Source organism: Euphorbia lathyris, chromosome 6 (genome assembly GCF_963576675.1).
Source record: "Euphorbia lathyris chromosome 6, ddEupLath1.1, whole genome shotgun sequence".
Lineage (NCBI taxonomy): Eukaryota > Viridiplantae > Streptophyta > Magnoliopsida > Malpighiales > Euphorbiaceae > Euphorbia > Euphorbia lathyris.
The window spans coordinates 85,458,719-85,530,807 of record NC_088915.1 but is presented as its reverse complement, the minus strand read 5'-3'; positions in this window follow the sequence as shown (position 1 = coordinate 85,530,807).

Here is a 72,089-nt window from a genome sequence, read left to right as displayed (position 1 = left end):
CACGCACCGCCAGCGGTCCCAGGCATCGCTTGGACGTCGAGAGCGTGCCACTCGCGGTGCGTCCGACGGACGCCGCGCGCACGTCTCGAGTCGTCGAGCGGGCGTTCGACCATCGTCGCCCGCGTGCGGGATGCCGTTGCGCGCCCGCGCCGTGTCGTTAATTTTCCTCCGCTTATTATTCTTTATATATTTTTCAAAACTTCCGGAATCAATCGCTTCGACCGTCTCGTTTCAGGTTTTCGTCACAGGTCCTCCGACTCGGTGTCTACAGTTGCCCCTACTTTTCTATTTTGACAGTGATGTGTGTGGTTCGAAAACGTTTTTTGCTAACGTAACACATGCAATGTAAAACATATAAAAGTAAAGACACGTAAAGAGTAGGAGGGAACGTACCTGACCTTTGCGCTGCACGCTCCGGCGTTGTTTTCTGGCTTCTTCAGACTCTGCTTTGGGGTTGCACCCTAGTTCATGACTGCGGGGATAATGGCTAAATAGCTACCCTAGTTTATGACTGTGGGGATGATGGCTAAACAGCTACCCTAGTGTACGACTGCGGGGATAATGGCTAAATGGCTACCCCTGTTCGTGATTGCGGGGATAATGGCTAAACAGCTACCCTATTTTGAGATTGCGGGGATAATGGCTAAATAGCTACCCTTGTTTGTGATTGCGGGGATAATGGCTAAACAGCTACCCTATTCGGGGATAATGGCTAAATAGCTACCATATTTTGAGATTGCGGGGATAACGGCTAAATAGCTACCCTGATTTACGACTGCTGGGATAATGGCTAAACAGCTACCCTAGTTTGTGATTGCGGGGATAATGGCTAAACAGCTACCCTATTTTAAGATTGCGGGGATAATGGCTAAATAGCTACCCTGATTTACGCCTGCTGGGATAATGGCTAAATAGCTACCCTAGTTTGTGATTGCGGGGATAATGGCTAAACAGCTACCCTATTTTAAGATTGCGGGGATAATGGCTAAATAGCTACCCTGATTTACGACTGCTGGGATAATGGCTAAATAGCTACCCTAGTTTGTGATTGCGGGGATAATGGCTAAACAGCTACCCTATTTTGAGATTGCGGGGATAATGGCTAAATAGCTACCCTGATTTACGCCTGCTGGGATAATGGCTAAATAGCTACCCTACCCTAGTTTGTGATTGCGGGGATAATGGCTAAACAGCTACCCTATTTTAAGATTGCGGGGATAATGGCTAAATAGCTACCCTGATTTACGACCGCGGGGATAATGGCTAAACAGCTACCCTATTTCAAGATTGCGGGGAATATGGCTAAAAAGCAACTCCGGTCAGCGACCACGAGTCAAATGGCTCAAAAGCAACTTCGGTCTGCGACCGAGAGTCAAATGGCTCAAAAGCAACTTCAGTCTGCGACCGCGAATCAAATGGCTAAAAAGCAACTCCGGCCTGCGACCGTGAGTCAAATGGCTAAAAAGCAACTCCGATCTGCGACCGTGAGTCAAATGGCTAAAAAGCAACTCCGGTCTGCGACCGTGAGTCAAATGGCTAAGAAGCAACTCCGGTCTGCGACCGTGAGTCAAATGGCTAAGAAGCAACTCCGGTCTGCGACCGTGAGTCAAATGGCTAAAAAGCGGGGGCTGTTTCTGGATTTTCTTACCACACTGTTGTCTGCATTTTCTCACTGGAGCTATCATCTTGAAGATTCGATGGACACATGTCTTAGTCTGAAATGATATAGACTGATGATTGTTTTTCTATTGACTGTCGTCTGTATTTTGGCTGGTGTCACTGTTCTGTAAAATTTGACTGTTGTCTGGAGTTCATATCTTGACCATGTTGGTCACTGTCTGGGAGAATCGCAGGCTGAAACGGACTGCAAATCGGAGGTCTGTGCACCTGGTAATTAATTATTTACTTTTTACCTTTATGTCAAATCGTACTTTTTTCACTATTTACGGGAATGCCATTCCCTTTTCCTATATAAGGTGGTGGGGTTTCATTCCAACCCCACACCTTCTCTCTCCTCTTTCTCTCACTAGACTTCAATTTGGATTATTCTCGGGATGAATTTAGACGAATGGGACGGCACTAGAGGCATGGACGAGGTTTACGTAAACCTGGATAGAGTGGATACCTTCCACGACCCTACGACACACTTGAGCAGGACACGCTGCAACGAGGTAAGTGGTTTCTCACTTTTATTTGATTCGAACTCTAGGTTTTAGCACTCATATACGAACATGATTTGCATGCTAACTCTTAGACTGCCTTAGAGGACTTTAGCTAGAAAACGTGAATTCCTTTATTTACACGTAACATCGGTTTATTTTTGCAAGAATGCGCGCTATATGCATGTGAATAGTGACACTACGAATTTATGCATGTTAACAGTAAAAACGACGTGAATAGTAAAAACGTGAATAGTGCACGTGAATAGTAAACGTGAATAGTGCACGTGAATAGTAGAAACTTAGCTAATGCACGTGAATAGTAAAAACGTGAATAGTGCACGTGAATAGTAAAAACGTGAATACTAAAAACTTAGCTAATGCACGTGAATAGTAAAAAACGTAAATAGTAAAAACTTAACTAATGCACGTGAATAGTAAAAAACGTGAATAGTAAAGACTTACCTAATGCACGTTAACGTATGTGAATAGTAAAACCTAATCTACGCTCCTCGTCACCTGTAGACGAGGGTGGATAAAAGAATTGACTAAACCTTACATGAATGATCCTACGGGAGAGATTTTTACAGAAAATTGGCCCTAATTGACCGGATGAACGAATACCTAGTTTTAACGCGTTCTTATCACTCGCTTGCCTTAGGAGTTGTATTTAAATTTTCTTATCTTGTTCCTCTTTAGCTCATCGAGATTTTCGGGACCACTATCGAGGTTCTTTCATGGTATGATAGGCTGAGCGCAGCGGCGAGAGCCCGCGTGCAGGAGTTGGGCTTCAGACCCTTCATTGCAGCGCTGCCCCGCACCAACGGGGTGTGTGATCCCATTGGCCTACGGGCCCTGTGTGAGCGGTGGGTTGACTTGACTCACACCTTCCACCTTTCCTTCGGGGAGATGACCATCTCGCCTCGAGATTTTTCATTATTGACCAGATTACGAGGGAGCAACACTCCCGTCCCTTTCCATTATGGCATGATGCGACCGCGGGTCGACCCTGCTAGGCTTGCCGCCTTGATAGGACCAGGAGTTCCTCTATGCGCCAAATCTACCCCGGTGAAGTTTATTTCGACTGCTAGCCTCTTGAGTAGACGGGACTTCTGTGAGACTGATGCTACTGATCTGGCGGTTCGTAGCTTCCTTGTATATGCTCTGAGTGAGACGATTTTCCGCACGAAGGGCGGAAAGGTACATGCGGGTCTCATCCAGGCCCTTAGTGATTTAGATGCCGCAGCTTCCTACGATTGGGCGGGGGCAGGCTTAGCTTTTCTCTACAAGTTTCTGGACCTGACTTGCCGGAAGCGCAAGGATTTCGGTGGTTACACCTTTGCTCTGCTGGTATGTGACGCCTTCTTGATTCGCCGGTCTTTTCTTTTTTCTTTCTCACACTCCTAGTCCTTGTTTATACCGCAGGTGTGGGCGTACGAGAGACGCATCCTTCCCAGTCGGTCTCGACCTCGATTGAGAGCATCGAGGCCACCTTTTATGGTTCGATGGAGAGATTTTGATCTGAGCGCCGAGAAGAGGCGGACAGTGCCATGGCTCCTAGATCGGATTGACTTATTGGTCCTCACACAGGTAGATTTCGCTTAGTCTCGCTAGACTTTGGCTTGAGCCTTTCTGACCTTTTCTTTGTGCATATTTTTTTAGATTAAGTTCAGGTGGGACGACCTTGACTTCGGTCCCGAGTATGCATACACATCGATGATCCAGGAGCAGCAGTGCGTGCTCACCGGCCCTTGCGTGCGAGCGTGGTATTTGGGAGATCGAGGCATCACCGGAGTGAGTGATGTTCACTGGACGCCGGGGGAGATTCCCGTTTCCATGTTTGCTGTGCGGACTCTGCCCTTATCGACCATTCGTCGAGATCTGACCCATCATTTTGTCGGTAGAGTGGTCTGGATTCACGCCGGGGGCCGCGAGCCTTATTTGTCCACTTTACTGAGCGCGAGGGATGCCCCGGCGGCAGCGATGGAGGTAGATCCGGTGGCGGACGTGTTTTCGAGAGAGGCGGTCGAGGCCGTCTTTGGTCAGGCGGAGGTTCCGGTAAATGATTCCGCCCTCTTTTCATTTTATTCATGATATGCTCGGAGGTTTTATTGTGTGTTTTTTTTGCTTTTTTGCAGGAGGGATCCTGGCGGAGTGCCCACCTATCTGATTTTTTCGATGGTACTCGGGCTCAAACACCGGTGTGCGAGCAGCCCTATTTTGTCGGCGAGTCCTCCAGTGCAGCTCGACCGGAGAGGTCGTCCATAGGCGTGCCTATACCCGGCTACGGGAGGGATTACGCTACGATCCGCTATGATGAGTCTGGGGCCCCTTATGCGGGATTTGAGGCGGCCCCTCCTATCTTCTCCTCGAGGGTCCCGTTTGATCCCTTGGACGCTTCTCTGACCACGAGAGAGACTTGTACGGATTACGCGGGGCTGTCTGGTTATCTCCGAGACCGCCTCAGCTTGCGCTGCACCGATCACCTGGTATGTATCATTACTGTACTTTAGTGTAGTGAAATGCATGCATGTATGTATGATTTATGTTTTTGCCTATGCTGCCTTTTATCTGTTCTTTTTTCTTTTTCTGTAGAGTGATCTGCATGCCCACGAGCGGAGACGGAGCGAGCTAGTGCGGGAAGCTGATGCCCGAGTTGGTCATGTGTATTAAGAGAGGAACGACCACTGGTCGGGGATGATGCGACGGGAGACTGAGGGTCGCCTTGCCGTCGAGGAGAGGGCGCGCGATGAGTCGATCAGACGCCTTGCTGCAGAGGAGAGAGCACGAGCTGCTGATGAGAGAGCACGAGTTTCTGATGAGAGAGCACGAGTTTCTGATGAGAGAGCGCGTGCTGCCGAGGAGGCACTATCTGCGGAGCGGGCATCACACCTGAGAGATTTTGAGAACTATTGGGACTTTCCTCCGTATTAGGCTCGTTATGTATTGCTTTGTAGCCTTCATTGTTGCTTTGTAGCTTTTATTAGGGTTTCTCCGATGTATAGCTGATGTATAGGGAGTGGGGTGGATAGTAGGTAGGCTTTTTGTGAAGAGTAGGATAGGAAATGTATAACTCGTGATTCATATTACCATGCATTCAGTAGATTATGATGATTCCAATCATTCTCGTCAAATATATATTCATGCCTTTATTTATTTACAAACAATAGAAATACTTAGTCTCTTATACATTGTTTTTGTAATTGCTCAAGTTATAACTATTGTTACCAGGACCCGCCTTTCGGTTTTCGGATCCCGGCGATTTTTCTCCTCCCCTTTTACTATCCCGGAATTTTTAAATGAGTGCCCTTTCGGGTTTTCACCCATTGGGATTTCTCTTATTGTTGCATAGGTCGCCCTTTGCGGGTTTTCAACCCATCGGGAATTTTTCTTTATTTTTCTTTTTTTTTACGAAAAGTATTTCTTAAGCCTATCCAGGTTGGTAGGTTCAGAGAATTCCATGTCGTCCATTGTGGTTAACTTCACCGCTCCTTTGCTTAGTATCTTCTTTACGACGAACGGTCCTTCCCAGTTAGGCCTGAACTTCCCCCTCGGGTCGGTGTCCGTCACACGGATCTGTTTCAGCACCAAATCTCCTTCTTTGATAGGGCTGGTCTTGACTTTTTTATTGAAAGCCCGAGCCATCCTTCTTTGATATAACTGTACATGGTAAAGGGTTTCCATCCTTTTCTCATCAACTAAAGCCAACTGCTCACATCGCCTCTTCACCCATTCCGTCTCGGGGATTTCTGCTTCCACTGCGATTCTCAACGATCGCTTTTCAATCTCAATCGGCAGGACTGCTTCTGTTCCGTATACCAAGGAGAATGGGGTTGCCCCAGTCGAGGTTCTGACTGTCGTGCGATAGGCCCACAACGCGAGTGGGAGGTGCTCATGCCAGTTCCGATGTGATTCCACCGTCTTTACGAGAATCCTTTTAAGGTTCTTATTAGCTGCTTCTACTGCCCCATTAGCCTGTGGACGGTACGGAGAAGACCTGTGATGTTCAATGCCATATTCTCGGAAAAGATTCCTTACTTCCCCCTGAAATTGGACTCCGTTATCTGTGATCATGTGATGAGGCACTCCGAACCTGGTGATCAAGTGTTTTTCAAGGAATTTTCTCATCTGCTTGGATCCCAGTTTGCTAAACGACTCTGCTTCTACCCACTTGGTGAAATAATCGATGGCGACAGCAATAAACTTATGTCCATTTGAAGCGTTAGGCCTTACTTCGCCGATGATGTCAATGCCCCAAGCAGCGAATGGCCAAATAGGTGCTAGCACATGTAGTTCCATGGCCGGAAGATGACTGCAATCGCCGTGGATTTGACAATCATGGCATTCCTTTGCATACTCGTTACAATCTTTTTCCATGGTGAGCCAATAGAAGCCTTTTCTGATAATTTTCTTAGCTAGTACTGCTCCTCCCATATGGGCTCCACAAATTCCCGAATGTACTGATTCCATCGCCTCGCGGGCTTCCCCCGCATCCAAGCATCTGAGTTGTAATCCATCAACGTGCCTTTTGTAAAACAAGTCATTGTGGATGACGAACTGACGAGCTAGCCTTCTAATCACAGCTTGATCCCTAAGTTATGACTCTGCCGAATATATCCCATCTTTCATGAAGTTCACGATATCGAAATACCATGGTTTTTCATCTGTCCCTAACAGCATTACGTCCTCGTAACATGGTTTGTGAGATCTTCTCAATACCAACGGCTTCGAAGCAAGGTTCCGGGGGTTGTCCCAAACTGACACCAAAGTAGCCAAGGCATCCGCCGCCTGGTTCTGTGCTCGAGGAATATGATAGAAACGACATTCCTTGAATCTTTGTGCCAACCCTTCTAGCTGATCTAGATATGGACGTAGCCTTTCTTCTCTCACTTCCCAGTTTCCTTGTTCCTGTTCGATGATCAACTTGGAGTCACCCCAAATTTCGACATATGATGCTCCTAGTGCCGCTAATGACTCTAAACCATAAATGCACGCTTCATATTCGGCCATATTATTAGTGAGAGGGAAGGATAACTTCTTGGCCATCGGGATCCTTTCTCCTTCCGGTGAGGTAAGTAGTACTCCTACTCCGGCTCCATTCGAATTAACTGCTCCATCGAAGAACATTTTCCACGGTATAACTTCGATTGCGTTCAAGTGCTCATTGGGGAAATCATAGCTTACTTCTTCCTCTTCTGCATTCAGGGGTTGGTTAGCCAGAAACTCTGCCATGGCCCTTCCTTTGATAACCTTCTTCGTCACATATTCAATGTCAAACTCGGATAAAAGCAACAACCATCTGGCTAACTTCCCCGTCAAGGATGGAGTTCGGTATAGATACTTCACGGGGTCCATCCGAGAAATAATGATCACTTTATACGATTGGAAATAGTGCCGCAGTTTCTTTGTCAACCACACCACTTCCACACATGTCTTTTCGATCATGTTGTACTTGAGCTCGTACTCCAGGAACTTCTTACTCAAATAATACACCGCGTGCTCCACACCGGTGTCTCCCTCTTGAACCAACATTGCCCCAATAGATCGCTCCTCAATCGCTACATAGAGGAGAAGCGGCTTTCCTAGTTTAGGCGATCTCAGCACTGGCGGATTAGACAAATAGCTCCGGACGCTCTCCAAAGCTTGCTGACACTTATCATTCCAGATGGTGGGTTGGTCTTTCCTTAACAACTTAAAGATTGGCTCGCAGATTGCGGTGAGTCTCGCTATGAACCGACTGATATATTGAACCTGCCCCAGAAACCCTCTCACTTCTTTCTCATTTTTCGGCGCCGGCATCTCCTGTATAGCCTTCACTTTATCAGGATCCACCTCGATTCCCTTATTTCCGATTACATAGCCTAAGATTTTCCCCGACGAAACGCCGAAAAAGCACTTCTTCGGGTTTAACCTTAGCTTGAATTCTGCAATTCGGGCCAAAAACTTCTCGAACGCGGCAAAATTCCCTTCTCTTGTCTCTGATTTGACCATCATATCGTCCACATAGACTTCTACCTCCTTGTGTATCATATCATGGAACAGTGCTGTGGCCATTCTCTGATAAGTTGCCCCGGCATTTTTCAACCCAAACGGCATTACTCTGTAACAGTATGTCCCCCACTCAGTTGTGAACGAGGTTTTTGCTTTGTGCTTTTCGGCCATCTGAACTTGCATGTAGCCCATGAAACCATCCACATTCATGTGTAAGACGCTTGACGCTGCACTGTCGATCAATACGTCGATATGAGGCAATGCGAACTCATCCGATTCGTCCCAAATGTTAATAGGAACCCTTCGATTGGCATCTTCCTCGTCCGAGGAACTCGCCCAAATGTCTACGACCATTAAATCCATGACGTGAGGAATACTCGGATTCAGGAAAAAGGGATCCGCCGATCCATACAAAGCCCAACCTATCAACTCATCATAGTCACGGAGGGACACACTACCCATCCTTCTTGCGGCCAACGGAATAGCACCTCGTTGTATGCACATAAGCTGCACCTTATCGCTCATTGTCTCATTACACTGCTCATAACGGTGCCTCCACCTTCTAGCATAATCCACAAAATGTTCCTCGAGGAATTGCCTAATCCTGTCCAGATCATCCAGGGATCCCGTCCATGGAATGTACATTTCATATCTTGCCACAAAGGCATTTCGGAGCGGTATCCAATGACCCATCTCCTCCTTTGATAGACCCTGATGCCATAATAAGGCTTCACCCATCAAGGTTTCCAGAAAATGTTCATGCAACTCACACTGCGGAAATCCGGCATCATACATATGATTGCGAAATATCCTCGTATGCTCCACAGGATCCTGGTATCCACCATACCTTGGCATTGCTAACACCGCATCAGGTGTTTGGTAAGACCGGGAGTCAGGGGTTTGCTCTGCCAGCATCCATACTGTATACTCCTTGATAAATCTTTTCGTCATTGCTGCCCAATCGGTCTTAACATACATCGGCAGCGACATGTACCACATTAACGGTTCACCCATCAACGAATTACAAAACAAGCTAGTGATCTCTTCTTCTTTAAAGCCCAAGGGTGCCATGGCCGACAAGTAAAAATGAAGGTGTTCCATAGGATCCTTATTGCCATTATACTTGCTAACCCTCGGTAGCGGACGCTTGATAGGTCCAATCTGCATTGCGAAGCGCTCTGCGACCCTGTCCTCGGCTCTTTGGTACTTTTCTAAGAATAAATCTGACAACCGATCCCAATCGTGCTTGCAAGAGTCGGGTAACGAATGGAACCATTCCAAAGGCTCGCCCACTAGCGAGTGGTGGAACCACTGAGCAATTTCATCTACTCCGAAGGATTCAATAAACATGTCGTGCATATATTCACGCAAGTGCACCTCGGGATCCCTTCCTCCACTAAACAAACCCAAATTTGGCACGATAGTCCGAGATGACCCCTCTTCGGTCTCTTCGGCACTATCCTCGTCATATGGTGCTCCACCATCTGATCCTTCCTCCATTGGTTCGTCCGCTTGTTCCTCACCCAAGAAGGACACATACAAACCATTTCCCACATTGCTTCTTTCGACGGAGTCCAACAACTCCTCTGCATTTTCCTCGAAGGATTCCATCACCACAGTTTCTGTCAGACCAATTCCGATCATGCTTACCCTATGATTAGGCAATGGATTACGCCTAGTGGAAGGGTTTGCTGACGAAGGATCAGCTATCTTTTTCTCCTCAATTAAATCTTGGATTTCGTGCTTCAGCCTCTCACAATTCTCAATTGTATGTCCATAACTGCTGTGGAACTCACAGTACCCTCTAGCCTGAATCTGCGGAGTATGTTGAGCTTTGTTATACGGGGTAAGGGCTTTCAACAATCCCTTTTTCTGCAGACGCTCGAAAACTTTAGCATAGGTCTGATCGAACTTGGCGAACCGCCTCTTTTCAATAGCATTAAGATCAACCACTTTCACTGCTGCGGATTCCGTACTCGCGCTAGGCCCTCCGGCACTATATCCAGACTTCGTCCACTTGGTATAAGCTTTCTTCGGCTCTCCATCCCCTTCAACCGTCAAGGCACAACTATACATCTGATTGAAATCCATAAATGGCATATACCGCAACTCATTTTTGATATACGGCAACGTGTTGCCGACCACCATTCGAATCTGATCCTGCTCGAGCAGCTTTTGTTTCATCACTGCGGCCTTAGCCCTCCATCTTTTCACGAAATCTGAAAGGGATTCCCCAGCCTGCTGCTTAGTGCTCTCTAACTCTTTCAAAGTGACTTCCAACATGGTGTTAAAACTATACTGAGCGATGAATGACTTCGCTAACTCTTTCCAATCCCTCTTTGTCACCATTGGCAGTGCATGGAACCACGTGAGGGCAGCCCCCTCCAGGTAGGTGTTAAACAGCCCCAAGACTTGATCCTCAGTCAGGATCGTGTGCTTCATTACTGCAACATACTGATTCATGTGAGCGGTGGGATCTCCAGTTCCATCGAACTTTTTCATGTCAGGGAGACGAAATTTCAGAGGCAGAGCTGTTGCCGACAAACAATTCTTCAAGTTATAGAAGTCTTGATTTTCGAAACTTCCCCCACGCAAGTCCTGCACTTCCTGTGTGATGTGTTGCTTCCACTCCTCTTCCTTAGCTTTCTCCTTTTCTAGCTGTTTTCGGATATAATCCTGATAATCCTCCTCATTCCCAAAGCGAGGGCCATCGTTCACCTCATTCTCAGCACGCTTACTACCACTCTTGTTGTCCTTCAGTGCTAACTCAGCTAGCTGGGCCAAGATTCCGGCCAGCTGATCATTGATATTGTTCACAGAGTTTTCCAATTCAGCCACTTTCTCGTCGGTCGCAGACATACTGACGGAAGACTGAGTATACCCAGACGAAGATGATTCAGAAGCCACAACTACTGATTCTGAACTGTCTACTCGTAGCTGATCAAACTTTCTGACAAGCCGATTACTCTCGCGAAACCACAACCGCTTAATGATGACGTCTGCGCGAACGGTATCTATTAGTATGTATGCATGATTTTATATGCATTATTCGTGGTGTGTGCGTTTATTTATTTATAAGATAAGAAAAACAAACGTTAGTCTAATTACACGTATCACAACATCTCTCTTCCACCTTTATTCCTCCACACACTCGTTGGTCCAGGTCTCTTTCCTAGGATTTTGGTTTGGGGGTCACATTGCGGTCCAGGGGACGCGTGATGCCGTCGATTATTGCGGGAAAGTAAATCATCCATCAGACAATACAATTCGTTTTGACGTATCAACGTTCAGTGACTAAGAAATCGACCAAGTTGGATTGTCCTTTCGGAATAACTCGTCTTTCATCCTTTCATGAGACGCATTAATTCGGGTTTTGACTGCCTTTGAGCGCATCTCAGTTTTTAGACATGGTTCGAGTTATTCTTCTACTTCAATTGTTCGTTATTATCGATGACTCGTTCCCTTTTATTCGCGTGGGTTCATGTCTCGATTTTGGTTTACAACGGGATCTTTTGGATCTATCGAGAGACGTAACCACATATTTATTTAGTGATGGAATCACTTTTGGATTTTATTTTAGGGAACGGACTCATCGCGTAACGCGTTTGTTCTTAGCGTCGAGGATCCGTTTGCTCATTTTAGCTACGTGAAAAAGACGGCAAGTCTTATTTTGAGCGCACGGTAACCTTTCGGCTAGCAACAGTTCGTTGTTCTTCCCAATCCACGGGATATATCATCTTAGTGTGGTTATAGAAAATCAACGTTTCGTTGAATCGCATGCTCATTCAAAGCGAGGACATCACCGTTCTCTTTCCTTTAGGCACGATTTAAGCAAACACGTACATCGGGCCATATTTCTTGCAGTTTTGGTAACGGTCGAAATGATCGAGTCGTTAGTCAAAACCCGCAGTCTCGTCCATATGGTGCAATTATATGGTTTGGCTTAATTCGGCTTCGAGATTTTAAACGGGGTATACACTCGTCCGAGGCACGTATTCAACGACATTGGTTTATTTTCTTTAACTACTCTCGGTATTGATATATATCATAGATTCGGAATGATTTTGGTCGTTTAGTTCATATTTCTCTTCTTTATTTTCTTAGTCATCTGTACGGACACATCCATTTCTCTTAAGAACGACACGAGGCATAACGTAAAAGCTCGTCTTTTATTCGGAAGGGACAGGCTACTTGTGCGAAACTTTTCACGTTACGACAGGGTCGTTCAAGACAGAAATGTTCTTCGTTTTTGTTTCGTCGTGATCTCGTTTTATCCCAATTTATCTAAAGAATGTGAATAACGGCTACTGTTAATATAGTCTTTTGTATCGAAATGTAACTATCCTTAACACCGAACTGATTCATACTAATACGTACTTACGTCATAACGCATTTCCTGAACATGTGCCTTCGTCGGGACACAGAAAGGAACAAGGCGGGCCGCACATGTTCATTCATACGAGATAACTAAGTCGTCTTTAGTTCAAATTGTTTCGATGTTTTAGGGTAATTAGTATGTTGATTCAAGAGTATATATTAACGCATCGTTTCATTTTCTTTACATACTTTAGGATTTAGACAGGTATCATGGCGATTTGAAAACTCGAACTGATTCATTTATCACATCAAAAATAGTAACGGGTAATCCTATGGAAACTTCTAAGGCTACTATATGCTGACACGGCTGACCGCGGGACCTCATAGGACCGCACAGATTTGCCCCTAACGAATGGATGGGGACCCTCTGGCGCCTTACTGTAAGGGGGAACTTACGCTAGCCTCTTTCGAGCGACGAATGGACTCTCGCTAGAGGTTTCGTGGAAATTACCCAAAGGGTTTGCAATAATGCATATGTATGCATACAAAAAGAAGTAAAACGATCTGTCCCCGTTAAGGGCTTAATACACGCCTTCCGGAATCAAATTTCTTGCTTCCCCAGCAGAGTCGCCACTTGTTAGACGAGGTGCCGCGACCTAATCTCCCGAGCGGACCGGGGGGTGGACAACCTCATGGCGACGTAAGCGGTGATTGGCGCCGAAAGCAACCAATCGTGGAATCAAGCTGCTCGGCAGGACCGGAGCTCGGAGATATGGAAGAGTCGCCACCCACGAATGGAAAAATGAACACCGATCCCTTGCGGGAGACCGGTGTGGGTTCGGAAAACTTAGGTACGAGCCGAGAAGGCTAGCTCCTTTCCGGAGAAAGGCTACTAGGCACCCCGACATCGCCCGGTTATGAACCACTGGCCTCCTACTCAGCATGTTAGGCGATAACGGACTAATCGTATACTTTTTTAAGTTTAAAATTCATTTGAAGCCCTTTTCTTTCTCTTTTTGGAAACCGTTTTGAGCATATGATATTGAAAAGCCACATTAGTAAAGAATCACCCATTTATGTTTATACATACACAGAGAGGGTGAAGAAAGAAGTGATTTATTTACAACCGTATTAAATGTTATGTTGTGTGTTTATTCTACACTAACTTATTTCCCCAAAACGGATTTATTTACATGGTTCGCACCTTAATCGTCGTTGGAACGATTTAGGTGCGTTTTAAAACCCCGTTTGATGAAGTTTACCCGAATCGCCGCTGGAACGACTCGAGTATTTGAAGACGTTTGAGATAAATACCTTTTAATGAGAAAACGTGGTTAAACATACAAGTCAATTTTATTTTGTACAAATCCTTTAAGTAAACGACTTAAAGTCTCTATTATTCATGAAGAAAACGATTTTAATTACAATGATCCTTTAATCCGCCTTTGGAACGGGTTAAGGTTTTAAAACGTGGTGCTTTGAAGACGATTTGAAATATAAACAAAAATGACTCTATTTATCTACATTAGAAATCTTAAGAAAATTCATTAGCTTAAATAATTTAATTGAAAACTCTCTTTTTGTGATTTATTTTCCCCACTTATTTAATGGACCCTCTAACTATTATAATTACAATAAGACACTTATTTAAAGCAAAACTTATAATCAAACAAGGCCTATTTGAGACATGGACCCATGAATGGGCCAAAAGGATAAAGAAAATAATATAGATATATACTTACACATTTTAGCCCAAAAGACATAAAATAAGAGTAAAAGAAAGTATATTATCTAATATATATATAGGAAAGAATAATGAAAATAATATATTTATACTTTAAACATATGAAAATAGTAGATGAAATTCATAAATAAGAAAAGAGCATTTATCACTCAAAATAACTTCATTTATCAATAATTAACATAACCCAAATACACCCCCAAAACTATATATATACATAACTAATATAATCTTAATGTCAAAAAGACTATATGTTTATCCCCTAATATCTACTAATTATCTCCCAAAATGCCCAAGTAAATAACATTTAAAATAGAATTTAATGTGACTTAAATGAATAATAATAAAAAAGGAGAAAATAATACATACATATATAAAAATAAAATGGAACACCAATCTTCTAAAATAATTATATATGTTAAAGTTCTAAAACAATTTGAAAATCATATATTACATAACTATGTATATATATACCAAGAATTAAAAACTTAAAAGTTAAGAAAAAGGGGCCGAAATGGCACTTTTTACATTTTGGCAGATTTACCGACGGAAAATCCGTCGGTAAACAGCCTTTAGTGACAGAATTGGCAAATTACAGCAGCACTCCAATATTTTATAGATTTATTCAAAAGCTTTAAATTAAATCTAATTCAATCGTTTTGGACCTCCGAACTACCAAAAATGGATCATAGTCGAAAACGGAAGTTCCTAAAACGATGTTTTTATTTTAAAACGTTATTTGAAAATTTCTTTTAAGTTAAAAAACTTATAATTACAACGTTTTCGACACCCGAACTACCTTTTTATCGGATCACGGTTCGTATTGGGATATCAAAACGAGATTTTTATTTGAAAACAAAAACCGAATTTTATTTAACACGAAACGAAAATTAAATAAATACACTAACTAAATAAAATGTGACAAAAATATATAAATGACTAAAGGAATAAAAACTATAGCATAAAAAAAATAAATAGAAGGAGAGAAATAAATCAAATAAAATAAAGAGTCTAGTCCTCGGATAATACCTTTAATTCGGTATCTGACAGTCGAAGTCGATTGATTCCACGAACCGCGAGCTTCCGTTTTTTAATGAAAATTTAGTAAAAATTGAACTTAGGAAATTTGGAATTTTTGAGAAAAAAATATTTTTCTCAAAAAGAATCCACTCTCTCTCTCTAAAAATGTTTAGAGTGAGAAAGTTTTCCCAAAAAAATCCCCCTCAAAAAGCCTCCCTTTTCACCTTGGGATCCGTGCCTTATATAGGCCCACGGATCCCGGAACAATGGGCGACGCCCAAAAAAATTTGGGCGTCGCCCATTGTGGTTGGGCGGCCGCCCAACCAAGCATTGGGCGTCGCCCATTGTGGTTGGGCGGCCGCCCAACGCGACGTTGGGCGCCCGCGCCCAATCCTCGTCGGGCGTTCGCCCGACGCGTTGGGCGTTTGCCCGATGCGTTGGGCGTTCGCCCGACGTGATTGGGCACCCGCCCGACGACCCTCGGGGCGTGCCCTGCGCCGTCGGACGCGTGCACTCCGTGGCCGCCGAGCGCGCGTTCCGCGCTGCCAGACGCTCGCACGTCGCGGCCGCCGAACGCGCGCCCCGCGCTGCCAGGCACGTGCGCCCAACGGACCATGAGGGCGCGCACCGCCAACGGTCCCAGGCATCGCTCGGACGTCGAGAGTGTGCCACTCTCGGTGCGTCCGACGGACGCCGCGCGCACGTCTTGAGTCGTCGAGCGGGCGTTCGACCATCGTCGCCCGCATGCGGGATGCCGTTGCGCGCCCGCGCCGTGCCGTTGATTTTCCTCCGCTTATTATTCTTTATATATTTTTCAAAACTTCCGGAATCAATCGCTTCGACCGTCTTGTTTCAGGTTTTCGTCACAGATCCTCTGACTCGGTGTCTACAGCCGACGTGGTTGACTCTGATGGGGACTGGATGTCGCCTATGTTTGAGTCATTCTTTAGCCTGGAGATTCTCCTTAAAATCAGGGGAGTCAAGATAAGCACTCAAGAGGAAGACATGGATAGACATTGTTGGGCCCTGTCCAATAATGGCATTTTTTCATATAAATCTGCCTTTGAAGCCTTCTCCAGTAATGAGTCTGTTCATCCCTTGATTTCTTGGAAATCCATTTGGGCCCTGAAGATCCCTTACAGAATTAGGAGCTTCTTTTGGCTGGGTGTGAAGGATAGGTTGCTTACCAATGCTGATAGACACAGAAGGCATCTGGCGGTCTCAGGTGCCTGCAGTAGGTGTACTGGCCATATTGAAACCCTTTGCATGCTCTTAGGGATTGCTCTAAGAGTATTGAGGTTTGGAAGAAAGTTCTCCCTCCTCACATTCTTCCTTCCTTCCTTGCCCATCCTAAGACTGATTGGTTCTGCTTTGGGGTGAGTGGGAAGTTACTGGCCAATTTGGAGCATGAGGATATTATCTTTGCTATTATTTGCCACCAAATTTGGAAGTGGAGGAATGAGGAAATCTTTGGTGAGAGGAAGGTTTTTGATCATAACTTATCTGAGTTTTTCTCGAAAAAGCTCTTTTCTGTTATTGATAGTTTTAAAGGGGATTCCCTGGCCAGAGCTACTCAGAACAAATAGTAAAAACCTAACTAATGCACGTGAATAGTAAAAACTTCACTAATGCACGTGAATAGTAAAAACTTGACTAATGCTCCTTGTCAATGCGGACGAGAGTGGATTAAAGAATAAAGAATTAACTAAATCCTACATAAATGACCCTAAAGGAGAGATTTTACAGAAAATTGGTCCAAATTGACCAGATGTCTCTAGGTTAGATTTTGACCGAAAGAATAACTAGTCTTAACGTGTTTTTATCAAATGCAAGCTTAGGAACCATATTTAAACTTTCCTGTCTTGTTCTTTCTAGTTCCTCGAGATTTCCGGGACCACGGCCGAGATCCACATGTGGTACTCTATGTTAGGCGCCGCTGCGAGAGCCCGTGTGCGTGAGTTGGGCTTTGAGCCCTTTATTTCAGCGCTGCCCCGCACCAATGGGGTGTGCGATCGCTTTGGCCTGCGGGCCCTATGCGAGAGGTGGGTTGACTCGACCCACACCTTCCACCTTTCTTTCGGGGAGATGACCATCTCGCCCAGAGATTTCTCCTTGCTAACAAGGCTGCGGGGGAGTAGCACTCCAGTTCCCTTCTATTTTGACATGATACGTCCGCGGGTCGACCGCGCTAGGCTAGCCGCTTTGATTGGGCCAGGAGTTTACCCAGGCGGCACATCCTCTCCAGCGAAGTTCATTTCTACCGCGAGCCTCTTGAGTCGCAGAGATTTTTGTGAGACGGATGACGCTGACTTGGCTGTCCGTAGCTTCCTAGTGTACACTTTGAGTGAGACGATTTTTTGCACCAAGAGCGGGAAGGTACATGCTGGTCTTATTCAGGCTTTTAGTGATTTGGACGCGGCGGCGTCTTATGATTGGGCGGGAGCGGGCCTAGCCTTCCTATATAAGTTTTTGGATTTGACTTGCCGGAAGCGCAAGGACTTCGGTGGTTACACTTTCGCTCTTTTGGTATGTGTGCACCCTGGACCCGTCCTTTCTATCTTCTTCACGCTTTCCGTTCGTAACCTTTGTTTTTACAAGTAGGTTTGGGCGTACGAGAGGCGGATTCTTCCTAGCGAGTCTCGGCGCCGGTCACGAGTACCCGAGGCTCCCACTCATGACTCGGTGGAGAGAGTTCGATTTAGGCACAGAGAAGAGACGGACGGTGGTGCGGCTCTTACACTGGATTGATTCACGGACTTTGGGACAGGTAAATATCTCCTAGTCGTGCTAGATTCTTGTTTGATCGGATCTGACTTTTTCTTTGTGTTTTTAGATCAAGTTTAGGTGGGACGACCTTGACTTCGGTCCCGACTATGCGTACGTGACTTTGATCCAGGAGCAGCAGTGCGTGCTCACCGGCCCTTGCGTGCGGGCCTGGTATTTGGGCGACCGGGGCATCACCGGGATTAGGGCCTCGCACTGGTCACCAGGCGAGATCCCTGTCTCCATGTTCGCGGTGTGGACCATGCCTTTGTCGGTCATTAGTCAGGACTTGACCCGCCGATACGTTGGTAGATAGGTGTGGGTTCACGCCGGAGGCCGTGCTCTTTATCTATCGACTTTGTTGAGCGCGAGGGATGCCCCAGCGGTGGCGATGGAGGTGGACCCCATGGCAGACGTGTTTTCGCGGGAGGCTGTCGCGGCAGTCTTCGGTCAGGAGGAGGTCCCGGTGAGTGGTTCGGCCTATTTACCTTTATTTACTAGATAGTTAGCGGTATTTATTGCGTCTCTATTTGCAGGAGGGCTCCTGGAGGAGTGCTCATCTGTCAGACTTCTTTGACGGCGCTCGAGCTCAGACATCTGCGAGCGAGCCGCCTTACTACGTCGGCGAGTCCTCCAGCGCTGCCCGACCGGAGAGATCCTCTTTGGGTGTGCCCATCCCGGACTTCGGGAGAGATTTCGCGACCCTTTGTTATGATGAGTCCGGGTTGGCCTACGCCGGTGTCGAGATGGCTCCTCCCGTCTTCACATCGAGGGTACCGTTTGACCCTTCCGACGCTTCCCAGACCACGAGAGAGACTTGTACTGATTACGTGGGGCTGTCCGGTTACCTCAGATACCGCCTCAGCTTGCGCTCTGCCGACCACCTGGTATGTATCCTTGCTTTATTTTAGTGTAGTGGAATGCATGCATGTATGTATGATTTCTGTTCTTGCCTATGCTGCTTCTTTTTTTTCACATCTGTTTTTCTTTTTTGTTCTTTTTTTTAGAGCGATCTTCACGCCCATGGGCGGAGACGGAGTGAGTCGGTGCGGGAGGCCGACGCCAGGGTTGGCCAGGTGTACCAGGAGCGGAACGACCACTGGTCAGAGGTGATGCGGAGAGAGACTGCTGGACGTCTTGTCGTTGAGGAGAGGGCGCGTGATGAGACCACTGGACGCCTCACTGCCGAGGAGAGGGTGCATGTTGAGACCACTGGACGCCTCGCTGCCGAGGAGAGAGCACGAGTTGCCGAGGAGAGACTCCGAGTTACCGAGGAGACCTTATCTGCGGAGCGGGCGTCGCATTTGAGGGAGTTTGAGGCCTACTGGGATGTCCCTCCATATTAGGCTTATTATGTATAGCTTTGTAGTTTTCATTAGAGTTACCCCGATGTATAGCTGATGTATAGGGAGTGGGGTGGATAGTATATAGGCTTTTTATTGTAAAAAGGTGAGAAATGTATAACTCATGATTCGTATTACCATGCATTTGGTAGATTATGATGATTCCAATCATTCTCTTCAAATATATTCATGCCTTTATTTATTTACAAACAACATAAATACTTAGCCTCTTATACATTGTTTTTGTAATTGCTCAAGTTATAACTACTGTTACCAGGACCCGCCTTTCGGTTTTCGGATCTCGGCGATTTTTCGTCTCCCCTTTTACTATCCCGGAATTTTTAAATGAGTGCCCTTTCGGGTTTTCACCCATTGGGATATCCCTGATTGTTGCATAGGCTGCCCTTTGCGGGTTTTCAACCTATCGGGAGTTTTCTTTATATTCTTTTTTTTTACGAAAAGTATTTCTTGAGCCTATCCAGATTGGTAGGTTCGGAAAACTCCATGCCGTCCATGGTGGTAAGCTTCACCGCGCCTTTGCTCAGGATTTTCTTCACGAAGAATGGTCCTTCCCAGTTAGGTTTAAACTTGCCTCTGGGGTCGGTGTGCATCACTCGGATATGTTTCAGCACCAAGTCTCCCTTTTTGATAGGGCTGGCCTTGACCTTTTTGTTGAAGGCTCGGGCCATCCTTCTCTGATATAACTGCACATGGTAAAGGGCTTCCATCCTTTTCTCATCTACTAATGCCAACTGTTCATATCGCTTCTTCACCCATTCTGTCTCGGGAATCTCTGCTTCCACTGCGATTCTCAACGATCGCTTTTCAATCTCAATCGGGAGAACGGCTTCTGCACTGTATACCAAAGAGAATGGCGTTGCCCCAGTCGAGGTTCTGACTGTCGTGCGATAAGCCCATAATGCAAGTGGGAGATGCTCGTGCCAATTCCGATGTGATTCTACTGTTTTTACGAGGATTCTTTTAAGGTTCTTATTACCTGCTTCCACGGCACCATTAGCTTGCGGTCGATATGGAGAAGATCTCTGATGTTCAATACCGTACTCCCGGAAGAGACTTCTTACCTCCCCCTGAAACTGGACCCCATTATCCGTAATCATGTGATGAGGCACTCTGAACCGGGTGATCAAGTGTTTCTCGATGAACCTTCTCATCTGCTTGGATCCCAACTTACTGAACGACTCTGCCTCTACCCACTTGGTGAAGTAATCAATGGCGACGGCAATAAATTTGTGCCCGTTCGAAGCATTAGACCTTACTTCTCCGATTATATCAATGCCACAAGCTGCAAATGGCCAAATAGGCGCTAATACGTGCAATTCCATGGCTGGTAAATGGCTACAATTCCCGTGGATTTGACAATCGGGGCATTTCTTCGCATATTCATTACAATCTCTTTCCATGGTGAGCCAGTAGAAGCCTTGTCTTATGATTTTCTTTGCTAACACCGCTCCCCCCATATGGGCCCCGCAAATTCCCGAGTGTACTGATTCCATTGCTTCGTGGGCTTCTTCCGCATCCAAGCACCTCAGTTGTAACCCATCGGTGTGCCTTTTATAAAGCAAATCGTTGTGGATGACGAACTGCTGAGCTAACCTTCTAATCACAGCTTGATCACTAAGTTCCGACTCCGCCGGGTATGTTCCACTCTTCATAAAGTTCACGATATCAAAATACCACGGCTTCTCATCTGTCCCTAATAGCATTACGTCTTTGTAGCATGGTTTGTGAGATCTCCTTAATACCAACGGCTTTGAGGCAAGGTTCCGAGGGTTGTCCCAAACTGACACCAAAGTGGCCAAAGCGTCTGCCGCCTGGTTCTGTGCTCGAGGGATATGATGAAAACGACATTCCTTGAATCTTTGTGCCAACCCATCTAGCTGGTCTAGGTATGGACGTAGTCTTTCTTCCCTCACTTCCCAGTTTCCTTGTGCCTGTTCGATGATCAGCTTTGAGTCGCCCCAAATTTCAACATATGATGCCCCTAGTGCTGCTAGTGATTCCAACCCATAGATGCATGCTTCGTATTCGGCCATATTGTTGGTGAGAAGGAAGGATAATTTTTTTGCCATCGGGATTCTTTCTCCCTCCGGTGAGGTAAGTAGTACTCCTACTCCGGCTCCATTCGAATTAACCGCTCCATCGAAGAACATTTTCCACGGTATAACTTCTATTGCGTTCAAGTGTTCATCGGGGAAATCATAGCTTATCTCTTCCTCTTCTGCATTTAGAGGTTGGTTGGCCAGAAACTCTTCCACGACCCTCCCTTTGATAACCTTCTTCGTTACATATTCAATGCCAAACTCGGATAAAAGTAGTAACCATCGGGCTAACTTCCCTGTCAAAGACGGAGTTCGGTACAAATACTTCACGGGGTCCATCCGAGAAATAATGATCACTTTATATGATTGAGAATAGTGCCGTAGTTTCTTTGTTAGCCATACTACTGCCACGCACGTCTTTTCGATCATGTTGTACTTGAGCTCGTACTCCAGGAACTTCTTACTCAGATAATACACCGCGTGCTCCACACCAGTGTCTCCCTCTTGGGCCAGCATTGCCCCAATAGATCGCTCTTCGATCGCTACGTAGAGGAGAAGCGGTTTTCCTAGTTTAGGCGGTCTCAACACTGGCGGATTAGACAAGTAGTTCCGGACACTCTCCAAAGCTTGCTGACACTTATCATTCCAGATTGTGGGTTGGTCTTTCCTTAACAACTTAAAGATTGGCTCGCAGATTACGGTGAGTCTCGCTATGAACCGACTGATATACTGAACCTGCCCCAGAAACCCTCTCACTTCTTTCTCATTCTTCGGTGCTGGCATTTCTCGTATGGCCTTCACTTTGTCGGGATCTACTTCAGTTCCCTTATTTCCGATTATATAGCCCAAGATTTTCCCCGATGAAACACCGAAGAAGCACTTCTTTGGGTTTAACCTTAGTTTGAATTCCGCATTTCGGGCCAAAAACTTCTCAAGTGCAACAAAATGCCCCTCTCTTGTCTCCGACTTGACCATCATGTCATCCACGTAAACTTCTACCTCCTTGTGTATCATATCATGGAACAGTGCTGTAGCCATTCGCTGGTAAGTTGCCCCGACATTTTTCAAACCAAACGGCATCACCCTGTAACAGTATGTTCCCCACTCAGTTGTGAACGAGGTTTTTGCTTTGTGCTTTTCGGCCATCTGAACTTGCATGTAGCCCATGAAACCATCTACATTCGTGTGTAAGACACTTGATGCTGCGCTGTTGATCAACACGTCAATATGAGGTAATGCGAATTCATCCTTGGGGCATGCCTTGTTAAGATCTCTATAATCGACGCACATTCTTACTTTGTCATCCTTCTTTGCGATGGGTACCACATTTGCGACCCAAGGGGGATAGTCGATTACTTCGATGAACCCTGCTTCTAACTGCTTCTTCACTTCCTCTCTGATCTTATCTGCCCATTCTGGTCTCATGTGTCGGAGCTTCTGTTTTACGGGCCTTGCCTCGGGATATGTTGGAATGCGGTGAGCACTACAAAAAAACTGGGTATTAATGAGAAAAAATAACGAGAATATCAAAATATTCTCATTAACAATATAATCTCAATAATTTCAATGAGGATAAATTATATGTTTTAATTTTAATATTAAAAGAACTTATTTATTAAATTTTATTCTCATTAATATTCTGTTTTTACAAATTCATTAAATTTTACTATTCATTATTCTCATTATATATTTGTACTATAATATTAATAACATTTTTTACCCTCACAGTTTCTTTGAAAAATTTTCCCCAAATATTCTAAGTTAGCGCCATGTCTTCCCCCCTAATTTTTAGCCTTCCCTCCATCGTTTTTAGGGTTCCCTCTATCGTTTTTACCAAAACACGAGACAAACTCCCTAAGCCAATTTTATTCCGTATTCCCAAATTTCTCACATCACTGCCAAAGTGCAATCGAGTTGAAGATCCGGTGTTGCTCAACCCGAGCGGCTTCGTCTCGGCACACCCTTCCCGATCCCAGGGAGAGATTTTCCAGTGATTCATTACGATGAGGCGGGTGTGGCCTACTCCGGCATCGAGACAGCCCCTTCGGTTTTTACCTCGAGGATGCCGTTCGATCCCCCTGATGCTCTCCATACTTCGAGGGAGACGTGTACTCGCGGTCCTATCCTTAGCTTTCTTGTATTTTTCTAGGAATAGATCGGACAACTGTTCCCAATCATGCTTGCAGGAGTCGGGCAATGAGTGGAACCACCTCAAAGGCTCGTCTATTAACGAATGGTGGAACACCACTGAGAAACCTCGTCCACCCCAAATGATTAAACAAACATATCATACATATACTCGCACAAGTGCACATTGGGATTCTCCACCCCACTGAATAAACTCAATTCCGGCACAATAGTTCGAGACGACCTTTCCCCGGTCTCTTCGGCACTATCTTCATCATACGGCAGTCCGCCGTCTAATCCTTCATCCATCAGCTCGTCCGCTTGCTTCTCGCCAAGGAAGGACACATATAAACCACTTCCCACATTACTCTTCTCACCGGAGTCAACTCCTCTTCGTCTTCCCCGAAGGATTCCATAACTAAACTCTCTTCGAGCCCAGACCCGATCATTCTCACCCTATGGTTAGGCAATGGATTATGCCTAGTGGAAGGGTTCGCTGACGAAGGAGCAACTATCTTCTTCTCCTCAATCAAATCTTGGATCTCATGCTTCAACCTCTCACAGTTCTCGATGTTGTGCCCATAATTATTGTGGAACTCGCAGTATCCCCTAGCTTGTATCTGTGGGGTAGGTTGTGCCTTGTTATAAGGAGTAAGAGCTTTCAACAATCCCTTTTTCTGCAATCGTTCGAAAACTTTTGCGTAGGTCTGATCAAACTTGGCAAACTGCCTCTTCTCGATAGCGTTGAGTTCAAGCATTTTCACTGCGGCAGGTTCTGCACTTGTGCTTGGCCCTCCGGCACTATACCCAGACTTCATCCACTTAGTATAAGCTTTCTTCGGCTCACCGTCTCCCTCAACTGTCAACACGCAACTATACATCTGATTGAAATCAGAAAAAGGCATATATTACAGCTCCTTGTTAATATACGGCAAGGTGTTGCCAATTACCATTCGGATCTGGTCCTGCTCAAGTGGCTTATACTTCATAACTGCCGCCTTGGCTCTCCATCTCCTCACAAAATCGGACAAAGACTCCCCAGCTTGCTGCTTAGTGCTCTCTAGTTGTTTCAACGTAACCTCAAGCATAGTGTTGAAACTATACTGAACGATAAATGACTTTGCCAACTCCTTCCAATCTCTCTTTGTCACAAGCGGCAACGCATGAAACCACACGAGGGCAGCTCCCTCCAGATAAGTATTGAACAATCCAAGAACTTGTTCCTCGGTCAAGATCGTGTGTTTCATTACGGCAACATACTGATTCATGTGAGTGGTAGGATCCCCAGTTCCGTCAAACTTCTTCATGTCAGGGAGTCAGAATTTCAAAGGCAAAGCAGTTGCCGATAAACAGTTCTTCAAGTTATAAAAATCCTGACTCCCGGAGCTTCCTCCAAGCAAATCCTACACCTCCTAAGTGATGTGCTGCATCCACTCCTCTTCCTTGGCTTTCTCCTTCTCAAGCTATTTCTGGATGTAATCCTGATAGTCATCCTCATTCCCGAAGCGGGGACCAGTGTTCACCTCATTTTCAGCGCGCTTATTACCACTCTTATTATCCTTCAATGCCAGCTCGGCTAGCTGGGCTAGAATCGCAGCTAACTGATCGTTAATGTTGTTCATAGAATTCTCCAATTCAGCCACCTTTTCGTTGGTCGCAGACAATACTGATCGAAGACTGAGTAGACTCGGACGAAGATGATTCGGGAGCCACAACTGCTGACTGTGATGATTCGGAACTGACAATCTGCAACTGGTCGAATTGTCTGACTAGCCGACTACTCTCACGAAACCACGATCGCTTAATGATGAAGTCTGTGCGAACGGTATCCATTAGTATGTATGCATGATTTTATATGCATGATTCATGGTGTGTGCGTTTATTTATTTATGGATATATAAGATAAGAAGAACAAACGTCAGTCTAATTACACGTATCACAACATCTCTCTTCCACCCTTATTCCTCCACACACTCGATGGTCCAAGTCTCTTTCTGAGGATTTTGGTTTGGGGCTCACATTGCACTCCAGGGGACGCGTGATGCCGTCGATTATTGTAGAAAAATAGATCATTCATCAAACAATACAATTCGTTTTAACGCATCAGCGTTTAGTGACTAAGATATCGACCAAATGGATTGTCCTTTCGAATAACTCGTCTTTTGTTATTTCGCGAGATGAATTAGTTCGGGTTTTGACACCCTTTGAGCGCATCTCAGATTTAGACGTGGTATGAGTTATTCTTTCAATTCAATCGTTCGTTATTGATAAAGATTCATTCCCTTTTATTCGCGTGGGTTTGTGACTCAATTTTTGGATTACGACGGGATCTTTTAGATCTATCGAGAGACGTAACCACATGTTTGTTTAGTGATGATATCACTTTTGGATTTTATTTTAGGGAACGGACCCATTGCGTAACGCGTTCGTTTTTAGCGTCAAGAATCCGCTTGCTCGTTTTAGCTACGTGAAAAGACGGCGAGTCTTATTCGAGCGCACGATAATCTTTTGGCTAGGAACAACTTTTTATTTCTTCCAATTTACGGGATATATCATCCTACCGTGGTTATAGAAAGTCAACGTTTCGTTTAATCGCATGTTTATTCGAAGCAGGGATATTAGCGTTTCGTTTAATCGCATGAAAAACACTATTGTTGATGATGAGATTCTAACCCTAGACCCTTCCATCAACACTCCACCCTATATACCACTGAGACAATTATTTTTCTTGTCCATTATATCACGCGCGCTGCGTAATATACCATTGTGCTAGTAGCTTCTATTGTTTAATATTTGACGCATGCACTTATTAACATCGATTAAATATGCATAATAATGAATTATTAATTAAAAAAAAAGAAATATGCATAATAATGAATTATTAAAAGAAAAAAATCCAAGAACATGCTCTAATTTCTTATTCATTTAATTCATTTATATTTTTATAATTTATTTTATATAAGAAGATATATATTTTTTAAAACATACGTTAGAACATATATTTTAACTTTTGAAACACGAACTATGAAGTTTAGAACGTACGACATATTTTTTAGAACATACGTTATGTTTTTTAGAACATGTGTTATGTTTTTTCGAACATGAGTTATAAATTATATTATAGAACAAATGAAAAAACGATCCAGATATATACTTAATTTTTGGAACACAAACTATATATTTTTTAAAACATGCGTTAGAACATATATTTTAACTTTTAAAACACGAACTATGAAGTTTAGAACGTACGACATATTTTTTAGAACATACGTTATGTTTTTTAGAACATGTGTTTGTTGAAACACCTTTCCACATAATTTTGATTTGACAAAATTGTTTAAGTATAATTAAAATACATATTCTAAACACACTAAGTTTAAATGCTTTGATTTATTTCTACTAATGTGTTTGTTCAATGTTGAGTTAAAATGTTATACGACATAAAGAATCAAAAGGCCCAAGCCCAATACGGAATCCAAGGCCCATGTCAAACAACTCAGTACACTCGGCCCGCGTATGTCAAGACGTTGCCGTTTTGAATGAAATCGCAACTCAGCAAACGGAAGGATCTAGAAGACCTTCGGGAACAACTTCAAGATGAAGCTGCTGAGTAGTCTCGACAAAGCGTACAAGACAGCAGCTGGCAAAGGAAAACTTCCAGACAAAGTGTTTCCTCTTTTGGCAAAGTTCAGACGACACAGTATGCTGTCCAGTTGACCTTACCATAAAAGGAGAGACCATCTGCTGAGCTGACCGAGGACAGAAGATACACGATTGTGATTGGCCGAGAGCTCTGTGCAAGTCAGAATGACAACGACACATAGCCGTTTTCCTCCAACGGTTATTTCGAAATTCAAAATGACCGATGACCCGGACGTCTCTATAAATAGTGCCATCACAAGCTTCACAAGATACAGAACTTTATCAAGCCATTACGCTGACCAAATCTCTACAAGTTCTGCAAGCAAGAAGCAAAGCAAAATTCTTACACTACATTTCTCATATCTGTGTAAAAGTCTAGAGTGATTGTAAATCGTCTAAAGTGTCTTAGCACATCTTTGTATTAGGACAAAACACTTATCATTTCTAGAGATAGAAATGAGAGGCTGAGTACTCGGTTTTAAGTACTCAGCGGAGAGATTAGGATTGAGTAGAAGTATAGAGGAAGGTACTCTTGTCATACTCAATTGCTGATATTGTAAAAGGTTTGAGGCTCTACCTTTAAAGAGCTCAGTAGAGTATTTGAAATCTCGGAACGTGTTCCGGGAAGCCGAACCTGGATAAATCTGCTGAGTGAAGTATTTCTTACCTTAACTCCTTATTTATATTGCTTGCTTTAAACAATCAAAACTGACCAAGTAAAGAGGTCAAGTTGAGTTGTGCGCGTTGAACGTCTGAGCTCAGGAATAGACTCTAAGTGCTATCTCCTGACTTAAGCTAAGAAACTGACCTAGTCACCAGTTGACTAAGCCAGTATCTTGCTTTTACTCAGCGCTGCTATTCAAACCTTTTTCTTTAGAAAAAGAAGTCTGCCTTAATTGCGAAAAAAGTTTAAATAGTTCCTAACCCCCCTTGGAACTATACTTGCAACTAAACAAGGGACCAACAAGTGGTATCAGAGCTTAAAAGCTCACTTTAAAAGGTCTAACAACCTTGAGCTGATCCCTACCATGGGCGAAAACAGCACTCGGTTTCTCCCTGGAAACCAAACAACTCAAATACTGCCTGAGGGACTGTCCATTACTAGGCCTCCCCTATTCTTCGGGTCAAACTATACCTTCTGGAAGAATAGGATGAAAAACTTCATTCAGGCTACAAACATGAGTGCCTGGCTATCTATAGTCCAAGGCCCGTTTGTACCTGTCGAGGTTGTGGCTGGCCAAACAGTTATAAAACCTGAGGCCAAATGGACAGAGGATGATCTTAAGAAGCTTCAAAACCATGCTTCGGCTATCAATATGCTTCACTGTGCGCTCGATGCTGCAGAATATAACAAAATCTCAGGTTGTGAGTCGGCACAAGAGATCTGGAAAAAGCTGGAAGTCACCTACGAGGGAACAAACAAAGTAAAAGAATCCAAGGTGAATCAGCAGATGAGACTGTACGAGCTGTTCGAGATGAACAATGATGAGGGCATTTCAGACATGAACGCAAGGTTCACCAACATCATTAATGAGCTCAAGAGACTTGGGAAAATCTTCACTGAGGAAGAACAAGTCAAAAAGATACTCAGGAGTCTTCCGAAGGACTGGCAAGCAAAGAAGACAGCAGTTGAGGAAGCTCAGGATTTAACCACCTACAAATATGATGAACTCATCGGTTCATTGCTGACCCATGAGATATCCATGAAAAACTTTGAGGTGAAGGAAAAATCTGATGACAAGAAGCAGAAGTCACTTGTCATGAAAGCTGACTCCACTGACGGGAGCTCAACTGATGATGAGGAGATGGCTATGTTCACAAGGAAGATGAAAAGGCTGTTTAGGAAGAACGACAAATATTCTAAAAATCCTTACAAAAAGTTTGATAAGTATAAGGCTGACTCAAGCGACAGCAAATACAGAAAGGACAGCTCAAAGCCCATTACATGCTTTGAGTGCCATCAAACCGGCCATATTAAGTCAAACTGCCCCACACCGAGGAAAGACAAGAAGAGTGGGAAGAAGGCAATGGTGGCTACTTGGAGTGACAGTGATGAATCTTCATCAACAGAAACTGAGGCCACCGAGTCAGCGAAGATATGCTTTATGGCTGACGAACTTGCTGAGCCATGCATCTCTGAGCATGCTGACCCATCCATCGCATCAGATGATGAAGAGCAATCAAATGAGGTAATTTCTCTTCCTCAGCTCAGAAACGATATGGTTAATGCCCTGAGTGATCTCTATACACTTTTTAAGAAGTGTAACAAGAAAGTAAGAGCACTCAGCAGGCGCTGTGATGAAGTGGAAGAGGTCAAACTGAGTGATCTCAGATTCCTTCTTCAGGACAATTCAACTCTGCATGATAATATGAAAATCATACATGAGTCTGTCTCTGAAGTCCAGTCAGTTTCAAAGAAACTGAGGAAGGACGTCACAACCATCCAGAACCAACTAAAGGTTCCAAATAAAAATAATTTTCCTCTGAGAACTCAGTACCAAGGTACTCAGCAGAGACGAAATCCCCAGCGAAAAGTCCAGTGTGACTTTTGTGGGAAGTTAGGACACACCACTAAGGTGTGCTGGCACGCTCAGCACTGGGGTGCTGACAAGTCAGTAAAAAATCCTAAACAGAAGGTCAGTTGTGACTTCTGTGGAAAGAATGGCCATACTGCCCATGTATGTCGCCATAAAATAAAATATGATGCTATACCTGTTGCACCTAACAAGTCAGGACCCAAAAAGAATTGGGTACCTAAAAGTAACTAGCTACAATGCAGGTAAGCCTGAGATGTGCCGAGAAGTCAAAGATGTGGTATATTGACAGCGCTTGCTCAAGGCATATGACGGGTGATGAAACTCAGTTCATCATGTTTGAACGTAAACGAGGAGGGAGCGTAAGTTTTGGAGACAACAAGAAGGGTAAGATAGTAGGCTCAGGAACCATCAGAGGTAATCCTACTATTGAATCTGTCTCCCTAGTCAGCGGACTCAAATATAACTTACTTAGCGTAGCTCAGCTATGTGACAATGGGAGAGAAGTTATATTTGATGCTACTGGATGTAAAATATACGAGGGTAAAACAAATGAGTTAATTTTAACAGCCCCTCGGATAGATAATGTCTTTATGCTATACTTAGAGAAAAAGTTTTCAAAAACTGTGTGCTTAGTAACAAAGGAAGAAAATTCCTGGCTATGGCACAGGAGACTTGGTCATGTAAGCATGGACCTCCTGGCCAAACTAGCAAGAAAGCAATTGGTTGAGGGACTGCCTGAACTTAAATTTAAAAAAGATCAATTATGTCACGCTTGCCAAGCTGGAAAACAAACCAAACAATCTTTTCACAGTAAAAACATTGTCTCAACTAAACGTCCGTTAGAGTTACTACACTTGGATCTCTTTGGTCCAGTCCAGCCGCTGAGTCTGGGTGGAAGAAGATTTTCCTTGGTCATTGTAGATGACTTCTCTCAGTATACGTGGGTCATCTTGCTGACCAGCAAGGATGAGACTTTTGAGACATTTTCAAATTTGGTTAGAAAAATTGAAAATGAAAAAGACCTAAAATTAGCTCATATCTGTAGTGATAACGGTGGAGAATTCAAAAACCAAAAGTTTGTTGAATTCTGTGAAGCTAGCGGCATTGACCACAATTTTTCTGCTCCTAGAACACCTCAGCAAAATGGGGTTGTAGAAAGGAAGAACAGAACTCTGGTTGAAATAGCCAGGACAATGCTGGATGAGCATAGGCTTCCAAAGTATTTTTGGGGAGAGGCTGTTAACACAGCATGCTACATTCTTAATAGGGCTCTAGTTAGACCTATACTCAAGAAAACCCCCTATGAACTTTGGAAAGGACGAAAGCCCAATATTGGATACTTTCGTGCCTTTGGCTGTAGATGTTTTATTTTAAATACCAAAGATAGCTTAGCAAAGTTTGATTCAAAAGCTGATGAGGCTATCTTTTTGGGCTACTCAACAAACAGCAAAGCATACAGAGTTTTTAATAAGCGAACTCAAGTTCTAGAAGAGTCAATACATGTAGAGTTCGATGAAACTGACGCTGCAGGTAGATACCAGCCGCTGACCGAAGATGATCCAAACTCAGTAACCACCGCTGACCCAGAACCAGCTACTGAGTCATTCACGAAAAGGCTGACCAAGAGTAAGAGTGAACCTAAGATTACTTTTACTGACCCATCTACTTCTGCAGAGATTGTTGAAACAGGAACAGCACAAGACATAAATCTACCCAAAGAAATAAGGATTCCAAGAGGGCACTCCGAAAGTGCAATCCTTGATTCTGCTGGGAATACCCTGATGACGAGGAATCAACTTAGAAAGTACCTCAGCAATGTTGCCTTCGTCTCAGTACAAGAACCGAAGAATTTCGCTGAAGCTGAGTACGATGAATTCTGGATGAACGCAATGCAAGAGGAGCTCGATCAATTTCGAAGAAATGATGTATGGGAGTTAGTGCCTCATCCAAAGAGTCAAAAGACCATCGGAACAAGATGGGTCTTCAGGAACAAGATGGACGAACAAGGAAACGTAGTCAGGAACAAGGCAAGGCTTGTAGCTCAAGGCTACAGTCAGAAAGAAGGGATTGACTACGGTGAGACCTTTGCCCCTGTGGCAAGGCTAGAGGCAATTAGAATACTATATGCATATGCATCTTACATGAATTTTAAATTATTCCAAATGGATGTCAAAAGTGCATTTCTTAATAGAGTTATAAACGAGGAGGTTTATGTAAATCAACCTCCAGGTTTTGAGGACCATAAGTTCCCAAACCATGTTTACAAACTCAAAAAGGCTCTGTACGGCCTCAAGCAAGCACCACGTGCTTGGTATGAGAGGCTAACCAGTTTCCTGCTGACTAGAAATTACGTCAGGGGTAAAGCTGATACAACCTTATTCATTAAGAAAAAGGGTAAAGATACCCTGCTGGCCCAAATTTATGTTGATGATATAATATTTGGTGCAACTAACAAATCAATGTGCAAGGAGTTTAGCAAACAAATGCAGACTGAGTTTGAAATGTCCATGATGGGAGAACTCAACTTCTTCCTCGGTCTTCAAATTAAACAAGGAAAGAATGGCATCTTCATCAGTCAAGCCAAATATGCCAAGGAGATCTTAAAGAAATATGACTTGGAAAATTGCAAGCCAATATCCACTCCTATGGGCACTGACACTGTCCTCTGCGCTGATGAGAATGGTAAGTCAGTAGACAGCAAGTTATATCGAGGTATGATAGGCTCTCTACTTTACTTAACAGCCAGTAGACCGGACATTCAGTTTTCAGTATGCTACTGTGCTAGATATCAATCTAACCCTAAGGAATCTCATTACATTGCTGTAAAAAGAATCCTTAGATATTTGCAAAGCTCAGTGAACGCAGGTTTGTGGTATCCAAATACTCATGATTTTACACTCATCGGATACACTGACGCTGACTATGGACGAGATAAGCTGGAACAAAAAAGCACCTCTGGAGGATGCCACTTCTTAGGAAGCTGTCTTGTATCCTGGTTCAGCAAAAAGCAGACGTCAGTAGCCTTGTCCACCATTGAAGCTGAGTACATTGCTGCTGGTCATTGTGTTGCTCAAGTCCTATGGATCAAGCAACAACTTGAAGATTATGGTGTTCAAACGAAGACAATTGAAGTCAAATGTGATAAAAAAAGTGCAATTGATCTTTCTAAGAACCCAATTCAACACAGCAGAATGAAGCATGTCAGCATCAGACATCACTTCATTAGAGACCATGTACTCAAGGGTGAGATCAAGCTGACCTTTGTCCCAACGGACGAACAGCTTGCGGATATCTTCATGAAGCCACTGGACCATGAGCAGTTCAGCATACTGAGAGAAGCAATTGGTATGTTTAATCCTCTTCAGTAAATTCCTGTGCTAAATGAATATGAATGCTAAGTGAATTACATGCTGAATGATTTATTGTTTGCTGAGTAACTCATCGAAACTGACTGAATATACAATACTGGGTAAACTTGCACACTGAGTAAATTAGTTTAGAACTTGAACTTAAAATCATCCTTAAATACTACACTGACCACTCAGAATGTCAAACGCTTGACATTCTAACTACTGAGTGATTAATCCGTTAGCATAAATGCAAAGCACGCGTATAGCCTAGGATGGCGTATTCGCCGTAATGTGTCATAAATGCCAGGATCATTGTCGGTACATAATCCCAAGGCAAAACTGACACATGGATTCGATTAAGATCCACACCGTTCATTTCGTCTATAAATTATGGGTATTTCCCCATCTTTTACTCTTTACACTTAATCAATTCTAAAGGCAAAGAAATCACTTAGAACTTCTTCTCTCTTAAATTTCTCTAAGTTTCCCATCTTCTAAAAATGACTAAGATATCCTACAATGTCTCCGGTGCCGGCCACCAAAAGTCCAGCTCCGATGAACCTTCACGAAACCCTCCTACACCGAGCAAGGGTAAAACTGCCCAAAGCTCTGGCCAAGGGAAAGCTGTTAAAATCAGGACCTACTCCAAGGTCTTCAAAAATGTCCGCAATTGGAAGGTTGAGCCCTCCAGATGGGTCTCTGAGCATTTCGTGCAACATGAACATCCATTTGCCGAATGGATTTCAAAGAACGAATGGACTGGGTTGTTCTCGGTCAGGGATGAGACATATCCTGACCTAGTAAGGGAGTTTTACCACAACCTCAAGGTTGCCAGTGACTCCGTCGACTACCTATGCACTGAAGTAAGAGGGAAAACCATCTTCATCAACCCTCTGTACATAGGAAATCTCCTCCAGCTCAAAACTGAGGGAGTAAGGCTGAGGAAGTCAGAAGATCAGGACAAGACAAACTATGTCCACAGCTTCTGCAAACCTGAGGGTTACTCAGGAGAGGTCTCAGCATCTTCAATGGGTCAGCATCAGAAAATGGCTCACTACCTGCTGAGCTATTTTATCTACCCAAAGATCAACTGCACTACATCAGCAACCAACTTTGAATAGTGCTTCATATGGCACATGCTGACGTATACCGCCATCAACATGCCGGTCTTCTTAGTTGCTGGGTTTCTACACAGCACGGGTACACTGAGGTTAGGGTCAATTATCACCAGGATCCTCATCGACCACAAGATTGACCTCGAAGGTGAGGAATCTTTCAAAGGAACCGAGATCACAGCTGCCTCGCTGAGGGCACTGAAATTTGGGCAGCCTTTGAAGAAAGGAAAAACTGTTGGTGCTGCTGCTGGACAAGCTGGCCAAACTGAGGAAAATGTTGTTGTGCCTAAGAAAGGGGGAAGAACTAAGGCCCCAGTTTCTCGCAAGAGAAAATCTGCTGAGACTCCTTCATCCAACGTTGAGTCTCCAGCAAAGAGCCAAAGGTCAGCTGGAAAGTCAGCTGAGAAGAGAAGCAGGCAAGATGAGCCTGGCACTAAGGAAGCTGCTGAGCTACCTCAGAAGAAGCAGAAGACTTCATCTATGACTCCTCTAGAGGCCATACCAACTGATTTCATCGTACCGAGTGATTCTCATTTCACTCAATGCCAGGGTACTGATGCTGAGGAAACTGAGGTCCAGTTAGATGACCATTTCATCTCCCAAGTTGAGGAAGAACTTGATGGAGACAGCACTGCTGAAGAAGAAGAAGAAGCCAGCGGTCAGGATGACGCTGAGGAGTCTGAGGAATATGACAGCGAAATTGAAGCTGATGATGCTAACACTGGGTTAGCTGGTGGAGCTGTGCAGACTGACACTGAGTTGGCTGTTGGGGTTGAGCAATTTGAGCAATTTGATCAAGCTGACCAGACCAATACTGAGGAAAAGGAACCTACTCCTACTCACTTAGAAGAAGCTGCTCCTACTTTCACTCCACCACGTAGAAGGCGGAAGCTGGTTAAGGCCAGTGAGGTGATGGTCAGTGAACTTCCTATGCAATCACCATCTATTCCTGAACTTGTCCTCTCTAAGACAATAAAGGATCTTTCTACTGTCAAACTGACATTCTTCAAGCGGCAATCAATGTCAACTACCTCTACGCCGTTAGAAAAACAAGCCTCTGTTTCTTCTTAACAGGAACATGCCGACCATCATACAACCACTTCAACCAATCAGGTTGAACCGACCACTGCTCATGCTGTCTCCTCGAGCATGGTGCTGACTCCCCATCCTTCCGCCGTCAGCACAGACAGTGTTCGGGTTATTACTTCCACAACAAACCTCTCTGCTGATCAATCAACAATTCCTCCAACTCAAGTGCAGATTGAGCCAAGTCATCTAGTCACTGACCAGGGCACTCCCTTCACTCCACTTTCTTCTGGTCATACTGATGTACATCGGGATGCCACTGAGTCCGAGCAAAAAGCTCATTGACTCAGTGTAAGCACTCATCCACGATCTTCAACATTCTGCTTCGCCTGCTGCTGGATCTTCAATTCCTGAGACAATTCAGCTCTCCCAGGTCACTCTACTTCTCAACGAAGTCAAGAGACTCAAGGATCTGCTGAACTTAGTCTTGTCCTTCCAAGCTCAGCAAGCTAAGCAGGATTCTCTTGCCAAGTTGCCAGAGATACAACTGACAACGATTCAACATCTGAACTCTCTTCATCAGCAAGTTCAGAAGTTGTCTGCTGTGAACACTGACTACGCCACTTCCTCAGAACTCAAGATGCTTTTTGCTCAGCTTCATACTGAGCAACTTAAGACAAATGAGCAAATGGTGTCCTATAGTCAGTGCTCAGTCGAGCAAATCGGTGAGGCCATCAGGCTACTTAACCTCAACAAGCAAGAGATGGATACTGATGCGGTTAAGAAGAATGAGTTGCTGTCTCTCGCACAACAATCTTTCAACCACATCCGTCATAATAATATCCAGCGTCATCATTATGACTCAGCTCTCTTGAAGACATTCCACCAAGTCTTTGCTGGCCTCTCTAAAGCTCTCATCTAGCAAGCCAAAGCTCAAGCATTCAGCATCAATATGCTCAGTGCTGCTGATCTTCGAGTACCAGTAGAAGTATTAGCTGATGGAGTTGCCATTTTTTATGGCGTAAATGAAAGTGCTGACAAACTAAAAGAGCTTTCACAAGAACTGACTCGCGCTGTCTTAACCGATGCGTTCAAGCTCCCTGAAGTTGACAAAACGGGGGAGAAAGCGCAAGCTGCTAGAGCTCAGCATGAGCGACGTTAGTACGAGCAAAGTCAGTCACAAGGCAAGAAAAAGAAATAGATAGGCTAGCATAACTTAGGCCATATCAGTGTAATCTATTTGTCTAGTTTATTTCTTTTACTATGTACTTGCTGACTTCTTTCAATATATATCATACTTACTTTTCTTATTCAAATACTGAGTTATGATATATGCTATTAAGTACTGAGTTATTATGTATCTTCATTTATATCAGCTATGTTTAACACTTATAATATCTATTGACTAAATGATATGCTGATAACATGTTTGACATTAACCTATGTACTTATGAAACATTCTGATAAGAACTCATTGAACAACAAATTACTCAGCGCGCTCTATATGTCTAAAACTTCCGCTTAACACTGAGTAAATAGAATATGTGATATAGCTGACCTATATCTGAAAACTGACCTTAGACTTACTCATTTAAACCCTTAAATGTTTTAAGTAAAACTAAGTCAGTAGCTCAACCCTTACGGGGGAGTTTGCTAAATTATACTAGGTCAACTATCATGGGAGAGCTCATACTGAGTTCCTTGCTGAATAGTTTTGCCAACATCAAAATGGGGGAGTTTGTTGAAACACCTTTCCACATAATTTTGATTTGACAAAATTGTTTAAGTATAATTAAAATACATATTCTAAACACACTAAGTTTAAATGCTTTGATTTATTTCTACTAATGTGTTTGTTCAATGTTGAGTTAAAATGTTATAAGACATAAAGAATCAAAAGGCCCAAGCCCAATACGGAATCCAAGACCCATGTCAAACAACTCAGTACACTCGGCCCGCATATGTCAAGACGTTGCCATTTTGAATGAAATCGCAACTCAGCAAACGGAAGGATCTAGAAGACCTTGGGGAACAACTTCAAGATGAAGCTGCTGAGTAGTCTCGACAAAGCGTACAAGACAGCAGCTGGCAAAGGAAAACTTCCAGACAAAGTGTTTCCTCTTTTGGCAAAGTTCAGATGACACAGTATGCTGTCCAGTTGACCTTACCATAAAAGGAGAGACCATCTGCTGAGCTGACCGAGGACAGAAGATACACGATTGTGATTGGCCGAGAGCTCTGTGCAAGTCAGGATGACAACGACACATAGCCGTTTTCCTCCAACGGTTATTTCGAAATTCAAAATGACCGATGACCCAGACGTCTCTATAAATAGTGCCATCACAAGCTTCACAAGATACAGAACTTTATCAAGCCATTACGCTGCCCAAATCTCTACAAGTTCTGCAAGCAAGAAGCAAAGCAAAATTCTTACACTACATTTCTCATATCTGTGTAAAAGTCTAGAGTGGTTGTAAATCGTCTAAAGTGTCTTAGCACATCTTTGTATTAGGACAAAACACTTATCATTTCTAGAGATAGAAAGGAGAGGCTGAGTACTCGGTTTTAAGTACTCAGCGGAGAGATTAGGATTGAGTAGAAGTATAGAGGAAGGTACTCTTGTCATACTCAATTGCTGATATTGTAAAAGGTTTGAGGCTCTACCTTTAAAGAGCTCAGTAGAGTATTTAAAATCTCGAAACGTGTTCCGGGGACAGGACGTAGGCTTAGAAGAAGCCGAACCTGGATAAATCTGTTGAGTGAAGTATTTCTTACCTTAACTCCTTATTTATATTGCTTGCTTTAAACAATCAAAACTAACCAAGTAAAGAGGCCAAGTTGAGTTGTGCGCGTTGAACGTCTGAGCTCAGGAATAGACTCTAAGTGCTATCTCCTGACTTAAGCTAAGAAACTGACCTAGTCACCAGTTGACTAAGCCAGTATCTTGCTTTTACTCAGCGCTGCTGTTCAAACCTTTTTCTTTAGAAAAAGAAGTCTGCCTTAATTGCGAAAAAAGTTTAAATAGTTCCTAACCCCCCCTTGGAACTATACTTGCAACTAAACAAGGGACCAACAGTGTTATGTTTTTTCGAACATGAGTTATAAATTATATTATAGAACAAATGAAAAAACGATCCAGATATCTACCGATTTTTTTAGAACATTATACTTAATTTTTGGAACACAAAATATAAACTTTAGAACATACGTTATGTTTTTTAGAACATACGTTATGTTTTTTAGAATATGAGTTATAAATTATATTATAGAACAAATGCAAAAATGGTCCATATATTTACTAATTTTTTAAAACATTATATTTAATTTTTAGAACACAAATTATAAAGTTTAGAACATATGTAACAATATTTAGAACATCGTCCTTAACATTTTAAAACATAAATTACAAAAATATAGAGAAATTAAATAAATAAGAAATTAGAGCATGTTATTGGATTTTTTTATTAATAATTCATTATTATGCACATTTCTTTTTTTTCTATTAATAATTTATTATTATGCACATTTAATCGATATTAATAAGTGCATGCATCAAATATTAAATAATAGAAGCTAAAAGAGCAGTGATATATTAAGCAGCGCGCGACATAATACATAAGAAAAACAATTGACTCATTGGTAAGTAGTATGTTGTGTAGATAAAGAGTCCAAGGTTCAAACCCTATAAGCAGTATCAATTTTTTTTTAATTTTCATACTCAAAACGACATAGTTTTGAGTGTTCTCAACATAAGGAAGTGTCTTCACCTAAAAAAGGGTGACGTAGTTTTGGTACCTTTAATTAAAGATTAAATAAGAAAATGAGGATGGAGGGATTCAAACTTGGGACTGGGGCATAAAAGAAATGATGCATGCGCGACCGTTGAGACACTTGCTTTAATTTGTTTATTACACAATTCTTTTATTTATATATTATTAAGTGTCTCTGATGCTAAAAAAAGCTAATACTATATTTTTTAAATACAAATACACTTATTTTAGTTTGTTCATTATACAATTCTTTTATTTATATATTATCAAGTGCCTTTGATGCTAAAAAAAATCCAATACTATATTTTTCAAATAAAAATACACTTGCTTTAGTTTGTTCATTACACAATTCTTTTATTATATATATTATTAAGTGCATCTGATGCTAAAAAAATCTAATACTATATTTTTTTTAAATAAAAATATATTATATAAAATTTCATATTAATATTTTATTTATATAAGAAAATATATTTTTTAAAACATACATTAGAACATATATTTTAACTTTTAAATCACGAACTATGAAGTTTAGAACATACGATATATTTTTCAGAACATACGTTATGTTTTTTAGAACATACGTTATGTTTTTTCGAACATGGGTTATAAATTATATTATAGAACAAATGCAAAAATGATTTAGATATCTACTGATTTTTTTAGAACATTCTACTTAATTTTTAGAATACAAACTATAAACTTTAGAACATACGTTATGTTTTTCTTGTGCATTATGTCACGCGCTGCTTAATATACCACTGTCCTTGTAGCTTTTATTGTTTACTATTTAACACATGCACTTATTAATATAGATTAAATATGCATAATAATAAAGTATTAATAGAAGAAAAAAAGAAATGTTCATAATAATGAATTATTAATAGAAATAAAATCTAAAAACATGCTCCAATTCTTATTTATTTAATTCCTCTATATTTTTTGTAATTTGTGTTTTAAATGTTAAGGACGATGTTCTAAATAATGTTACATATGTTCTAAACTTTATAATGTGTGTTTTAAAAATTAAGTATAATGTTTAAAAAAATCAGTAAATATCTCGATCATTTTTGCATTTGTTCTATAATATAATTTATAACTCATGTTCGAAAAACGTAACGTATGTTCTAAAAAATATAACGTATGTTCTAAACTTTTTAGTTTGTATTTCGAAAATTAAAATATATAATCTAACGTATGTTCTAAAAAATATGTCGTACGTTCTAAACTTCATAATTCTTGTTTTAAAAGTTCAAATATATGTTCTAATGTATATTTTAAAAAATATATCGTATGTTCTAAACTTTATAGTTTGTGTTCTAAAAATTAAAACATATGTTCTAAATTTCATATCATAAGTTCTAAATATATCGTATGTTCTAAAAATATTTATATGATTTTATTAAAATTTATAATATATTTTTATTTAAAAAAGATAGTATTGAATTCTTTTTAGCATTAGATGCATTTAATAATATATAAATAAAAAAATTGTATAATAAACAAACTAAAACAAGTGTATTTTTATTTAAAAAATATAGTATTGGATTTTTTTTAGTATTAGAGGCACTTAATAATATATAAATAAAAGAATTATATTATAAACAAATTAAAGCAAGTGTCCCAAACAAAAATATAGAGGAATTAAATAAATAAGAAATTGGAGCATGTTTTTGAATTTATTTTTCTATTAATAATTCATTATTATGCACATTTCTTTTTTTATCTATTAATAATTTATTATTATACACATTTCTTTTTTTTCTATTAATAATTCATTATTATGCACATTTAATCGATATTAATAAGTGTATGCGTCAAATATTAAATAATAGAAGATACAAAGGCAATAGTATATTAAGCAATACGCGACATAATGTATAAGAAAAGTAATTATCTTGGTGGTAATTAGTTTAGAGTGTAGGTCCAAGAGCTTGGGTTCGAATTCCACTAGCAGCGTTCTTTGTTTTATTTCATTTTTTTCCTTGTTTTATTTTACTTTTATACTCAAAACGATGTAGTTTTGAGTGTTCTCACATAACAAAGTGTCCTCACCTAAAAAATGGCTCTCACAAGAGTCATCTCCTATATATATATATATATATATATATATATATAGTAAAAACCATTTAGATAGCAAAATAACTAATAATTAACATTTGTAGATATATACTACAAGAAATTGTGTATTTTGTGGGGAAGTATTTCGCCACTAAATACTATGTTTTCACTATAAAAACTCTTAGTGGAAAAATCGAAGTCCGTCCTCAGTTTTTCATCCTATAGACACTTATTTCATTTTTTTCCTTGTTTTATTTCATTTTTATACTCAAAACGACGTAGTTTTGAGTGTTCTCACATAACAAAGTGTTCTCACCTAAAAAAATGTTCTCACAAGAGCCATCTTTTATATATAGTAAAAACTATTTAGATAGCAAAATAACTAATAATTAACATTTATAGATATATACTACAAGAAATCGTGTATTTTGTGGAAAGTATTTCGCCACTAAATACTATGTTTTCACTATAAAAACTCTTAGTGGCAAAATCGAAGTTCCGTCCTCAGTTTGCCATCCTATAGACACTTATTCCACTAGCAGCGTTCCTTGTTTTATTTCATTTTTTTCCTTGTTTTATTTCATTTTTATACTCAAAACGACGTAGTTTTGAGTGTTCTCACATAACAAAGTGTTCTCACCTAAAAAAGGGTTTCACAAGAGCCATCTCCTATATATATATATATAGTAAAAACCATTTAGATAGCAAAATAACTAATAATTAACATTTGTAGATATATACTACAAGAAATCGTGTATTTTGTGGGGAAGTATTTCGCCACTAAATACTATGTTTTCACTATAAAAACTCTTAGTGGAAAAATCGAAGTCCGTCCTCAGTTTGTCATCCTATAGACACTTATTTCATTTTTTTCCTTGTTTTATTTCATTTTTATACTCAAAACGACGTAGTTTTGAGTGTTCTCACATAACAAAATGTTCTCACCTAAAAAAATGTTCTCACAAGAGCCATCTTTTATATATATATATATATAGTAAAAACTATTTAGAACTAATAATTAACATTTATAGATATATACTACAAGAAATCGTGTATTTTGTGGAAAGTATTTCGCCACTAAATACTATGTTTTCGCTATAAAAACTCTTAGTGGCAAAATCGAAGTCCGTCCTCAGTTTGCCATCCTATAGACACTTATTTCATTTTTTCCCTTGTTTTATTTCATTTTTATACTCAAAACGACGTAGTTTTGAGTGTTCTCACATAACAAAGTGTCCTCACCTAAAAAAGGGTTCTCACAAGAGCCATCTCATATATATATATATATATATATATATAGTAAAAACCATTTAGATAGCAAATAAACCATTTAGATAGCAAAATAACTAATAATTAACATTTATAAATATATAGTACAAGAAATCGTGTATTTTGTGAGAAATTATTTCGCCACTAAATACTATGTTTTCGCTATAAAAACTCTTAGTGGCAAAATCGAAGTCCGTCCTCAGTTTGCCATCCTATAGACACCACAATAGGTATTTATAGCGAGTTTCAATTTCGCCACAATTGGGTTTTATATTGTGGCAAAATATATCCACACTAATCTCATTTAGTTCCCCGTAAATAAATATTTCATTTGGTTTAATACTTAGTTTTATGGAAACCTAGAGAGTCTGCACCACCGCGGCCGCGCTTTTAAGCCATGTCCATATCTAGACTAATCATCACTTGCTGGTTACTAGGCATCTCAAATGGGTGGAACAACTGGCCTAAAAATTTAAGATTGCATCATGTCCAAGTGTTATTTATATCTTTTAAACGAATATATACAATATAATAAACGGTCCGGCTAACTTATGCCATAAGGCATAGGATAATGTATTAATTAATATTTTTTTATTTAAAAGGTGTTTAGTTTTTCTAGGTAATTAATCACATACAATTAATAAAACATAATTAATATTTGGATAAATAATTTATTAGTTTCTTACTTTTTACCAAATATATTTTTTAGTCCTTTATTTTGAAAAATATATTATAGGGTCCCTAATTTTTAAAAATATTAATCCTTTGGTCCTTTTATCTAGTTTTTTTAGACTTATAACCGTTATATTTGGCATAAACAGACAAATATAAAATAATAGAGTAACATGGTCATTTTGTATTGTATTGTGTATGTCCTAAAAGTTAAGATATGTTCAGTTAAAGATCTAAAAAATAGATTAAAGGACCAAAGAGTTAATTTTGGTAAAAGATAGGATCTTAAAATGATCAAAATCATCAATTAGGACCCCAAACTATCAAAATCATTAATTAAGCATCTGAACTAAGCAAAAATCATCAATTAAATCTCTAAACTAAGCAAAATGGGTTTGAGAAAGAAGGTATGAAATTGTTCAACCGAATGATTTTCGATAAGGCCTCAATTGAAGTTTTTTTATTTAGAATGAGGACTCAAGAGAGAAAGTGAATTTTTAGAAAGAGAAAAATTTAATTACTTACGGCCAAAAAACCTAAATAATTAAAATTCACTTTCTCTTTCCTAACCAAACAACACATGAATAACCTCAAAACCAAAATTTTCAAGAATTAAAGTTCATTAGAATATCATTAAGGCTTTGGATTTTTTATTTTTAGCCTTCAATGGTTGTTTTGAGGCGTTAAGTGACCACCGATATTAAAAAGTGTAAAGTTCAATAGTCATACCGGAAAAAAATGAAATTGAGTAATTATAAGGTGAAAATGGATAATGTTTAGTGGCCATAGGTGTAATTTACCGTACATTTACAGAACAAATCCCGCCAAAAAGCTAATTAATGCATTAATGCATTAAAGATGGACTAATTAATGCATTAAATATAAACATGTGCCTTCATGGCACAGGTTAGATTATGCGTATAATAAAAATGATAATTATATTAAAAGGATAAGGTGCAAAAATATTTCTAACGTTTATAACCATGAGCAATTTTAATCTTAACGTCTAAAATATTGTGATTTTACTCCTAATGTTGACAATCAAGAGAAATTTTATTACTAACGTTGACAAGTTGAGTCAATTTCAGACATTATTATAAAACACAGATATGTCGTTCTTTATTCTACACTACCCAATCTACCAATCCAACCCTATCCAACCCAACCGACATATTTCATATTATCTAATTTATTTGTTGGGTTCGGTTGGGTTGGGTTAGATTTAATTAAGAAATATTGAAGGCAATTTGCATTATTCATCCACTAAACCGGAATTATTCTCTTCATAATTATTTCTGCATATTAGTAGTTTTTTCAACTCATTATATATAATTTCATTTGAAATAATATATTTATTTATTTAAATTTAAAAACATTCATTTATTTAATAGTTGTTTGGCTCTTTCGTGGGAAATTACGGGCGTGCCAGAGAATTATAGTATTCTCGTACTATGGAGTGAAATTGGGTGCGCTTTTCTAACTTCTAAATATCAAACAATTGTAAGAATTAAAGAGACCGAAAATTCCTAAAGGGTTCCATTATCAAAACGATACCGACCTTACAGAAAATGATTGAAACAACAAATAAAATAAAATTGAAAAGAAATGATGTGCTGAACTTTAGATCTGGAAATTGAAACTAAGAGAACAAACTGAGAAATAAAAAGATGCTGAAGTCTAAGATGAATTTGCTAGAGTTTTGGGTACTTGTTGTTGAGTTGATTGATCGGCTTTTCTCATCGTGATTTCTTCCTTTTATAGACGTTGGAGGTAACTTCCTGCCTCTTTCCACTAAGTCACGTTCTCCACATTCAGCCCACGTCTTGAGTAACTGCTCCATTTTCACTTTCACGATGGATTGCTTTTGACACCTTCTAACTTTCCTGCTTTCTAATTGGCTCACAAAATATACGTTAAAATATTAAATGGCCTTATGATTTCCCTTTTGATTTACCTTAAGTTTCCTCTGAGGTTCACCTTAGGAAATTGGTTTACCCCGATGTTCACTCTTGAAAAAATCTACTTAAACATAAGTTAGGCCAAATAATAAATTAAAAATATATAGAAGCCAAAAAAATTAATTTATGGTTCAAACAATTGCCCCCACAAGCATGGATTTGAGAGACGAAAATTTATGCTTGGACCCCGCAATAAAAAATCTTTTAGACTTCAAAAAAAATTCAAAGTGGATAAAAACAATGAAAAACTCGTAAAAAAAACGTTACTCCTAATTAACATAAAGAAAACTAATCCTAATCTTCAAAAAAAAAATAAAAAAATAAAAAAATAAATTTAAAAAACTAACCCAACCATTAATTAATCATTTACGAGAAAGATTAACGTTTGAAGTGAAATCTATGTAGGATTAGTTAGAAAAGAAAAATAAAATAAAATAAACTAAGTCCTAGTTAGAAACAAAAACTAACACAAAAGTAAAAACAACACAAAATAAAAACTCTGAATATAAATACACAGATTAAAAAAAAAAAAAATTCAAAACAAAACTAAAATAGAGTAACAATAGGAATCTTTAACAAAACAAATCTCAATTAAACTATATATATACACAGCACTATGTAAAACAACCTTTCTAAGTACCTGTACAACCTTGCCGCAAAAATTCTTAATTAAAGGCCGGATCAATCATTGATAATCATTGATCGGTTTCCTTTAATCACGGTGCTAATAAGTTCTTCGTGATTGCACTACCAACTCTTTGCTCGCTTGTACCTTTGATTGAAGTCTCTGAGAATACGTGCACAACCGATTCCTCTTTTGACGAAGGATTTGAAGGCCTTAAGGATTAAAGGCCAGATCAATCATTGATCGGTTTCCTTTAATCAAGGTGTTACCAAACTTGAGGTTGCGTCTAGCTGAAGTGCAACTCCTTTACTCGAAACACCGCCAAGATGTCTTCCAAAGGTAGACTTACCATCAAACTTATGAATAAAATTTAATGGACTTCAAATGTGTTTGATGTTTGATATTTGGTGAATGGATGACAATCGTGAAAGAGTAATTTTATGTTGACATGATTTTTGGGACTTTAAAATTTTAAGGAGAAATGCTGCCGAAATTTTAAAAAATTTAATTTTTACCTTTAACTTGGCAGAAACCCCTTTTATCAAGAAACCAACTGCTCCACCTCTAAGAAAGTCACACCCAAATCCTCCTGGAAAAAGTGCTGGTGAACTCGGAAAAGCACATCAACCTGACACAATCAAGATGAATTTTAATGATGATGAATTGTATGCTCTTTTGCCGACTGGTCGAGACAAACCTCCTCAAGTGCCTTTTCCAATATCTCAAGAGGGAGAACTTCTTTTGATGAAATCTGGTCTTCTCACCGGCCGACATGTTAAATGCAAAAGTTGGCCCCGTCTTGCTAGTGAAAATGCCATAAAAGCATGGTCTACCTGGGTGAATCGGTTGAAGCCGACGTATGAGAGACAATGGTGCAATCTTGGAATCAATGAGTTGATTAAAATGTCCCAGATAGAGCTTCCAGTAAACAAGAATCTTTTGTATGCAGCTTTGGGTTTCTGGTCACGTAACTGTAATGCTTTTCTATTTCCACCTATACCGATGACTGTTACCTTGGGGGATGTGCTTGCACTAACAGGACTACCAGTGGTTGGTCATGAGATACCTTCCTTAGTTCGACATGAGCTTCCAGAATTCTTCAAGAAGTACAGAACTATGGATTCGGTGAGGCTGATCGAATATATGGCTAATCATCCTCCAAAGAGAAAGCGGGTTGATCATTTTCTCTTTTTGTGGACTCTTGTTTGCCGATATATTTTTTGCACTGCATCTGGCAAAGTAACTGCAGAATACAAGGAGATTGCATATGAGCTTGCAACTGGGGAAAAATTGGCTTTAGGATCCATGTTGTTGGGTGCAACTTATCATCACATTGCCCACGTGGTCTCTAATGAACCTTTCACCCGCCTCGGTGGAAACCTCTGGATCGTTCAATTGTGGCTCCTTGCTTACTTTCCTCAGCTTCAAAGTTCTGTTTTAGACACATCTATGCCCATTGGTCGGTCTCTGATGAGTTGTAGAACCAAAATGACCCAGACCAGGAAGTTCTTCAAGTTTTTCTCTTGTTTGAAAGATAAACCTCCGTTGAGGTTCACTTATTGTTTCTCTAGACTGCCAGAATCTGGAAGAATAATGAAAGCTTCTACAATCAACCTGGATGAGACATATGAAATGTGGAAGTCATTCTTATCAACTTGTTTCCTCCATGTCGGTGCCACCTTCAAGCCAACTATCACAAGGACGGCGGCGTGTTTCGAGTTGTATTGGCCAGCATTATGTGCTCGACAGTTTGGCCTTATTCAGGTCATTCTCCTCCTTTGCTCCCTTTGGAAGAACGTTACAAAGCTTCTGAATCTCGTGTACATCAGCTTCTCAATGATGGTTTTCACTTTAAACTGTCAAAAGTGGGCAAGGCCTCTTCAATTGTTACTAATGAGTTTGACCAGTGGTGGTCTTTACGCCTTCCTTACCTTCAACAAAAAGTAGAAGCATCAGGTAAATTTCTTGATTGACTTCTTTCTACTTCCTCTCATCTCTGATTTGAACCAGACCATTCACACATACTCCACACAGGGAAGGTGGTTGATGAGGAAGATGCCAATGAAGATGAAGATAGTGATGTTGTTGTGGCTGATGTTTCTCCTGATGAATCTATCGACCTCGACGACTTCCTTGAAGCAGATTTTGCTTTCCTTGCCCAAGATAACTTTGAAGATTTGGATTTAGATTCGGATGAGAGACTCTTGGAAGATGATACCCCTCCTTTAAAAAGGCAAAAATGGACAAGTCCTCTGATATTCCGGCTGATACCATTGACCCAGATGATGAAGGCAACCAGGCAGAGCATGCTGGTGTACTTTTTGTAGCACAAGTTGATTGTACTTCACCATCAGTAGGTGAGATCCCAGCTTCAGGCGTGGTCAATATCCCTCAACCTCCATCTTCTTCTGATCTAGCCATCATAGACCACGTAGGGTAACTTCCATCAAAGAATGACACTCCCATTGTTTCTAGATCTGAGGTAAATGAAACCAACTTCCAACTTTAGGATTATTATTTTTTTTAATAGATTTCTTTACTTTTGATCAGGCACTCCTAGATAGAATTGCTGGAGTAAAAGCTTTTCCTCTTGAGGATCCTTCTTCTAACATCGACTTCTCCTTTCTTGAGAATGACACTCATAGTGATGCACTTGATAAAGACCATACTTCTGCCTCTAAGAATATGATACGATCGATACTTGATCTTGATATATCCTCAATTTGTACTCAACATTTGACGATGCTCTTTTCGACTATTGATGATCTTATTCACCGCTCCTCTTCTGCTGAGTTTAAGAAACGCTTGACTAACTTCAATACTTAAGTTCACTCATGGCATTCTGATTACTCTGATGTGAAACCTCAGTTGGCTCTCTTAAGTGACAAGTTAGATTCATGTGCCTCTGATCACCTCCTTTACCAGAAGTTGTGTGAAAGTAACTCTATTACTGACCAAGAAGTTGAGTCTTCCATTGAATTGATCGATCAAAGGTATAAAAAGATGGAAGAAGTCAAGAAACTATTGAAGACAGTTGAAGATGAACTGATGAGCTCGATAGTCCAAGGTGAAAAGTTGCGCCACCTCTAGAAAGATAGGTGGGAGAAAAAGAGACTCATGGCAAACTCTTTGAGATCAAACTATGACCGAGCTAAAGCATGGGTTGCTGAACGTCAAAAACTTCGATCTGCTTCTCAGGCTTGTTGGGAAGATCTGAAGACCATAGATTTAGAGGATGTTTGATTTGATTCCCTTCTAGATAGATTTCTTTGTTAAACATATTTGATAGACATTGCTTGATGAATAAATTGCGGCCTTGGGGCCTGCTATTATTTTATTGCAAACAGAATAGCGGCTATAAGCCAGCTTTACCATTTTCAAAGTGAAATTGCTTTGCGTTACATCAAATACATATTGCCTATATCCTATGGTTGATGCTCCCTCAGTTCCCAAAGGGTGGGATAGAATTTCTTGAGGTACTTTCCATTGATGAACCTGTTATGTGGCTCCCCTTGCAAGCTGGCTAACCAATAAGAGTTTCCTTTTAGAACTTGGAAGACTTTGAATGGTCCTTCCCAATTTGGAGACCATTTTCCATATGCTCTATCTTTAGTCCCAACTAGTAAGATGAGTTTCCAAACCATGTCTCCTTCTTCAAAGGTCTTTTTCTTCACTCTCTTATTGTATGCTTTGGTTACTTTCTTTTTCTGGGCGATCATTCGATCAAGTGCTTGCATTCTAGCTTCATCAGATCCTTCAAGTTCCATCATCATAGCTTCTGTGTATTCTGCTGGAGTGAGTTCATTTTGTCTGGCTACTCTCAGGGACGACACTACTACCTCCATAGGAAGCACATCATCATGTCCATATGTTAATGAGAAAGGACTGATGCCTGTGGCACTCCTTTTTGATGTTCTGTATGCCCATAAAGTTTTTGAAAGTAAGACGTGCCATTCCCTGGGATTATCTTCGATCATCTTTTCAAGGATGTTGATGAGAACTTTGTTGGAGGCCTCAGCTTGACCATTAGCTTGTGGATAATGACGAGTAGAGTGCAACAACTTGATTCCATAATCTTCCATGAAGTCCTTCATGTCATCTCTGGTGAACATGGTTCCTTGGTCTGTGGTAATTGACTGAGGGATCCCGTACCTGTGAATGATGTTCTCCTTGATGAACTTCACAACATCTCTCTGGTCCACTTTCTTCATTGGTAAGGCTTCCACCCATTTTGTGAAGTAGTCTGTTGCCACGATCATAAAGTTGTGCCCTTTTGATGATGCAGGATAAATTTTCCCTATCACATCACTTGCCCATCCTCTAAAAGGCCATGGCTTGACGACTGCGTACATCTCATCTGCAAGAACTCTTTGAATCTGCCCATATCTTTGGCATTGGCGGCATCCTTTTGCATAAGACATACAATCCTTCAGCATAGATGGCTAGAAGTACCCATGTCTCCTGATGAGCCACTTCATCTTGATGCCTGCCTGATGAGCTCCACATACTCCTTCGTGGACTTGTTTCATAACTTTCATGCTGTCTGGAAATCCTAAGCATTTCATCAAAAGTCCATCTACATTTTTGCGGTACAAGTCACCTTCCATCAACAAGAAGTTCAATGCTCTAATCTTGAGGGAATAAGGTACTCGTCTTCCTGGGTTCGACAAATACTCCTTGATGGGACTCCTCTAGTCACTAACTAGATTAACATCTGTATTGAATGTCTCCACTTGAATTCCCCTCTCCATGATGGAAGGATGTCTGAGCTTCTTGATCATTATCAACTTACGGGTGAGTTCTTCCAACATTTTCAAACCAGAGGCTATTTGAGCTAGCTCATTAGCCTCCCAGTTCATCTTTCTTGGAACATGAAGAAAGGAAAAGTCATTGAATTCCTACAGTAGTTGAACAGCAGCTGTATAATATGGAGCCAAGCTGGGACTAGTGCATTTATATTCTCCTGATAGTTGCCTCAGCACGAGTTGGGAATCCCCTTGGATCAAGACTTCATCTACTCCTAACTCCCTCAAGATCTCTAGGCCAATGACCGCAGCTTCATATTGATAGGGGTCAAAAAACCCTATCTTTGGGTACGGTTTTAGGACGGGTTTTAGAATTATTTAGTTAATAAGCGAGCAATTCTCGCATTTAAATGCTTTTGTGTGAGTTAGTTAGAAATTGGAAACGTTCTATTTACTTTTCATCGTTTAGGCTCGTTTTGTGATCAATTTAGGCAAATACGGCCGAAATAGCATGCATAGTATAATTTCGTTACCTTTTAAAGCTAATTGGTCCGTCAAAAGTCGCACCAAACGAAGCGTTTGCTCAAAATAAGCGATTGACAGATCAATTTAGCTTTTGGACTAATGTTATTTGGAGTTTCTATACGTGCGCAGGTGTAAATTCGGGCGAAAAAGGACATCGAGGTGATTCGGCACCAATCGAGCACGCTCCGGGCAAAAACGCTCGGCGAGCAGGGGGCTGCTCGTCGCGAGCAGCCCTGCGGGAATTGGTCAAAAAGACCAATTCCGCCCCCACGAAGCCACGTTCGGTCCCACGTCTTCCTACACCAACAAGGACACGAAAATAGGTCAAAACGAGGCCCGAGACGCGTCTATAAATAGGATTTTTTTCATTGTAATTCGATATCTTTTTCCTTTGTAATTTTCTTAGCTTTTCACCTTGAGAAATCCTCTCCACCTCCTCCATATCCTTCAAACCTCCATTGAAGACACCTCCGAAGCTCCATTCACCGAGGATTGCTCAAGCTTCATCCTTAAATCCTAGAAAGATGCCTGCATTGGTAGACAGGTTCCCTGAAAGGGATTTTTCTTCTTTTACATTCTGTCTAGCCTCTGATACATGCTATGAATTCTAGGTTTATTGTAACTTCGTGACAATGTTTCCATCTTTGATATATATTATAGTTCTTGTTTATTCAATTGTTTTGATGTTTTAATCTTTGTCTTACGCTTTGTCTGATTGGTTTAACTCATTCGATAATCCCAAAATTAGGTTGGCACATATTGCGAGCTGAATCTGACCTAGTCAGTGCCTATAGGATTGACAACCCTATAGAAGATTAAGCCCAAATTACTGAGCCTTAGAGCTAGTTTCGGCCTTACAAGGGAATCACGAACTAGGGACTTTAGGAGGATAGGTCGGGTTAATCGCCTTGGACACAAGTGACTTAGTTTCAATTCAATTGTTTAAACATCCTATTTTCATTATCATCATATCCCTTCATGTTCATTCGGTTAATTGCATTGGTAAAAGATCAATTAGGGGTAGAGTAACTTAGTTAGGCGTAGAATAACTTAGCTAGGATTAGATAACTTAGTTAGAACTAGATAACTTATCTAGGATTAGTATAATTCAATCTAGGAATAGATTAATATAAACAAACAAACTCAAAACCCCCTAAGCCTAGATAACATCCGAGATCGAGTAGCTCGGTACTTGCAGAAATAAATCCTGTGGACGATAACCTGGACTTAAACCAGAAATTTATTACTTGATAACGACGGGGTACACTTATCCCTTAGTGAGGTTTCGTAGAATCCGCATCAAGTTTTTGGCGCCGTTGCTGGGGATTTATTTCTTCTACAATATCGAACCAAAGGTTGATTTGTTAGTTTAGGCATTCATTGTGAATATCTTTGTTTATATCGTTTATACTTGTTGATATATGATTTCTCTATACTTTTCTATACTTGTTCATATCTGTATACTGTTACTTATCAACTTTTGTGCTAGAACTTCACTTTTTCTCAGCATTCTCTGATCAATGAATTGGCAAGAAAAAGTCGAGTGGCAAGCTCAAAAGTTTACTATCCCATCAAGACAATACATTCATACCCTGGAGAATGAGGCCCCAATCCCTCCATGGCCGACTTAAATGAGAAAATGGATATCTTGATGGCAAATCTGAGCCTCAACACCAATGAAAGTGTAAGTTTTATGGGTAATCACCAAAGGTATAATTCTAACCCCAATTCTTACAGCTTTTATGGTAGTGATTGGAGGAGACCTCAACACTCAAATCTGTCCTACGGGAACCCTAACATGTTGAGGCCTCCAAATAGGTTTGTTAATGAGCACAGGGAAAACGAATTGGGAATGTTCCCTTACGAACAAGCAAGCCAGGTTCCTCCACAACCCTCTAGTTCACGAGATGAGGTGCTGTCCCTTTTGAAAGGAATATCAGCACGACTTACAATCAACGAGGAGGTTTGCAAGGACTTGAGCAACCAATTGGCTCAAATAAACCAAGAGATGCAAAAGCAATCCCGAGATGCTCTCCCATGCATAAAGGAAAACATAGAAATCCCACAAAGGGAATCAGCTCAAGCCATCTCTTTGAGGAATGAGAAAAAGGTAGAACCAAGTCCACTATCACATGCATCACTCGAGGTAAGTGAAGAACCGGAAGCGGTAAGCAACCCCGGTTCAAAATCTGAAATTCTAAATCATGTGGTAGAGATAAAAGATCAAATCAAAACTTGTGTATCTCAATTACCTTTTCCTCAAAAATTATAAAAGTTTAGGTTTGTTTCATGCTCAGAAGTTTTCATTCTCTTCGACCTACCAAGAGAATCCAAAAGGGAGCAAACCAAACTTTTTCATAATATGTTTAAATTCGGTCTCCTGCTTTCATTAAACTCATTAGAGGCTCTTAATCCGTTTTGTAGGTACGGGTTATTTGTTAAGGAGTTCGAGTTCCTAACGCGAGTAGAAGCATACACATAGGCGGGAATTCTATGTCGAGCTCACCGACTATAACGTAGCGCTTCTTGGGAGGCAACCCAAGTTTTGATAAAACTTTTCAGGTTTGTTTTATTTAGATTATACATTGATCTTTTAGTTTAGTCTTTTTAGTTTTCTTTTACGTTTTTTTAAGTGTTCGTAAAAACAAATAATAATAAAAAAAATAAAAAAATAAATATTTTTTTAGTGTTTAGTTTTCTTTTCTTTTCTTTTATTTTATTTTATTTTTATTTTTTATTTTAAAGTTTTCAGGTTTGAAATAACATTTAAAAAAAATATTTTTTTTTGGCCCCAGGAGGCCCCGCTCGCCGAGCTGGGCACTCCAGCTCGGGCGAGCTGGGCACTGCCGCCCAGCTCGGCGAGTAGGGCCTACTCGCCGCAAGCTGGGCGCTGGCGCCCAGCCTGCCGCTGGGCGCTGGCGCCCAGCCTGCCGCTAGGCACTGCGCCCAACCCGCCGCTGGGCGCTGCCGCCCAGCCCGCTGCTCGGTAGAGATAAGCAACGGTTCGGGATTTTTTTTCCCGAACGAAGCTCAAATAAATAAATAATAATAATAATAAAAAAATTGCCACCGCAATTCGTCAAGCTTTTGGCGATTGCGATAAAATCCGTAAGTTTTCTTCTCCACCCTAACTTTTTGCACTTGTACTTTATGGTTTGTGATGCAATGTTGGAACTTATTGCATATTTTTAGTGTGAGGATGAGGGGTAGACAAACTTACAAAAATTGTATAATTTTTAAATTTTTGTTGCGTCGTGTCTAGTTTAGTTTTTCGTTTTTCGGGTTTTATTTAGGTTTTGCATGTTTAGGACCTAAAACCGTGAACCTCCTTCGAATCTAAACTTCGTTAATTGTCCTTGAGGGCTGAGAACCGAATCTAAGATTGCATGACAACTAGTTTAGGTGTAGGACACAATCCTTGTATCTGTAAAAGCATGAGCTAAAGTTTGCAGTTAGACCCTACTTTTGAAGAAATGCTAAAATCATTACTTAGGTAGATAACTTAAGAATTGAAGGCATGTGACATTAAACTTGAGTTTGGGGAAAACTAGTAAACACAAAATTGAAACCCAAAGAATTGTGAGTTGAATTTGAGCCTAAGAGCGAACATCAAAAAGCTCTTTTTCTTGACATTTTTGTGTGAATGTTTTGACTTGTGGAAGATTACAGATTTTGCACCTAATACTGTGTTGAACCTATATGCAATGGTTTGAGATGATAAACGATGAATCAGCCTCATTAGAATTAACCCTTTTCTTTACCTTATTTTCTCTTTTTCATCCACTCTAGGAAGCCCCTTTGAGCCTATATTTTTGTAGTTTGTAGATTTTTCTTCCGTTCTAACCTATTTTTGCAAACCACAACTTTGTTCGCTATTTAACCTTTGTTTTTGCAAAGCTCGAATTGAGCCTTTGCTTTCTTCTAGCACTTTATCTTTGTTTATGGCATTACAGTAGCAAGCCAAAAGGCTAAGAAGTCAATGAGCATCACTATCCCAAAAAGAAACAAAAAAGAGAGAAAAACAGAAAAAAGAAAAGAAAAGAAAAGAGACGAACAAAAGGGAAAACAAAACTTCATTCCCCAGTTCCTAAAAATCAAAAAGGTCTCAAGAAAACATCCCAAAAAGAAAAAATAAATGATGAATAAAAAGCTCAGTCACTTCGTATCTGCTAAAGCCATTTTAACTCTGTTTTTGTAGCGCTAGAACTTTTAACCCTTGTTGTACCTTTAACCCTCTAACCACATTACAACCCCAATTAGAGGCTGTTTTTGATATCATCGGAGTCATATAGCATAGTAGAGGAACTCGGATGAACGTGCAAAATCAACGTAATCCTAAGCAAGAACATAAGCCGAGAGTAAACACTTTAGCCACCAAAATTGTGTGAATGAGTGAACTACCTATGGTGAGGTGTTTTACTTAGCGATCCCCTTAAACTCGTTTAATTGAACATGTGTCCATTTGCTTAAAACTATGACCCATGATAATTGAAATGCAGCTTTTGGATATCGTGTCTCTACTTTGTATTTCCGAATGCATGTAATTACAGATGCTCGAAGTTGTGTCAAGCACCTAGTCAAACCGGGAGGTTTTCTAGCTTGCTTGTGATGGCAGGTTTAGTTTTTTAGTTTACTTAGGGATAAGTAAAGTTTTAAGTGCGAGGAGGTTTGATAGGGGTCAAAAACCCCTATCTTTGGGTACGGTTTTAGGACGGGTTTTAGAGTTATTTAGTTAATAAGCGAGCAATTCTCGCATTTAAATGCTTTTGTGTGAGTTAGTTAGAAATTGGAAACGTTCTATTTACTTTTCGTCATTTAGGCTCGTTTTGTGATCAATTTAGGAAAATACGGCCGAAATAGTATGCATAGTATAATTCCGTTACCTTTTAAAGCTAATTGGTCCGTCAAAAGTCGCACCAAACGAAGCGTTTGCTCAAAATAAGCGATTGAAGGATCAATTTAGCTTTTGGACTAATGTTATTTGGAGTTTCTATACGTGCGCAGGTGTAAATTCGGGCGAAAAAGGACATCGAGGTGATTCGGCACGAATCGAGCACGCTCCGGGCGAAAACGCTCGGCGAGCAAGGCCCCGTGGGCCATTTCTGCTCGCCGAGCAGGCCCCTGGAGGCCTGCTCCCCGAGCAGGCCGCCAGGCGCCTGCTCGGCGAGCACGGGGCTGCTCGTCACGAGCAGCCCTGCGGGAATTGGTCAAAAAGACCAATTTCGCCCCAACGAAGCCACGTTCGGTCCCACGTCTTCCTACACCAACAAGGACACGAAAATAGGTCAAAACGAGGCCCGAGACGCGTCTATAAATAGGATTTTTTTCATTGTAATTCGATATCTTTTTCCTTTGTAATTTTCTTAGCTTTTCACCTTGAGAAATCCTCTCCACCTCCTCCATATCCTTCAAACCTCCATTGAAGACACCTCCGAAGCTACATTCACCGAGGATTGCTCAAGCTTCATCCTTAAATCCTAGAAAGACGCCTGCATTGGTAGACAGGTTCCCTGAAAGGGATTTTTCTTCTTTTACATTCTGTCTAGCCTCTGATACATGCTATGAATTCTAGGTTTATTGTAACTTCGTGACAATGTTTCCATCTTTGATATATATTATAGTTCTTGTTTATTCAATTGTTTTGATGTTTTAATATTTGTCTTACGCTTTGTCTGATTGGTTTAACTCATTCGATAATCCCAAAATTAGGTTGGCACATATTGCGAGCTGAATCTGACCTAGTCAGTGCCTATAGGATTGACAACCCTATAGAAGATTAAGCCCAAATTACTGAGCCTTAGAGCTAGTTTCGGCCTTACAAGGGAATCACGAACTAGGGACTTTAGGAGGATAGGTCGGGTTAATCACTTTGGACACAAGTGACTTAGTTTCAATTCAATTGTTTAAACATCCTATTTTCATTATCATCGTATCCCTTCATGTTCATTCGGTTAATTGCATTGGTAAAAGATCAATTAGGGGTAGAGTAACTTAGTTAGGCGTAGAATAACTTAGCTAGGATTAGATAACTTAGTTAGAACTATATAACTTATCTAGGATTAGTATAATTCAACCTAGGAATAGATTAATATAAACAAACAAACTCAAAACCCCCTAAGCCTAGATAACATCCGAGATCGAGTAGCTCGGTACTTGCAGAAATAAATCCTGTGGACGATAACCTGGACTTAAACCAGAAATTTATTACTTGATAACGACGGGGTACACTTATCACTTAGTGAGGTTTCGCAGAATCCGTATCACATATTCAGCCTGATTGTTCGTACATTTGAAATCCAGGTTGAAAGACATTGTTGTTTTGGTTCCCATGGGGGATATAATGACTACTCCTGCTCCTGCAGATGTCTCGGTGCTAGATCCATCAAATTTCAAAATCCAGCGGGATTTTTCAACACTGAAGATTGGTAGATCTTGATCTATTTCATCCTTCACATCAAGACAAGGGTGATCTACAAGGAAATCTGCAAGTGATTGCCCCTTCACTGATTTTTTAGGATAGTACACCAGAGTAAACTCTGCCAAAGCCAGCGACCACTTTCTAATCGTCCCAGTTATGAGCGGCTTATTCAACATGTACTTGATCAAGTTAGTCTGAGATACCACCAACACCCTTGCCCCAATCATATAATGCTGCAGTTTGGTACAAGCAAAATACAATGTAAGGCAGAGTTTCTCAATTGGTGAATATTTTACCTCAGTTGCATTCAAGAATCTACTCAAATAATATATTGCATGCTCATATCCTTTGGAATTGTTTTGTGCTAACAAGCATCCAATGGAATCATGAGCGGCAGATAGATAAAGTTTCAGAGGTACACCTGGCCTTGGAGGCATAAGTACAGGAGGTTGGCATAGATACTCTTTGATACTCTGGAAGGCTTGCTGATGGTGTTCCTCCCATTTAAATTCATCTTCCTTCTTTAACCGCAGCAAATCAGAAAATGTCTTAGACTTTCCAGCCAAGTTGGAGATGAACCTCCTGAGATAATTCACTTGCCCCAAGAACCGCTGAAGCTCCTTTTTTGTTTGAGGGAATTTGGACTCCATGATCGCATTGGCTTTGTTCTGATCTATCTCCACGCCTCTTTGGTGCACCAGGAACCCAAGGAAGTTTCCAGCTTTCACCCCAAAAGCACACTTGAGAGGATTAAGTTTCAGTTGATGCTCCCTCATCCTTTGAAAACCACATCTCAAGTGATCTATGTGCTCCATTTCTTTTTTGAAATTTATGACGATGTCATCAATGTAAACCTCCATATTTTTTCCAATCATATCATGGAAAATGGCATTCATGGCTCTTTGGTAGGTAGCACCTACATTCTTCAAGACAAAAGGCATGACCAGCCACTCAAATGTCCCAATAGCACCTGGACATCGAAAGGCGGTCTTTGAAGTATCTTCTTCAGCAATGGCAATTTGATTATATCTTGCCACACAATCTAAACAAGATAAAAGCTCATTGTTAGCTACTGCATCCACCAACATGTCTGCCATGGGCATCACATACACATCCTTCGGAGTTGCTGTATTAAGGTCTCTGAAGTCCACACAAACTCGTAGCTTTCCATTCTTCTTTACCACCGGTACAACATTAGATAACCATTGAGCATACCTGATGGGTCTTATGAATCCAGCTTTTAGCAACTTTTCAATTTCTTCCTTCACCTTCAATTCTACCTCTTTGGACATTCTTCTGGGAGGTTGTTTATAAGGTTTGAATTCTGGCTTCATTGGAAGACGATGCTCCACCAACTTTCTACTAAGCCCAGGCATCTCATGATACTCCTATGCAAAGCAATCCTTGTACTCTTGCAACAATGCAATGAGTCTCTTTTTGATGTGCGGATCCAAAAGACTACTGATGTATGTACATCTTGGGTTCTCAGAAGTTCCCAAGTTCACTTCCTCCAATGGATCTCTAGCCAATGATCTATCATCCTCTAGTGGTGAAGGAGCTGGTTTCAATTCATCTATCTGAATAACGTTTTCACTTTCCAGAGGCTCTTCTTCATAGATTACTTCAGCACCTAGAGCCTCCAGACCTTCTTCCTTCTACAATTCCTCCAACACCTGCTGCACTTGGGCTTTTTGTATGGCAGCAGTAGCTACTGCCATTTCTTTCTCATTATGCTTACTAATCCTCGATTTCTTTGATGATCGGTTCTCCCAACTGTAGACACCGAGTCGGAGGACCTGTGATGAAAACCAGTAAACAAGACGGTTGAAGCGGTTGATTCCGGAAGTTTTAAAAACAAAAATATATAATAAGAAGAGTGAGCGCCCGACAACGTCGGGCGGACGCCCAATGATCGTTGGACGAACGCCCAACGTCGGTTGGGCGTACGCCCAGCGAGCGTTGGGTGCACGCCGAACGACGTTGGGCGAACGCCCAACCCCCTTTGGGCGACGCCCAATTTTACTTGGGGGTCGCCCAAAGTTGACGGGATCCGTTGCCTATTTAAGGCACGGATCCCAAGGTGAAAAAAGGGGGATTTTTTTTGGAAGGATTTTCTCACTCTACACATTTTTAGAGAGAGAAAATTTATTTTTTGGGAAAAAACATTTTTTTTCCTAAAAATTCCAAATTTCCTAAAAGTTAAAATTTTACCAAAAACACGAAAACACCGGAAAAGCACGATTCGTGGAATCAACCGACGTCAACCGTCAATACCGAACTTAAGGTATTATCCGAGGACTAGACTCGTTTTATTTCATTTAATTTGTTTCTTTTATTTATTTATTTTTATGTCATAGTTTTATTTATTTAGTTATTCATTTATTTTATCACGTTTTATTTAATTTCGCGTATTTATTTAATTTTCGTCTCGTATTAGAAAAATGTTCGGTTTTGTTTTTAAATCAAAAACCTCGTTTTAATATCCCAATACGAGCCGTGATCCGATTAAAAGGTAGTTCGGGTATTAAAAACGTTGTAATTATGAGTTTTTTTTGAAAAGATATTTCCGAATAACGTTTTAAAACAAAAACGTCGTTTTAGGAAACTCCGTTATAGACTATGATCCATTTTTGGTAGTTCGGAGATCCAAAACGATTGAATTAGACTTAATTTAAAGCTTTTGAATAAATCTGGAAATAATTGGAGCAGTTCTGTAATTTGCGTTTTCTATCACTGATTGCTGTTTACCGACGGATTTTCCGTCGGTAAATCTGCTGGAATGTAAAAATGTTGTTTTGGTCCCCCTCCTCAACTTTTAAGCTTTTGATCCTTTGTATATATATGTATTCTTATGTAATATTTACTTTCAAGTTATTTTTAAATACATTATACATATAGTTATTTAATGTGTTTATAAATTATTTTCAATTAATTAGACTTAATAAAGTATATATATATATAGATTTTTCTTCTCATTTCATTTAAGCTAAATATTAATTTCTTATTTATAAACCTATTTCATTTTTTGGTTTTTGATTAGAATAGGAAGTTATTATACTTATTAAATATTTTCATCACTATTTTCTTTTATTAAGGTACATTATTTTCTCTATGTTATTTGGATGGGTATTAATTACTTATTTTGGTACATATGTATATGTATATATATATCTTTCTCCTTTTCTTCTCAAATTACTTATTTTGGTACATATGTATATGTATATATATATCTTTCTCCTTTTCTTCTCAAAATTCTTATATGTATATATATATTATTTGGGAAAATGTTTTGATTGGTTGAGTTTGAGATTCAATTTATTATTTGTTGTTATCATATTCAAGTAAGGTTCAATTAAGTAAAAAAGGGGAAAATAAATCACAAAAAGAGAGTTTAATTGGTTGGTTTAAATTAAAGCTTTTCTAGAGGTTCTCAAAGTGTAAATAACGTTTTCTTGACATCTTTAACTCGTTTCCAAAATGTCATGTTTTAAAACCTTAATTCGTTCCAACGACGGATTAAGTGAACATTGTAATTAAAATCGTTTTTTTTCATTGTAAATAACGAAGTTTTGAATCGTTTTCTTAAATGATTTGTACAAAATAAAATTGACTTGTATGTTTAACCACATTTTCTTATCAAAGGCTTTTATCTCAACGTTTTCCAACGCCCGAGTCGTTCCAACGGCGATTCGAGTGAATGTCATCAAACGAGGTTTTGAAACGTACCTAAATCGTTCCAACGGCGATTAAGGTACGAACCAGGTAAATAAACTCGTTTTTGGGAAGTGAGTTTAGTTTAGAATTAGTGTGTAACACGAAGCATAAATCACATTGTAAACGAATCAATTCTTCCTTCTCCCCCTCTCTCCTATGTATTTTTCTTGAACTGATGTAAATGGGTGATTCTTTACCAAAATGGCTTTCCATAATATATGTTCAAAACGGCTTTCAAAACGAGAAAGAAAAGGTTTCAAATGAATTTTAAACTTAAAGAAATATGCGATTAGTCCGTTATCGCCTAACACGCTGAGTAGGAGGCCGGTGGTTCATAACCGGGCGATGTCGGGGTGCCTAGTAGCCTTTCTTCGGAAAGGAGCTAGCCTTCTCGGCTCGTAGCTAAGTTTCCCGAACCCACACCGGTCTCCCGCAAGGGATCGGTGTTCATTTTCCCATTCGTGGGTGGTGACTCTTTCATACTCCGAGCTCCGGTCCTGCCGAGTAGCTTGATTCCACGATTGGTTGCTTTCGGCGCCAATCACCGCTTACGTCGCCATGAGGTGTCCACCCCCCGGTCCGCCCGGGAGATTAGGCCGCGGCACCTCATCTAACAAGTGGCGACTCTGCTGGAGAAGCGAGAAATTTGATTCCGGAAGGGAATGTATTAAGCCCTTAACGGGGACGGATCGTATTATTTCTTTTCGTACGCATTCATGTGCATTATTGCAAACCTTTTGGGTAATTTCCGCGAAACCTCTAGCGAGAGTCCATTCGTCGCTCGAAAGAGGCTAGTGTAAGTTCCCCCTTACAGTAAGGCGCCAAAGGGTCCCCACCCATTCGTTAGGGGCGAATTTGTGCGGTCCTGTGAGGTCCCGCGATCAGCCGTGTCAGCATATAGTAGCCTTAGAAGTTGCCATAGGATTACCCGTTACTATTTTTGGTGTGATAAATGAATCATTTCGTGTTTTCAAATCGCCATGATACGTATCTAAATCCTAAAGTATATAAAGAAAATGAAACGATGCGTTAATATATACTCTTGAATCGGCGTACTAATTACCCCAAAACATCGAAACAATTTGAACTAAAGACGACTTAGTCATCTCGTATGAATGAACATGTGCGGCCCGCCTTGTCCCTTTCTGTGTCCCGATGAAGGCACATGTTCAGGAAATGTGTTATTACGTAAGCACGTATTAGTATGAATCGGTTTGGTGTTAAGGATAGTTATACTCCGATTCAAAAGACTATATTAACAGTAGCCGTTATTCATATTCTTTAAATAAATTGGGATAAAATGAGATCATAACGAAACGAAAACAAAGAACATTTCTGTTTTGAACGACCCTGTCGTAACGTGAAAAGTTTCGCACAAGTAGCCCGTCCCTTCCGAATAAAAGACGAGCTTTTACGTTACGCCCCATGTCGTTCTTAAGAGAAATGGACGCGTCCGCAGAAGTGACTAAGAAAGATAAAAGCAAAATGAACTAAACGACCAAAATCATTCCGAATCTACGATATATGTCAATCCCGAGAGTAGTTAAAGAAAATAAACCAATGCCGTTGAATACGTGCCTCGAACGAGTGTATACCCCGTTTAAAATCACGAAGCCGAATTAAGCTAAACCGCATAATTGCGCCATATGGACGAGACTGTAGGTTTGACTAACGACTCGAACAATTCGACCGTTACCAAAACTACAAGAAATATGGCCCGATGTGCGTGCTAGCTCAACTCGTGCCTGAATGAAAAAGAACGGTGGTATCATCGCTTCGAACAAACACGCGATTCAACGAAACGTTGATTTTCTATAACCACACTAAGATGATATATCTCGTGGATCGGGAAGAACAACGAATTGTTGCTAGCCAAAAGATTACCGTGCGCTCAAAATAAGACTCGCCGTCTTTTCACGTAGCCAAAATGAGCAAACGGATCCTCGACGCTAAGAACAAACGCGTTACGCGACGAGTCCGTTCCCTAAAATAAAATCCAAAAGTGATTTCATCACTAAATAAACACGTGGTTACGTCTCTCGATAGATCCAAAAGATCCCGTTGTAATCCAAAAATCGAGACACGAACTCACGCAAATAAAAGGGAACGGGTCATCGTCAATAACGAACGATTGGACTAGAAGATTAACTCGTACCACGTCTGAAAACCGAGATGCGCTTAAAGGGAGTCAAAACCCGAACTAATGCATCTTGCGAAAGGACAAAAGACGAGTTATTCTGAAAGGACAATCCAACTTGGTCGATTTTGTAGTCACTAAATGCTGATATGTCAAAATGAACTGTGTTGTCTGATGAATGATTTACTTTTTCGCAATAATCGACGGCATCACGCGTCCCCTGGACCGCAGTATGAGCCCCAAACCAAAATCCTAGGAAAGAGACTTGGACCATCGAGTGTGTGGAGGAATAAGGGTGGAGGAGAGATGTTGTGATACGTGTAATTAGACTAACGTTTGTTCTTCTTATCTTAAAATCCGTAAATAAATGCACACACCACAAATCATGCATATAAAACCATGCATACATACTAATGAATGCCGTTCGCGCAGACGTCACCATTAAGCGGTTGTGGTTCCGGGAGAGCAGTCGGCTAGTTAGGGAGTTTGATCAGTTACAGATTGACAGTTCCGAATCGGCAATTGTGGCTTCTGATTCATCTTCATCCGGGTATACTCCTTCTTCTGTCAGTATGTCTGCAACCGATGAAAAAGTGGACGGATTGGAAAACTCTGTGAACAACATTAATGAACAATTAGCAATAATAGCGGCCCAGATAGCTAAGCTGGCCATGAAAGATGATAAGAGCTGCAGCAAGCACGCTGAGAATGAGGTGAACGATGGCCCTCGCTTTGGGAACGAGGATGATTATCAGGATTATATTCGAAAACAGCTTGAGAAAGAGAAAGCTAAGGAAGAGGAGTGGAAGCAACACATCACGCAGGAGGTGCAGGACTTACGCGGGGGAAGTTCCGGGAGTCAGGACTTTTATAACTTGAAGAATTGTTTATCGGCAACCGCTTTGCCTTTGAAATTCTGGCTCCCTGATATGAAAAAGTTCGATGGAACTGGAGATCCCATCGCTCACATGAATCAGTATGTTGCTATGATGAAGCACACGATCCTGACTGAGGATCAAGTCCTGGGGCTGTTTAACACTTACCTAGAGGGGGCTGCCCTCACGTGGTTTCATGCATTACCGATGGTAACGAAGAGGGATTGGAAGGAATTAGCAAAGTCATTCATCGCTCAGTATAGCTTCAATACCATGCTTGAGGTCACTTTGAAAGAGCTAGAGAGCACTAAGCAGCAGACTGGGGAGTCATTTTCCGATTTTGTAAGGAGATGGAGGGCCAAGGCCGCGGTTATGAAGCAGAAGCCGCTTGAGCAGGATCAGATCCGAATGGTAGTCGGTAACACATTGTCGTATATTAAGAATGAGTTGCGGTATATGCCTTTTACCGATTTCAATCAGATGTATAGTTGCGCCTTGACAGTTGAGGGGGATGGAGAGCCGAAGAAAGCTTATACGAAGTGGACGAAGTCAGGATATAGTGCCGGAGGGCCAAGTGCAAGCGCAGAATCTGCTGCAGTGAAAGTGTTTGATCTTAATGCTATCGAAAATAGGTGGTTCGCCAAGTTTGCTCAGACTTACGCAAAGGTTTTTGAACGTTTGCAAAAGAAAGGATTATTGAAAGCCCTTACCCCTTATAACAAGGCTCCGCCCACTCCGCAGGTATAGGGTAGAGGGTATTATGAGTTCCACAGCGGTTATGGATATACAATTGAGAATTGTGAGAGGCTGAAGCACGAAATCCAAGATTTAATCGAGGAGAAGAAGATAGCTGATCCTTCGTCAGCAAACCCTTCCACTAGGCGTAATCCATTGCCTAATCATAGGGTGAGCATGATCGGAGTCGGTCTAAAAGAAAGTGTAGTGATGGATCCTTCGAGGAAGGCGACGAGGAGTTGTTGGACTCCGACGAAAAAAGCAATGTAGGAAATGGTTTATATGTGTCCTTCCTCAGTGAGGAACAGAAGGATGAACCAATGGATGAAGGGTTGGACGGTGGAGCACCGTATGATGAAGATAGTGCTGAAGAGACCGGAGAAGGGTCATCCCGGACTATTGTGCCAGAATTGGGCCTGTTTAATGGTGGAGGGAATCCTGAGGTGCACTTGCGTGAATATATGCACGACATGTTTCTTGAATCTTTTGGGGTGGACGAGATTGCTCAGTGGTTCCACCATTCGCTGGTAGGCGAGCCTTTGGTGTGGTTCCACTCATTACCCGACTCTTGTAAGCATGATTGGGACCGATTATCAGATTTATTCTTAGAAAAGTACCAAAGAGCTGAGGACAGGACAGCAAAGCGCTTCGCAATGCAGATCGGACCTATTAAGCGTCCGTTACCGAGGGTTAGCAAGTATAATGGCAACAAAGATCCCATGGAACACCTTCACTTCTACTTATCGGCCATGGTGCCTTTGGGTTTTAAGGAGGAAGAGATCACTAGCTTGTTCTGTAATTCACTGATGGGTGAGCCATTGATGTGGTATATGTCACTTCCAATGTATGTTAAGACCGATTGGGCGGCAATGACGAAGAGGTTTATCAAAGAGTATACGGTATGGATGCTGGCAGAGCAAACCCCGGATTCCTCCTCTTATCAAACACCCGAAGCGATGTTGGTGATGCCTAGGTACGGTGGATACCAGGATCCTGTTGAGCATGCGAGGTTATTCCGCAACCATATGTATGACGTCGGGTTCCCACAATGTGAGTTACATGAACATTTCCCGGAAACCCTAATGGGAGAAGCCTTGTTATGGCACCAAGGCCTATCAGAGGAGGAAATGGGTCATTGGGTACTGCTGAGGGGTGCTTTTGTGGCAAGATATGAGATGTATATCCCATGGACGGGATCACTGGAGGATCTAGATAGGATCAGGCAATTCCCCGAGGAACCATTTGTGGACTACGCTAGGAGGTGGAGGCACCGGTATGAGCAGTGTCATGAAACAATGAGTAATAAGGTGCAGCTTATGTGCATACAGAGAAGAGCTATTCCGTTAGCAGCTAGAAGGATGAGTAGAGTGTCCCTCCGGGATTATGATGATCTGATAGGCTGGGCATTGTATGGATCGGCGGATCCTTTTTATTTGAATCCGAACGTTCCTCACGTTATGGATTTAATGATTGTGGACATTTGGGGAAGTTCCTCGGACGAGGAAGATGCTAATCGGAGGATTCCTATCAATATTTGGGATGAATCTGACGATGAGCCGGAAATCGCTGTTATGACAAGGTCAGGTCGAGTGGCCGAAGGAAAGGCACCTATGGTTGAGACCGAGATAGGGGAAGGGTCAGCTCCTAAGCCAGACGACCAAGTTCTCGAGCAGTTGAAGAAGACACAAGCTAAATCCACGGTGTGGGAAGTTTTATGCCATTCCAAGTACCATCGTGAAAACCTGATGAAAGAGTTGCAGAATTTGGTCATTTCTACCGATACGGAGCCGACAGCACTAGTAGGGGCAATCATGGCTCGAAAGAAAACTAAAATCACGTTTACCGATGAGGATCTCCCAGAAGAGGGGAAGGCTCACAACAAGCCTTTGTACATCCGAGCCGAAATCAATGGGAAGAAGACTAGCTGTGTGATGGTCGATGATGGATCGGCTATTAATGTTTGCCCGTTGAAACTCTTGTCTAAGTTCGGAGTGGAAAGAGGAGACTTGGCAGCCTCGAAAACTGTGATTAGGGCTTATGATGATAGCCGTAGGCATATTGAAGGAGTCTTTAAGGCCAAGTTGAAAGTGGGGCCGCATGAGGAAGAAACTGAGTTCACGGTGCTGGATATCCCAGTAACCTTTGCTGTATTGTTGGGATGTCCATGGTTCCACAAGTTGGGAAGTGTGCCCTCCACGCTCCATCAAATGATCAAGTTTCCCTTCGAGGAGGAGATAGTGACAATCAGAGCAGAAAAATTGAGCTCAGTGGCGGCATTGGGGATCGAGCCTCAACTTTTCTCCGGATTCCAAGTTTCTGGGATCTACGAGTCTAGCATGACCACCGATGTGGTGAAGATGATGAAGGGAGGCTTCATCCCTGGTATGGGTTTGGGAGCACACCATCAAGGGTTGCCAGAATTTTCGAACTTCAAGAGTCAGAAAACCCGGAGGGGTTTAGGATATGAACAGGGAGGTCCGTCCAACGCAAGTAGTGAAGGAAAAGTGGGCCTAAGGAAGTATTTCGTGAATGAGGGGCATGGAAAGGTTTATTCAGGGACCCCTGAGTCGTGGACTAGCACTGAAGGGAAGATTCTGCCAGGGTTCGAGATCTTCAATAATGTGACTGACTGGGGCAGGGGAAAGGCAAGCTGCTTTATCGAGGAGATTATGATGTTAGACTTGAATGCTGAGGAACAAGTCATCACTATTGAAGCAACTGCAGGAGCGGTGGATGAGCCCAGTACCTCCAAAGTTCACGAGAAACCCGAGAACCTCGAGGATGAGAATTGTATTACTGCTTTATTTGAATCTGATGATGTACTCGCCAATACTATCAATGAAATGAATTCTGATTTTGCTTACTTGCTTGATGTTGATCGTGATTATTCCATGCATTCTCATTCATATAACATGCCTACATTTGAAATTAATGCAATAGAAATGTCAACTTTCAATCTTGGCACGGATGAAAATCCTAAACTTATACAAATTGCTCAAGAATTAACTATTGAAGAGAGGAAAGAATTTGAGGGAATAATTAAAAAATACGAAATAGTGTTTGCTTGGACATACGAAGACATGCCAGGAATTGATCAATCAATAGTAACTCACCGCATTCCAACATATCCCGAGGCGAGGCCTGTAAAATAGAAGCTCCGACGCATGAGACCGGAATGGGCAGATAAGATCAGAGAGGAAGTGAAGAAGCAGTTAGAAGCTGGGTTCATTGAAGTAATCGACTATCCCCCTTGGGTCGCAAATGTGGTGCCCATCGCAAAGAAGGACGGCAAAGTAAGAATGTGCGTCGATTATAGAGATCTTAACAAGGCATGCCCCAAAGATGAATTCGCATTGCCTCATATTGACGTGTTGATCGACAGTGCAGCATCAAGTTTCTTACACACGAATGTAGATGGTTTCATGGGCTACATGCAAGTTCAGATGGCCGAGAAGCACAAAGAAAAAACCTCGTTCACAACTGAGTGGGGAACATACTGTTACAGGGTGATGCCGTTTGGTTTTAAAAATGCCGGTGCAACTTACCAGCGATTGGCTACATCACTGTTCCATGATATGATACACAAGGAGGTAGAAGTTTATGTGGATGACATGATGGTCAAGTCGGAGACAAGAGAGGGGCATTTTGTGGCACTCGAGAAGTTTTTGGCCCGAATTGCGGAATTCAAACTAAGGTTAAACCCGAAGAAGTGCTTCTTCGGCGTTTCATCGGGGAAAATCTTGGGCTATATAATCGGAAATAAGGGAATTGAAGTAGATCCCGACAAAGTGAAGGCCATACGAGAAATGCCAGCACCGAAGAATGAGAAAGAAGTGAGAGGGTTTTTGGGGCAGGTTCAGTATATCAGTCGATTCATAGCGAGACTCACCGCAATTTGCGAGCCAATCTTTAAGTTGTTAAGGAAAGACCAACCCGCAATCTGGAATGATAAGTGTCAGTAAGTTTTAGAGAGCGTCCGGAACTACTTGTCTAATCCGCCAGTGCTGAGACCGCCCAAACTAGGAAAACTGCTTCTCCTCTACGTAGCGATCAAAGAGCGATCTATTGGGGAAATGCTGGCCCAAGAGGGAGACACCGGTGTGGAGCACGCGGTGTATTATCTGAGTAAGAAGTTCCTGGAGTACGAGCTCAAGTACAACATGATCGAAAAGACATGTGTGGCAGTAGTATGGCTAACAAAGAAACTACGGCACTATTTTCAATCATATAAAGTGATCATTATTTCTCGGATGGACCCCGTGAAGTATCTGTACCGAACTCCATCTTTGACAGGGAAGTTAGCCCGATGGTTACTACTTTTATCCGAGTTTGACATTGAATATGTAACAAAGAAGGTTATTAAAGGGAGGGCCGTAGCAGAGTTTCTGGCCAACCAACCCCTGAATGCAGAAGAGGAAGAGATAAGCTATGATTTCCCCGATGAGCACTTGAACGCAATAGAAGTTATACCGTGGAAAATTTACTTCGATGAAGCGGTTAATTCGAATGGAGCCGGAGTAGGAGTACTACTTACCTCGCCGGAGGGAGAAAGAATCCCGATGTCAAAGAAGTTATCCTTCCCTCTCACCAACAATATGGCCAAATACGAAGCATGCATCTATGGGTTGGAGTCACTAGCAGCACTAGGGGCATCATATGTTGAAATTTGGGGTGACTCAAAGCTGATCATCGAACAGGAACAAGGAAACTGGGAAGTGAGGGAAGAAAGGCTACGTCCATACCTAGACCAGCTAGGTGGGTTGGCACAAAGATTCAAGGAATGTCGTTTTCATCACATCCCTCGACCGCAGAACCAGGCGGCAGACGCTTTGGCCACTTTGGTGTCAGTTTGGGACAACCCTCGGAACCTTGCCTCAAAGCCGTTGGTATTGTGGAGATCTCACAAACCATGCTACGAAGACGTAATGCTATTAGGGACATATGAGAAGCCGTGGTATTTCGATATCGTGAACTTTATGAAGAATGGAACATACCCGGAGGAGTCGGAACTTAGGGATCAAGCTGTGATTAGAAGGTTAGCTCAGCAGTTCGTCATCCATAACGACTTGCTTTACAAAAGGCACATCGATGGGTTACAACTGAGGTGCTTGGATGCGAAAAAAGCCCGCGAAGCAATGGAATCTGTACACTCGGGAACTTGCAGGGCCCATATGGGAGGAGCGGTGTTAGCAAAGAAAATCATAAGACAAGGATTCTACTGGCTCACCATGGAAAGAGATTGTAACGAATATGCGAAGAAATGCCACGATTGTCAAATCCACGGGATTGTAGCCATTTACCAGCCATGGAATTGCACGTATTAGCGCCTATTTGGCCATTTGCAGCTTGGGCATTGATATAATCGGAGAAGTAAGGCCTAATGCTTCGAACGGGCACAAATTTATTGTCGTCGCCATTGATTACTTCACCAAGTGGGTAGAGGCAGAGTCGTTCAGTAAGTTGGGATCCAAGCAGATGAGAAGGTTCATCGAGAAACACTTGATCACCCGGTTCGGAGTGCCTCATCACATGATTACGGATAATGGGGTCCAGTTTCAGGGGGAGGTAAGAAGTCTCTTCCAGGAGTACGGCATTGAGCATCATAGATCTTCTCCATATCGACCGCAAGCTAATGGTGCCGTGGAAGCAGCTAATAAGAACCTTAAAAGAATCCTCATAAAAACAGTAGAATCACATCGGAATTGGCACGAGCAGCTCCCACTTGCATCATGGGCTTATTGCATGACAGTCAGAACCTCGACTGGGGCAACGCCATTCTCCTTGGTGTACGGTGCAGAAGTCGTTCTCCCGGTTGAGATTGAAAAGCGATCGTTGAGAATCGCAGTGGAAGCAGAGATTCCCGAGACAGAATGGGTGAAGAAGCGATATGAACAGTTGGCATTAGTAGACGAGAAAAGGATGGAAGCCCTTTACCATGTGCAGATATATCAGAGAATGATGGCCCGGGCCTTCAACAAAAAGGTCAAGGCCAGCCCTATCAAAGAGGGAGACTTGGTGCTGAAACAGATCCGAGTGACGCACACCGACCCTAGAGGCAAGTTTAAACCTAACTGGGAAGGACCATTCTTCGTGAAGAAAATCCTGAGCAAAGTCGCGGTGAAGCTTACCACCATGGACGGCATGGAGTTCTCCGAACCTACCAATCTGGATAGGCTTAAGAAATACTTTTCGTAAAAAAAATAAATAAAGAAAATTCCCGATAGGTTGAAAACCCACCTGAAAGGGCACTCATTTAAAAATTCCGGGGTAGTAAAAGGAGAGAGGAAAAATCACCGGGATCCGAAAACCGAAAGGCGGGTCCTGGTAACAGTAGTTATACCTTGAGCAAATACAAAAACAATGTATAAGAGGCTAAGTATTTATGTCGTTTGTAAATAAATAAAGGCATGAATATATTTGAAGAGAATGATTGGAATCATCATAATCTACTAAATGCATGGTAATACGAATCATGAGTTATATATTTCTCACCTTTTTACAATAAAAAGCCTATATACTATCCACCCCACTCCCTATACATCAGCTATACATCGGGGTAACTCTAATGAAAACTACAAAGCTATACATAATAAGCCTAATATGAGGGACATCCCAGTAGGCCTCAAACTCCCTCAAATGCGACGCCCGCTCCGCAGATAAGGTCTCCTCGGTAACTCGGAGTCTCTCCTCGGCAACTCATGCTCTCTCCTCAGCAACGAGGCTGTTGGTCCCTTGTAAGTTTGCAAATATAGTTCCAAGGGGGGGTTAGGAACTATTTGACCTTTTTAAAATACTTTGGGCAGATTTCTTTTCTTTAAGAAAAGTTTATAAAACAGCGGCGCTTACCACTCAGCAAGACACTGGCTTAGTCAACTAGTGACTAGGACAGCTTCGTTGCTTAGGTCAGGAAATAGCACTTAGAGTCTATTCCTGAACCTTCTCGTTGGTAGTGCACAACTCAGCTTGACCTCTTTTACTTGGTCAGTTTTAGTTTGTTTTAAGCAAGCAATATGAATAAGGAGTTAAGGTTTAGAAATACTTCACTCAGCAGATTTATCCAGGTTCGGCTTCTTCTAAGCCTACGTCCTGTCCCCGGAACACCTCCGAGATTTCAAATCCTCTACTGAGCTCTTTAAAGGTAGAGCCTCAAACCTTTTACAATATCAGCAATTGAGTATGACAAGAGTACCTTCCTCTATACTTCTACTCAATCCTAATCTCTCTGCTGAGTACTTAAAACCGAGTACCCATCCTCTCCTTTCTACTTCTAGAAATGATAAAGATTTTGTCCTAAACAACAATTGCTAGAACACCTTAGATGATTGAAAAACAACCACTCTAGACTTTTACACAGATATGAAAATGTAGTGTAAGAATTTTGCTTTGCTTCTTGC